The sequence below is a fragment of the Anoplopoma fimbria genome, chromosome 9 (assembly GCF_027596085.1).
Source record: "Anoplopoma fimbria isolate UVic2021 breed Golden Eagle Sablefish chromosome 9, Afim_UVic_2022, whole genome shotgun sequence".
NCBI lineage: Eukaryota > Metazoa > Chordata > Actinopteri > Perciformes > Anoplopomatidae > Anoplopoma > Anoplopoma fimbria.
The window spans coordinates 26,641,035-26,708,918 of record NC_072457.1 but is presented as its reverse complement, the minus strand read 5'-3'; the positions used below and the strand labels follow the sequence as shown (position 1 = coordinate 26,708,918).

The following is a 67,884-nucleotide window of genomic DNA, read 5'->3' as shown; positions in this document are numbered from 1 at the left end:
CTTTTAGGAAGTTAATTGATTGGGTTAACTGTCCTCTCACATGTCTTCCCCTGGGCAGAATGATTCTGTCCAATCAGCGCTTCAATGACGCTGTTGACAGGAGCATGTGGACGCTGATTGGTCAAAGATCAAAACACTAAACGGGTCCCGCCCCTTACCGGAAGCTGACAGTCACCTGACTTGTCCTTCTTTCTGCTGTGTTTCCTTGTTAGCCGCCGTCAGTGCTAGCCAGCTAAACGAGCGTCCCACCCTCTCTCTCTCTTCTTCTCTTTCTCAGTGAGTTAAAATAACTCCTCGTCCACCTCCGAAACCATGGACGAGACGAGTCCTCTCGTCCGGGACTCGGGTGATTTCGGCTACTGCCCCACGGAGCCCACCAGCCCCCGGGGCTCGTTCGGAAGCACGCCGGGCTCGGTGGTGCGCATCCCGGCGGGCAGTCCGGGGCGCAGCCGGGAGAGACAGCCGCTCCTGGACCGGGACCGTGGGAGCTCTCCCCGGGAGCCGCACAGGAACGAGTTCCCGGAGGATCCCGAGTTCAGAGATATCATCCGAAAGGCCGAGCGAGCCATCGAGGAGGGGATCTACCCGGAGAGGATCTACCAGGGGTCCAGTGGGAGCTACTTTGTCAAAGACTCACAGGGGGTAAGAGGAGAAGCTGTCGGCCCCTTTAGCCTCTCCTGGCTTCTCTTTGGTGCCTGAGCTGCTGTGTGTGATGCAACGACTGCAGGACTGTTTTGATACAAGTGTTGGTCGCTTCTGGGAAAGGCCTCTTCTAACTAGCCTGTGATGACTTGGCAAACAGGCTGCAAGGCATGCCAGCAACACAACAGGAACCAGCAGGGTACACTGATAAACAACCAATTCCTCTAGAATAGAAAATAATACAGTACCAGTCAAAAGTTTGGACACATTCCATTACATTACATTACATTACAGTCATTTAGCAGACGCTTTTATCCAAAGAGACTTACAATAAGTGTATTCAACATAGGTATTCAAGAGAACTACTAGTCACCAGAAGTGCATCTCCTTTTTTAAACAAGCATCTAAGAGCATAAACCAGAGCAAAAGTATAGTGCAGAAACAAACTAATATGAATACAATAAGTGTAACAAACTAATACGAATACAATAAGTGCAACAAACTAATACGAATACAATAAGTGCAACAAACTAATACGAATACAATAAGTGCTAAGAGGAAGGCATAATTCCATATGTGTTCCTTCATAGTTTGGATGTCTTCAATATTAATCTACAATGTAGAAAAAAAAATACAAAATAAAAAATAAATAAATAAATAAAAACCATTGAATGAGAAGGTGTGTCCAAACTTTTGACTGGTACTGTATAATACAAGTTTATTTAACACTGACAGTGTGCATGCTCAAAGTGATGAAATACAAAGCAGAAAGTAAGAATTTAGTAAACCAACTGCTGTTTGGATAAATTACTTATTATAAATATTATTTGTTGCGAAAGGCGTGTTATTGCACCTACCAGAGTTAATGTATTTTAGTCTATGGTTGCTTAGCACCCTCTAAAATGATTTTCACATCAGTGCAACTGCAGCTGTGCTGATAAGTGTTCAGATCAGCATACATTACATTACATTACATTACAGTCATTTAGCAGACGCTTTTATCCAAAGCGACTTACAGGAAGTGTATTCAACATAGGTATTCAAGAGTATTCACCAGAAGATAAGTGCATCTCCTTTCTTAAACAAGCATCTAAAAGCATAAACCAGAGCAAAAGTATAGTGCAGAGGCAAATTACTACGAAAACAATAATTGCAACAGACTAATACGAATATAATAAGTGCTACAAACTACTACGAATAGGATAAGTGCAGTAAATATGAATACAATAAGTGCAGCGAACTGATACGAATGCAATAAGTGCCAACGAATGCAATGAGTGCTAGTCTGTTCGTGAAAGTCCACCTCTGAGCAGTTGTTACATGTCACAGATTAACACACAGATAAGATGCTTGTCATCCATTATTTCTGGTAGCTCTCTGGTTTTATTGCAGGTCTGGTCAAAGTTTTGAAGTATCTAATGAAACAGAACATGCTGAGCACACACGTCTGATTTGTTGTAGCCCTAATAATCACTTTATTTTTGAAAGTGTGTTACACAAGTGCTACATATTCAAGACATTTCGGAGAGTCAACACACAGACAATTTTAGAGCATTTCTTTCCATTTTTCACCCTCGACGACGTCTCCTGACTCTTATCAAGCCAGATTAATGACGGTAAACTTTGATCGCAACGACTGAAGCCGACACATAATTGTCACAGACGCTGTCCTCCCACCATGTCTCTATCTGCAGTGTTTTGTTGTGCCCATGTTTAAAAAAAAAAGAGAAGTGCGTCCTTGGACTTTGTGGCTGGATCGTCATTGTTGTATTTACATTAAGTTAGAAACCAGATAGTCCAGGTCTTTTATGTGCCACTTTCTCCACTCACTGAAAGCATATCAAACAGAAAAAAGTATTCTAGGCTGCATGTTTGAGGTTTTATTCAATGACCCGCTCTCACCCCCCTCCACCTCCCAGTTTCTTTAGTTAGTCACCAGTGTGCTTAGTGGTCATGTGCTCTGTGAGGATATAATTCTCCTCAATGACTAAGTTTCATGTGAAATCGGTAAATGTGTGTAAATTTGTGTCATACTAGCGTAATGCAACATGTTTTTTTAATATTCAATTTTAACGTACCTCCACACACAATCTATTTTTTGCATTTCAAACACTCATGCCGTATACATTTGGCTGTGAAAAAAATATATAAAATTCGTCAGCTACAGTGGATTTCAAAAGTGTAATTCTAATCCACTCCTGCAGCTTAACCCACCTCTGTGTGCTCTGTATGTTTCAGTCCTGTTTCTAGTTTACAAAGGAGGACATTGTCCTTTTAAATATTTAATTGACCCACACTCAACTTCTCCATCCCTAAACTTCCCGTTTCTTAACTCCTATTGGATGCTGAACCTCTCTGACTGCTCTTTCTTTCCTGATTTTCCTCATCATTTTCCCCACTCTGCCTCTCTGTCCTCAGAAAATCATTGGCGTGTTCAAACCTAAGAACGAAGAGCCCTATGGCCAGCTGAACCCCAAGTGGACCAAGTGGCTCCAGAAACTGTGTTGTCCCTGCTGTTTCGGCCGCGACTGTTTGGTCCTGAACCAGGGTTACCTCTCGGAGGCCGGGGCCAGCCTGGTCGACCAGAAACTGGAGCTCAACATCGTTCCTAGGACCAAAGTACTATATACACACACACACACACAGTGCTGCCTCCTCATTACAAAGAGCATCAAACAGTTTGGCAAAGACTGCCTCTCTTAATCAATCTTTTGCACTACAGGTGGTGTACCTGGCTAGCGAAACATTTAACTACAGTGCCATAGACCGGGTGAAGTCTCGAGGAAAGAGGCTAGCACTGGAGAAGGTGCCTAAAGTGGGCCAGCGTTTCCACAGGATTGGACTGCCACCCAAGGTAATATGATGAATATGTTGTATTACACAGGTGATGCTTTCAGTGATTGATTTGTATGTATTATTGACCACATTCATCCTGTCATCTGGGGCTTTCGGTGGAAAAAAAGACACAGCTAAGCAACAAAAAGTAATTTTGAGTGAATGTTTTTTTTCTTTAACTCAGCTCAGTACATTAAGAACAATGGGATTATAATGTAAAAAAACCAACCCAAACATCCAGAGTATACATGTGCTCTGTCTAACATAAAGCCCTCGATCTGTTGCTACTCCACCAGGTTGGCTCCTTCCAGCTCTTTGTTGATGGATACAAGGATGCAGATTTCTGGCTGCGGAAGTTCGAAGCGGAGCCTCTGCCTGAAAACACCAACCGTCAGCTCCAGCTGCAGTTTGAGCGGCTCGTAGTCCTCGATTACATCATCAGGAACACAGGCATGTAGTCACTCTGCTCAGCTCGGTCAGGGCTGCGTCATCAGTATATGCTATATGCTATACAAAGCTAACTTGTCTATTAGAATATATGTGTTGTTTTACTGTCTTGAATTCATCCATTGCAGCTTTGATCTGGTCATTTTGGTTTGTTTGAATTGTAGTCTCTTTGTGTTCATTGGTAATCTAGACAGGGGGAATGACAACTGGTTGCTGAAGTATGACTGTCCTATGGATTCTGGGAATAGGGTGAGGGCACACAGACACAGTTTGAGTCTTGAGGGTCATTTTCCAAAATGCTGACCCCAAAGTCTGAATATGTGTTTATTTTATTCCTACATCTGTATCTATTTAGGACACAGACTGGGTGGTAGTAAAGGATCCCATCATCAAGCTGGCAGCTATAGACAACGGCCTCGCCTTCCCCCTCAAACACCCTGACTCGTGGAGAGCCTGTAAGCACATACGTCAATCAATCACCTCCCCTCGACAGGGAGGAAGTCATGCTTTTGAATATCTATTTTGATGGGCTTCATTTTTGTCCCTTTTGATTGCGTTCAATGATTTTTTTTATTTTTTTTTAAAGCTACTCCATCGCCATGTCATACATTTTTCCTGCTCTGTTACAAGTAGTGTGCTTAATCAATAAGACACAGTTTCGTTTTCCAATCACCAGACCCATTCTACTGGGCGTGGCTTTCCCAAGCCAAAGTTGCTTTCTCCCAGGAAATCAGAGAGCTGGTGCTGCCCAAACTCTCTGACCCAAATTTCATCAAAGACCTGGAGGAGGATTTGTACGAATTATTCAAGGTACGATGGGACTCCGATTAATTACTCGGCAGCATTTCTGTGCAGAATGAAGTGATAATAATGATTAATTGAAATAACAGACTAATTTCTGTGGCTGTAAACATTTACTATAACATGTATGTGTTGTCTTCTGTGTCTCACAGAAAGACCCTGGTTTCGACAGAGGACAGTTTCACAAACAAGTAGCCGTAATGAGGGGGCAGGTGAGTTTACCACTCTGTTCTCAAAACACAGTTTTCAGCAGTTGGACATGCAACTGACTGTTCCTCCTTGAATGAACCTCTTTTCTTTAAAAGCATACATTTACCAATGTGTTTTTGTTTTTAAATATACTTTTACTTTCTCCTTTTCATTCCAAGATCCTGAACCTGTGCCAAGCCATGAAGGACGGTAAAACTCCCCTGCAGTTGGTCCAGATGCCCCCGGTAATCGTCGAAACAGCCAGAGCACCTCAGAGAGCCAACAGCGAGTCCTACACACAGAGTTTCCAGAGCAGAAGACCCTTCTTCACCTGGTGGTAGGAGCGATGCAGCGAAGAGGAAGAGGAGGAACAGCAGGAAGCCAGAGAGAGGAAAGGAGCGGGGAGTGTCGATGTGCGGATTTATTACAGGCCAGGTTTTTGTCCTGGAAATGGAAATAATTATCTCCCTCCCCTCCTCTCCTCATGAATATTTTGGTTACAGAGAGTGAGTGGGTGGAGAGATGAGGCCAAAAGAGGAAGAATTTTGCAACATATCTTTCCTGTTTGCTTCTGTGCCTTGCATGGATGTCAACGAAGAGACGACGCCTAAATGATGAGGACTCTACCTTCCTGCGAGAGAGAGAATTTCACTGAGGTGTCTGACTTTTCTTTTGGACTCCCGGGTGCTCATGCACACCAGTCAAAAGCCCCTCATGCTTTTGTTTTTGGATGGGAGGTGTTGCATTCCATGTTTTTTGTTGTCTTCATACCTCTCTGCTTTTTAATCCTCCACTGCAAATTTCCTCACACGCAGTTAAAACCCTGTGCTGGTGAAAGCAGTGGTGCCACTGGGGAAAAATCAGCTTTTTATTTGATTTTTTAACAAATAAGAGAAGTGTTCATTGTGGTTAAGTCTTGAAGATTTAGGAACTGGGCTGTCAGTGGTGCATATGTCTTAACACAGTGAACACAAGGCATGTGAACTGGTTTCACAGTTACCCATTGCGCCACCTAACTGTTTAGATTAGGATCCGAGGAGATCTGGGGGGATGTTGGAATGAAGAGGCACTTTTGGTGAAAGACACAAAATGTTTGTTAAGCTGAGATAACAATGACTGGCTCACCTAATTGTTTCCTTCTTCCACTGATGAGTTAAATCATTGGTGAAGAAGACAAAATGGTCCCATGTGCAAGCAGGCAGAGGAGGGGTTGGTGATTCCCAGTTCACAAGCTCCTGTTTGTCTCGGCCATGTTCATTTCTGTTCATTTTCTGGCTCGTGGGTTGGACCTAAGTAAACAACAAAGTAACTTCCTGCTGTAAAGAACTGACATGAAATGTATCGTGACAATGCACTGTATAATTTGTATGTAATATTTAATGATAGATTATAATTAAAACATATTCCATTAATACGGAAGATTTGTGTGTTTGTGATTGTTAAAAGTCGGTCAGACACAGTCAATCAAAAAAACAGGAAAAATTCAGCCAGATCTATCGATGAACACTTGGGCTATAATTTCAACTGCATCTTATTTTACAGTTGTTATAGTCCAACACACCAACACTTTAATACAGTAACGGCCGGACAAATCATCAGTCTGACTCTAGTTCCCTTCAGCTCTACACAGCGTTTCAGTGTCTTTCAGCTCATTGTTTTGGTTTTATGGCCGGCATCATTTCTGTTTTGTTCTCATCAGCATTTGAGCAAAAAATCTCAAAAAAATCCATTGTTCACTGCTACCTGCTCAGAACCAACCGCAGACAGTAAGCAGCTAGCTGGGGAAGTTAGCGGAGCATTTAGCAGCTAAATAGCCAGATATTTCCATCAGGAGTTGGTGGAGACCAAAAAGAGCTTAAAGGAGAGTGAATATCAGCCTAACGTTCATCAAGTGGTCAGAAACGAGACTCCTGACGCCATATCAGCTTAAAAGTGATGTCAGCTTTGTGTTAACCCCTTGTTTCCGCTGCTCCCAAGTGACCAAAAAGTCTGTTATTGCAGTTTTTTGAAAGAATCTGATTAATGGCATCTTTATTTAAACGTTTATTTCAGTATTAAGTCATCAAAACACAAAACACCCTGGTATACATATGCTTTTAAAGTGCTCTTCACGTAGTGTCATCCAGCCATGTTTAATTTGATAATATATCATAAGTTCTCTGGCAAGTACAACACCAACTGCCCAGCTAATAATTGGTATGCCATGACAAATGCATTGTTCCCATGTACTTCGGAAATTTCATTCTCCTGCAAATAATGCTGCTTTTTTCTGCTGTTGTTTTTATCTACATACACATTTAGTAGTTGGACTAATCCCTTGGTTTACCAAAGTGCACTGGTATTTCTTTATCCTGGGGTCTAACATGTAGATTACATGTTAGCAGAAGGGGCTAACAGTTAACAGTACTGTATGCAATTTTAATTCAGAATCAATTTCTTATTCCAGCTTCCACTACTGTGTGTTGTTCCAAATAATCCTTCACACCGTTGTTAGTGGAGGATACGGTGAAGGTAGCGTTCAGAGTTTCTGGCACCCTCCTGTCTTGTCACACCCATCCTCCATGAGGAAGGTTGAAAGGGGTTTTGGTCCTCTGGGATGTCTTCCTCAGTCACCGGCAGAAATCCTCCCGAACTAGGCGCTACATCAGCCTCCTCGTCCTCAACAGGGTTGCTGGATGATGGGTCCTCAATCCTGGAAGACAGAGATGTAACTCTGGTTTGGTTGAACTATTACAGGCCTCCAGTACATATTATACTGAACTGTTTACACTGATACTGTCTCACATAAAATTCTGTATTTGATTTGTTAATGCATGGATTCAGGTGTTGTAAATTATGGCAGGTTAGCTAACAAATTGCTGCAGTTCACCATTTTGTTATAACCACGCCGCCCTGTACTCATACCACCATTTTGCCATACTGTGGCACTTCATTACTCCTCCAACAAATCTAATTTCGTCTCAGTGAGGAATGTGAAAGCAAAGCTTGGCAATTTGTGTGCGTGTGCGTGTGCGCGTGTGTGTGTGTGTGTGTGTGTGTGGTATGCAATGGTATGCAGAGAGAGGAGGACACAGTCTTGTGAGATCATGCTGAGTTTGTTAGGCACATGACAATTTACTTGCTGCATTTCAAGACGTCGAGGTCGTCTGGAATCAAGTAAACAGGACCTTGAACACTTACAAGTGAGTTCAAGTGACCTATTCAAACATAGGCTCCGTAAAATGATTATTACTACTCTGCAAATAAGATGAATAGAATGTTTCACTCCTTTTCCTTTTAACTCTTCATCTGCATATCGCTTTTCACATCCCTTCTTTACTTTTGCTGGCCTGCTGCCATTTGTCACCGTCACTTACCTGAGATACCCTGATGCTCTGAGCCACTTGTGGTCCCTGTATCCCTCTGCTCTGATACCCGCTTTATTCCTCGCTCGGACTCGGAGCCCCACCAAGGCCTGGGCCAGCCCTGCCTCTTGCCCGCTGTCCTCCCCTTCCTCCTCCCTCGCCTCATCTGCCCTCTGCGTTCCTTCATCCATCCCTCGCCACACCAGCTTGGCCCGATGTTCAGCGTCTCCGTCTCCAGCTGTTCTGAACAGCCTGTGCAGCTGGTGCAGGTTGACCCTGCAAAGATGTTGGAGCATCCAGACTTCCTGCTTCGCTGATTGGAACGTTTCCAATGCACCGGCAGGTCATCCTCAGAGGAGGTGGATGCTGGGGCCTCTGCCATGATGCGAGGATGAAAAGCCTGCCAGGTGGTGATACGGGGATAAGAGCAGAATATCAGGGGGGAAGGTGGCTGACGGGAAGGTAAGCTGAAGGGGGAGAAAGGAGACAGACACCAAATTGGTCAAACTAATGAGATCACAGCCACAAGCAAGGTTCAAGCCTTCAGCCAGCAGATGCGTCTACAAGGCTGCAGCCAAAAAACCAATTACCTTTCTAGTCTCATAAAATCTTAACCCATTATCCATTCAATTAAGCTGCCAGCTATTTTCTTAATTTTGGGCCATAAAATAGTGAAAAATGTCTATTGCTGCTTTATAAATCCTAAATTGACATAATCATACTGCTTGTGTTGTCCAACCAACAGGCCCGAACACAACTATATGCAATATAATTTCACTTTTTAGAGATACTGGTTTGAAACTGGACACGATGATGCAAGGAAAAGGATGGAAACCAGATTGTCACTCTGTGGCATAGCCTATTCTTATAGTAGGCTACAATTGACGAGCTAGCCATAGAATAAATAAGTACAGTATTACATTTTTAGGCTAAATCAACTTTATGCCTCGTATGTTTTTGCTATTATTTTTCAGATTTTATGTCATATTTAAATATTAGAAATAGCCAATAGCAGCAACTCTTTCTCGTGTAATTTCCCTTTAACTTCTCCATGTCATTTGGTGTCCTGGAGGATTTTGTTTACAGATGTCTGCTATAAATATACATTTACATTAATCTACAAATGTAGCCTACAGTAAAAGAAAATCCTAAAAATGATTCCAAACACTGGTATATAATGTAGCATGAGAAGAGTGCTTACCTTCCCCTCTGTAGTTTGAACGACACAAACTGTAACAACAGCAGGCAGACAACCTTCACAAGCACTAATGCTGAGCCGACCCACTTCCAAACGGCGCGTCAGTGGCACGTGGAGCTGCGGGGGTAAGTAAAGGAATAATCAAAGAGTAATCCATTAATGACGTCAGTGTCGAGGCGCTCACCTCACAACAAGCACCACCTTGAAAAGAAAATTGAAAAAACAGACAAGTCCAAGAATGGAGAAATAATAGAGCAGACACACACACACACACACACACACACACACACACACACACACACACACACACACACACACACACACACACACACACACACACACACACACACAGATGTGATGAAAGTCACACACACACAGATGTGATGAAAGTCATAGTTAACAGAATGTCCCTCTGCAAAGAAACCAGCTGCTGCAAATGAACAAATAACTGAAACTACTAACTCTTAAATAAATAAATTTGATTATTTATTTAATGACATGTTTCCCCAGAAATGTAGTAAAAGCTTTAAAATATGTGAATTGAAAGTAAATTGCCTCAGAACTGCACGTCAGTAACCTTCATAGGCATGTATTTAGTCATATCCGACACTGGTAATAAGGCCTTATTGTGTTTTTCTGCCGTAATGGTTTCTTACATTAGGTAGCTACTGTGTGCCAATGGGTTTGCAATGTGGGCAGACCATTAAACATACACAATAACAATCTACACAGCACCAACCTGCAGTATTTATACAAGTACAAGTGAATTTTACACCTGTGCTTTGGTTGACTGTACTATTGTCGATTCCCATTTCACAAACACTGCAGTGTTCACTACAGAAGGCTACTAATAACTTCAGATGCATCCAGAGGTCTGCTGAAACATAATTTATGGGTCAGAATGAGCTGAAACCAATAAAAACATTAAAACAGACCCCTTTGATGTGTGCTTTACTTTCTGCTTGGTGCTCTCATTCCTTCACTCTGATTTATTTCATCTTCAGCATCTTGTCTAACTGGATAGGCTACCTGTAATGTGAGTGTATGCCTCCATATCTGTATCTCTCAACATTGTAAGTGGTTATAAATGATTTAAATGGAGTGAAACCATTTGAGTATACCAGGTAAGGCCCTCAAAGTAAGTGAAACATTTAACCATTAGCATCAGTGTTGATCAGGTTGAACTTGCTGCTGCTATCCAGTGCCTGTTGCCTTCGCTGCATCTCATCTTTTATAGATCTCTGTTTAACCACTCTGGGTTCTTGATGTAAATTTATGAATGATGAATAGATTCCAGTAGTTATCAATGGATCTTGTTGTATAATGATTGGCCACCAAGAGGCGCCATTTTCCTGCTACCTGTGGTAGGGTGAGGACCCATGTGTTGAATCTTTTAGGAAGGCCTCAGACTCAAGTCTTTAGGATGAATGTAGTTTCTATAGTAACTGCAAATGATGGATTCAAGTTTGAGTTAAATATGTATATAATATACATATAGTTATAGAGGCAGGGTCTGATGTATTTTTATTAATTTATTACAAATTTTGTCAATTTGCGGCTCTCTCCACACTCTTGAAAGCTGTGACACAAGGTAGTCCATGACATTGTGGAGGAGCTTGACTGATGCACTATAACAACACCATGCTGTGCTTCGTTGGATATTAGTGGACCTCTCAGATGCTAAAATAAGCCTTTTACAAACTACCGGAATAACTGCCCCTCTGCTCTTTTACCATGTCCATTGAGCTAGGCTACTTCTTGCCAGCATCCCCGGGAGTCTATCACTGTCATGTGTATTATCAGTCTGTAAGAATGAATAAGAAACACAAAATACTGAAAAAAGACAGAGTCAATCAACACAAATCAAATGAGCAATTCAAAGACTCAGGTCTGCCTTTTTTTGTATTTAAAAACAATGAAAATTGAAGAGCATAACAACTTGCAGCTCCACCTGAGTGTAATACAAAAAAAGGTAATCATTGAAATAATTCCTATAAACAAAGGCCAAATGCTCAGAACAAGAACTGTTAACTATGCTGACGAGAAGAACATCATTCAGTACTTGGGACACTGAACTAATTATAGCTTTTTCATATTTCTTCCTATTGCTCCTGAAGGCAACCTAATTAACAGTGAATATAAAAGCAGGTGTGAAGGGGGCCCTTCCTAATCCTTCTTCTTGTCTCAGGAGCAGAATTACAGTCTTTTGTCTTTTAAAGCCAACATGAGGGGGCTTTTCTCTGGACTGCTGAGGGCCCGACGGGCTCTTGCTCACAGAGCAGGTGTGATGATCCAACAAAGAGCAAGTTACATCCACGCCAAACCAGCTAAAGATAACATTGGCCCGGCGGTAGGTTTACAAATAAGTCCTGTAATCTTCCAGTTTTCCAAACTTTTCAAGTTTTCCAGAAGAGCTGGAAAATGTCCTTTTTTTTTTTATTTGAGAACCTTAAACGTGTCATTTCTCAATCATTGTGAAAGTAACATGGCCTTGTCCTGCAGGAATCTATGTTTGTGCTGGCTGTGATGACTGTGACCGTCCTGGGGCCTTCTGGGTGGATCCTGGCCCACTTGGAAGATTATAAAACCCGTGACTGATGGACGGGGCCCTGAACGCATCGTGTTGAACCCAGTATGCATGCTGTTTAAAGTATTTCAACCTTCTCGGGTGTTTTTTTGTGTGATAATAAACTTTCATTTCTCCATTTAATTTCCTCAGCTTGTTTTTATTGACTGGTGCAGTTCAGCCTCTACACCACTATGTGTCAGAAGCTGTTGGCGGAAGTGAAACCTCTCTTCCTTTTTATAAACAGGCTCTCACAAGGCATCCGCAGCTGAGACATCCTGTTGTCCTTTTGGGAGCTTTTAAAAAAATAAATAGCTTATAATAGCCAAAGTGCCTTTAAACGCACCATGAAGCCGCAGCTGGCTGGGACCAGAGCAGCCGGATCGGAGGTGGCTCCGTCTCTGCAGGAGGAGCTGGCTGCAGCCATCCACGGGGCGTTTGAAGTGGCTGTGGAGATCGCAGTACGAGAGGTGACGAAGCTTGTAGGTCAGGCGACAGAAGACGTCTATGCAGAGATGCGACGAGAGACAGAGTCCCTCAAAGAGAGGCTGCAGAGGGCTGAAGGTCTGCTGGAGGAGAGAGGTGGTGGATCTCTGTCTGCAGAGGACACTGATCAAGCTTTACTCCATCAGTACAATCAGATGAACTCCAATCCCAAAGTGCACGGCTGCTCGGGGGTCAGAGGGGACTCACACCAGCCTCCTGAGCACCAACACAAGCAGGAGGAGCAGAGGTCAGACTGTGATGGAGAGACTCAACATGACAGTGATGGTGCTTCAGAGGGACATGGAGGTGATGGATGTGCTGTTGCTTGTGATGCCTTGACTCAAGGTACGTGGGCCTAGCAGGTTTTGATCACTTTCATCATACCTTTTATGTCCGTATAAAGTAGAATATATATCTTTTGTGTGCCCAGACACTGTTCATAAATAGTGCTGACTGTTTTCACACCTTTTGGCATTCAACACTTACTGATTGCAACTGCATGTGTTGCTGACAGTCAGGATTGCTGACTGTCAGCAACACATAAGTACAAACGGGTCCCCTAAATTTTCTACGCATAAAAATTTGAATTTGTAACAACAATCCACTAAACAATGTGGTATAAAACACCCTCGGAATACCCTCAAAATGTCTAAATCTGCTACAATCACTGCTTTTTTTTATAATGGATTGTTTGAATTTCAAATACAAATGGTTTTAGGGGATTTTTAATTTACAAATAGGGTGAAGTGGCCAAACTCAGTAATATACAGCATTCACAGAAAATATGCTCAAATAACTGTTGAATGAATACTTTTTAGTCAATTTAAAGATTTAATCATGTTCCAATAAAGAATGCAAAACAATGTATAATGTTAACTTGCTCACTGTGTGAACCTGTGATCTTTCTGTTTACAGCAGTCAGTGAAGAGATCTCTCGTCTATGTGAGGTGAGGGTAGAAAGCGTTCACCAGCCGTGTGCAGAGCTGGCCGCTCAAGATCACAACTCGCAACCTCTCCCCAGCGTGGATGGCGAGTCCACCTTAAAGCAGTTTATTATAAAGCAGGAAAAGCCGGAGGAGGAGGAGGGAGATGATTCGGCTTGCTGTTTAGACTCGATCAAAGTGGAGGACTTTAGCCCGGAGTGTATGACAGCGGCCCAGTCCAAAGTGCTGGAAGAGTGGAAACCAGAAGTGCTGGACATTCAGTGCCGAGACGCAACCGCTTCTCTTTCCTGCAGCAGGCTGGCTCAGGGTAAGACATCAAAAGGGCCCAGTGTTCCCCCTCCGAAAAAGCATTTAGACCCTGAGGCACTTACATTTAAAGATATCTTCACTAATGTTGAATTTGTTCAAATGTCTATTCAAACTTTATTCAGTCCAAGGCCTTTCCATTGGTTGCTTTTGTAGTATTGATCAGTTCTACAAACATTATGAAATCAGCCCCTTTGCATGATATCCATGTGACAGTCACACTATCATCTTCATGCATTCAGTTGGTAAAGTTCAACATCTGGACTTCCGATTTTGGCTGCTAAATATCAGTGCACTCTCATAACATTGTGAATGCAGTCAAACCATCAAAAAATTTGATAAACGTAAAAGCTTTAAATAAACATGACACTCTGTATTCTTATGGCTGATATATATACAACAAAGTTGACCCATCTGCCATGTTGTTGATTATCTGTAACTTAAAATATGAATGCAAATATTAAAACTTGCTAATCTGTTTTTAAATGTAAATGATTTAAGATGAAAAAAACAAACATTCAATTTTCCTTCAGTTTAACCCCCACCTGACCACTAACAGATTGTCCATCCCTCTTCTCAGAGTTCCCAAACATTTTCCAGTTGGCAGAACCAGCACCCGTCCCAGAGGCCACTCAACAGGTTTATGGAGTCCATGTTCGAACCAGCCGCAACCTAGGCCACACCTTCACCAACCTCTACGCCTGCAAGTCTTGCGGTCAGACGTTCCACCTGCCCAGCTTGCTGCGGCGGCACCACAGCCAGTGCCAGCAGAGGCTCCAGCAGCTCTGCCAGCAGCCCGCGGACGGAACCAAGAGGACCAGATTGCAGCTTTACCCGCCGGGCTGCAGCCCCTTCCGCTGCACAGTGTGCAACCGGGAGTTCAACCGCATGGAGAACCTCAAGACTCACCTGCGCATCCACACAGGAGAGAGGCCGTACACCTGCTCCGTCTGCTCCAAGTGTTTCAGACACTCCGGGGCGTTAACCAGACACTTCCGCATCCACACCGGGGAGAAGCCTTACATCTGCGGACAATGTGGGAAGTCCTTCAGAAACTGTGGGGGGCTTAAATTCCACCAGCGTTCACACAGCAAGCAGCTACAGTAGCCACACATTATTTTTTATGTGAGACTGTAATAGCTTATAGTTTATAAGGCTGAATATGTTTGTATCATTTTTATTTAAAAGTTTGAAGTAGGATCATACTTACTTTATAAATAATTTGCCCACATACAGAGTGTTGGTATTTAATCTCTGGCTGTTCCATAAACTGTCAGATAGCAGTGGAACATTTAATTACTCTCCTGGCTGCACTGTTTCACATGTTTCTGACCGGTCTTCCCTTTGAGATCACAGATATTGATTTAAGAGCTCTCAGTCAGAAAGAAGAACATTTAAGTGCAATCATGTTGAGGTCAAACATAAATTATTGTTACTGAAACAAGTACAGTAAGCTGTATTTCAGTGATTTTCTATGAATCCTTATCTTCTCATTAGTAGAAAAGTAAAAAGACGACATAGATGCTGTCGTGATCAGCCACTACTGTATACGATGGCTCAGTAGCAAAAGTGTGGAACCTTTCAGTGTAAAGTGCCATGTTTTTCTAACTTTTTTTATGATGGTTATACAAGAAAGTTGAAGACCGTTTGTTTCTTATTCATGCCAGTATTGTTGTTCTAATTTGTTTTCAAATATGTATTTTATTTGGACATTAATTAAATCAATTACTTGTGGAAATTGCTCAGAAAGTGGATAAAGTATGTCTCTTTTACTGTACCAAAATACTATGAAAGGCTGTGCCTGTGTACCTTGAAATGGATACAATTTCCCTCTCAATTGAAAACACAGCTTTAAGATCAGGGGGCTTTACAGTAAAACACAGGTCATCAAATGGTCTGCAGTTGAGTTTCTGTTTAGTGTTTGTGTGTGACTTACTGTCTCCATCAATAAATCTCTTTATTTTTTCCTCTTTATATTTAGGTTATGTTGTCTCTGTTCCCTCTGTCTTTGTTACTCCCCGTGTGAATGCTCTGGTGTGAAAACAAATCTCCAAATTCCTACAGAAAACGCAACTGTCAGCAAATGTGTACCAGCAGCTGCAGAACACAGCTTCTGTCCTGTGGAGGAGGGATTGAACCAAAATGACTGAAACAACTCTTTGTCTTAAACCGATGGGTTTTACTTTAAATGCCAGTGACACTCCACGCTTAAACATATAGTCTGACCTACAAATGCTCCACGTAATAGGATTGACAGTTGACAGTTTCCTCCTTCAGAGATGATTTCATTCAGTAATGAGGCCCGATACTCACTTCTCACTTATAAACTGTATATTGAAGCTCTCATTGACAAAATCAGTGTGAATGAGTTATTGCTGTGTGGCGACGTGTGGTTCTCCCTCAATCTCAACATCTCCTCCCTTTACTCTGTTAAAGTTTCCACAAGTTGATCTGTAACTGCCTTACTAATTTCAACAAAGCATTCAAATACTAGGTTACTATTAAAGTCCCCTTCCATTCAGAAATGTGTTTTGCCCATGGTTACTTAATGCTTTCTCTGTGTTCAAATATGAGTTTAAGGCTCCTAACCGGACATACATACAAGCGAGATTTTGACATCACAGCTAAGCCAATCATGGCCCAACAGGCAACTTGATGTGCAAACTTTTCCAGTGCACATATAGTGAAAAGTATACTTTTTAGGGAAGTAGGACACATTTAACGTATAGATAGATAGATTTTCATGTCATGCACAAAACGTGCCTAACCCTCATGGGTTTACAAGACACCAACAATACAGCTGCAGTGGATATATTAGTTAAACTTTTGAAATTAATATTTGCATATTATGGAGTGTGAGAGAGAAGGAATAGCCTTAATAATATTTATTTAATTTTTTCTAAAGGTAATTGAACTTAAAAAAACTAACATCAGACTCGAAATTATTATTATAAAGAGAACATTTTCTAACTAGATTTACAAAAGGCATTTGTATAGCCATTTGATTTATTTTTCAACACAATCTATACTTAATCTATACATTTACAGTAGTTTACAGTCATCTCATCAGTTGGATCCTTTTACTCTGTGATCGACTGTTTCGGCCATCCGCCTCTGTTCTGCGCTCGACTGCTCGGCCTGGATTAAACGAGGAAGCGGACGTTCACAGAGCAGGACGCAGCTAACAAAGCCAGCTAGGACAAACAGACAGACAACAATACCTGCTTCACCAGACAACCGGGCAGTTACATTAACGTCAGGGTGCCTGTTAACGCCGGAGGCCGGGTTGCTGTCATGTTGACCGGGATGGTCACATTTGGAGGCTCTTCCTTCCTCCAGACTGAGGGTGTCGATGGGACTCGCTAGTGACGCCTGATCTCTGCTGCTGCTGCTCAAGTTGGCTGCTGTTGGACACTCAGCTTGGGGTATGTAGTCTTCTTCTTCTTCTTCTTCTTATTATTATTATTATTGTTATTACAGGTAATATTGGCTGAGCTGAAGTAACAATAATATCTATAAAAAAAGTGTCCTTCTGTCTGTGAGCCAAGTGAACTTTCCTGTTTGACAGCATCTCACAGGCCACCGCAGCACTGAGCGCTGATTGAAGGTGTATATAAGTATATAGTAATACATGATATGATTACTTGTATTGAGAACAAAGCATTGTTTTTTTTCTAAAGGTAATTGAACTTAAAAAACTCACATCAGACTCGAAATTATTATTCTAAAGAGAACATTTTTAAAGTAGATTCACAAAAGGCATTTGTATAGCCATTTGATTTATTTTTCAACACAATCTATACTGTTGAAAATACTAGGTACCTGATGGTGTGGTCACTTTGTAGAGATCATCTTAAACATTACATTTAAAGTGAAATGCTCACTTCTAGTCCTTTGCTTATTCAGTGATGCTGTCAGAAGAACTCACAGAAATGTCAAGATAACTGTCTCTCTCATTGCTTTTTTTAGGGGTTAAAAGACTATTTAACCGTCTACACACATTGACAAAAACAATAGCATTGAGCTTTTCTAGGAATATTGCCTTTGTAAAAATAGTTTACCATTGCTTCAATTGTGTTTGGCTGTAAGCACAATTAAAATGATTGTAACTGGAAAAAAACAAATGCAAGAGAATAGTTTATACAGTTTATTACACTTCCTGTAAGTCGCTTTGGATAAAAGCGTCTGCTAAATGACTGTAATGTAATGTAATGTAAAAACTAACCATAGCTGAAAATGAGTAATTTAACAACAGGCTAGAAATATGATTTTAATGCTTTTCTTGTTGAACGTTTTAAATGTGTTGCACCTGTGTGTTGTGGGGACGCACCATAACACAACCTCAGCTGGCCGAAGTGTAGTTTCAACTTAATTTAAACATTGTACACAAAGAGACACATGCTGCTTTGCACACGTAAACTGTCATCTCTTTGTCTCTCAGATGACACATAAAAGCTGTGAAAGAAGTCCATCACAGCATCTCCACCTGCTGTTATGACTACTAGCTGATTGAGATTCAACTTCATACCTGCCGACTTGTAGGCTGCTTTCACTCCACTTAAGCAGGTCTCCCTGTTCAGAGCTTTTGTATAACAAGCAGTAAGCCAGCATAGTTAAATAGAGCCCCCTTTGGTGCACCTGTAGCCACGCTTGTCTCTGATGTTATGTTGTACTGACACACCCTGGACAACACTTCACCAACACTGCAGCCAGATTCTGAAAATAGACTGAAATGCCATGTGGTTTCACTTGAGTTGTGTGTTTCACTGTGAGGTCAGGGAACAGCCTACTGTCTCCGCTCTACTTCCCACCTTCTGAACACACAGTTTCAAAACCGACTTTTCCGCTCTGCAAGTCTCGTAGGGACAGAATTGGGAAAGAGCTTTGACAGGATCCAGAGTTTATCTCTTTAGGGGCCTGTTACATTAGCAAGTCAGGAATCTTTTTGTCGTTTCACTGTCAATTCACCCTTTTGAATCCTGCCTGCTCTCTTTTCCTCACTCTGTACAGGGATGACTTTGCACGGCGTGTCCCAGGACACCTCACATGGCACGGGGGAAGCGGGGGAGCTGGCACACACCTTATCTAAAGAGACGCTCGGGTCTCCGGACGCCTCTGAGTTGGGGAGCCCGCGGTGTACACCCAACTTTGACCTCTTCGACATGGTCGTGTCCTATAAGAGAATGGCTCTGTTTCTAGAACCGGCTGCAGATGCGGTGGAGCTGATCCGCTACCTGCTTGGGTGTGTATGTGTGTTTGTCTGTGGCCTGCTTGAGCAGGATATGATATAATTGCTTTTGGCCTTTTGCAGCACAGGAAGCTAAATGTATATTTTAGTATTCACTGTTCTCTCTTTATTATCCCTCAGATGGAGGATGCCGCTGTGCTCTCTGCTTGTCTTTATGTTCCTCACTGTCTTCTTCTGCACTGTTAATGAAGGTAAGCCGAGGCCTTAGGCATTAATATCGATCTTTTGTTTGATGTTTCAAAAGGCATTTGAATAATTTATCAACTTGCTGTTGTGTCTGCCTCTCTGGTATCAGTGGGTTGGATCACAGTGGGGTTGGTGGCTGTGGCGGCGCCTGCTGCCCTCGGTTACCTGCAGGACAGGTGTGGGGGAAGAGCGTCTGATTCGGAGCTCCACAGGAGGCGCTATCACGCCGTGCACCGCAGGGACCTGCTGACAGTGCATCTCACCAAACAGGAAGCCATGCTGGAAGTCAAAGACCTGTAAGACAGACACTAAAGGGGATGGGGTTCTGTGCTGCAAGGCTAACTATTGATGACTTTCAGTACCGAGTCTAGAAAATGTCAGAAAATAAAAATAAAAAAAAGATGTTGTTATTATATCAAATTATAAAATTTGAAAACCTGAAGCTGGATAATGTTTTGGTATTTCTGCTTAAAAATCAATTATACAAATAGTTTATTTATTTTCTTTAGATTGACTTTTCCATTAATTGACCAGCCGGTTCATCTCTAATGTGCCTCATATGTCTCATTGCGTGCGTGCCCGTGTGCGTGTGCATGTCTTTGGGTGTTTCTGCATCTAAATCTGTTGAACATGTTGAGTTAATGCCTGTCCAGCTCCATGTTGAAGTTACTTTTTTAAACACTAGTTCCTTATAGCTTTACAAATACTTAGGTACTTTGTGGAGTTTTCATTGTTAAGAAACAATTTATTTCTCCAATTAATTGTTTCTCTCCAAAGCATACAATAATGAGCATATTTGAGGCCTTGCAAACTTGTTGTATTCTTTCCTACCTTATAAAACATTTTTAAAGTCTTTTAAATAAAATGGGTTCTCGATCATCAAAATATTGCCTTACAGCTCCACTTGTGGTCACAAACTCCACAGATACTTTTTTTTATTAGCTTGTTCTCTTTGTTTTTTACCACTTTAAAAGTAATTGCCTCACCATGAATGGCTTGTACCCGGGTGTTTGTCTATGCACGGGTTGTTTGATAGCCTTCTTCTTACAGTGTCTGTTGTCTTCACCAGATTGAAGCATCTGGATGAAATGCTGTCCTCTGCCTGCCTGTCAGCAGAAACCTTTTACAAGGTCCTGTACTGGGACAATCACACCAAGTCATCAAGGTCTGAGTCTACACACACACACACACACACACACACACACACACACACACACACACACACACACACACACACACACACACACACACACACACACACACACACACACACACACACACCGACAGTATCACCTAAAGTTGAGTAGACCTCACTCAACAGGCAAGTCATTGATCACTATCAATTTCCTGCTCATGGACTTCCTCCTAACAGATCACTTATCCTTTGTCTCTGTGCTGAAGTTGTCATCGGCCACATTAACATTGACTCTTACTACTAGTACTAATACTCAGAAGAAATCTAAAGTCAATTTAAACAGCATTTTGTCATATCTTTAAATCAAATTAGGTCATATTCAGTATAGGCATAGTTAAATAGAGTATTTTTTTTGTTAATTTAGTTATTTCAATTTTAGTTAAAAGGATAGTTTGGATGTTTTTTTAAAGTGGGGTTGTGTGAGGTACTGATCCATAGTTAGTTTTTTACCAACTGTTGATGGCCGTCGGGACGCCCACACTTTAGAGAAGTAGTATCGGTATCAGTTTAAGTGTACGCTATATTTAGAATATTTTCTGACATGGAAATGAACTGAAAGGGAAATTTATCCCAATGGAGTCTTGTGGCTTTGAAGAAAGCATCGATACGTTTCACTTTCACTTCTTTTCCTGTTGGAAAACACTCTCCGACAGCAAGATAAAGCGGTGAAAGTAGTCTGAATATTTCTCACCACCCAAACTATCCCTTTTAAGAACGAGGAAATTTCACGCTGTTACTTGATCCACAGTTACAGTCAGTGTTACTTCAGCGGGCTGTGTTCCTTTGTAGTATGAGATTTAGAAAAGCAGTGGAATATATTTGTTCATGTAAATACCCTAGTTTAAATACCGCTTTATGCAAGCCCAGGTCAGAGTTACTGTAAACCTACTGATTGTAAGATTGTCCTGGCTGATGAATCACTTATATGTTATTAAATGTGTCAGTGTGACCAGACATTTGTGATATCTCCCTCTAGGTTCTATGGAGGGATGTTAATATTGGCGTGCCTGCTCTACATCGCTCCTCTGGGCTGGGTGCTCGCTGTGCTCAACAGCGCCATCTTCCTGTGGAACAGAGACTTCTGCAGAGGTTAGTTCATCCCGTCTGGAGTGAGCAAGGCTAAACACTGACTCTCATCTAAGAGAGTAAAGCTAAAGTTTCTCTTGTGGTTCCAGTTTTGTTGGACCTTAAGAATCTGCTCCACATGGGCCAGACCCAGGCCTCAGAGGGAAAGTGTGAAGAACAGGAACACGGCCACCTGTTGGACAGGACGCCCACACCAACTAGTCTGGAGGTGAGAGGAGACAATGTATGTAGGTTTTGAATACTGAAGGATTTAGAGGTTGTGATTTACATTAAAACCACCATGACGTAGCTGTAAGCTTCTTATCCACTTCATCCTATGCTCTCAATGTATTTATCCCGTAAGAGTAATGCAAATCCATCAGCTTTAGCATGACGACTGTCCATCATGCTGATCCTGGGACCATTAGTTCAGTATTTACATATGCATTTATGTGTGTGTGCATCTGTGTTTGATAACAGGACCTGTCTCCTGGCAGCGTGGAGGAGGCTGAGGAGGCAGAGCCTGATGATGAATTTAAGGATGCCATTGAGGTAAATACTACTCTAACTTAAATGTACACTTTTCTACCACATGTTCTTATCACAGTGTGTTTCTTTCCTTCTATATCTGTAAACCCCTGCTTTGTCGTATTGGCTCTGATGGGGAAATTTAGGGCTCAGTGGTCTCGGTCTACTAAGATCTCTTTAGTCAACCAGTTATGTTTTGTGCTTTTTTTTTATGCTGAATGACTTATTTCCAAGAAACTCGTGAGCTCATATCTAGTAAACACAAGATTTAAAATGGTTCTTTTGTGTTATTCTGTGTTATTCATTTTTACAGATCTGTCGATTAATTCAACTAAACAATCAGTCAACAAACTTGTGTTAGTCAACTACACATTTCTTTGGGTGGGAACAGCCAGTGAAATTAAAGACATGTCATCCAATATCCCTGTTTATATTAGCAGTTTAAAAGCATTACAACATAGTAAATCTACAAATGCATGCTACAGGTAGACTTCAGTCAAGCTCTAGAGACCTCAAGGATAATTAAAGCAAACAGGATGAACTTGAAGTGCCATAATAAATAGTTTGAATACCAATGTAATGGAGAGCTTTCAGTTTGAGATATTTGTTACGGAAGTGAATATTTTTTACCTCGTCATTGTGGGTTGTGTGTGTGTGTGTATACTGATGTCCAAAATAAAATGTAAGTTAAATGCATTTACATTTATAACGTTAAAGTATGTAACAAGTGGGGTTCAATATGTTCTGAAGCCGCTGTATGATAAACCTGGCTGGTATATTTAGGGAAAAAAACTCTGCATAACATATTTGAATCACAATAGTTGGAGCTTGCCATGATTTGTGTAAAAAAAAGAAGAAAAAAAAAGAAAATATCCTCCTATCCTTTTTGTTTGTCCTGTTTCTCTCTGCTGTCCTCTGAACTCAGGAACATGCAGTGTCCCTGCAGGTGAGTATCCGTCACCCCCCTCCCCCTCTCTGTTTCTCAAAGGCCACTGCCCTGCCACCCAGTGAACTCGCACTAAAGAACTACTTGACACATGAACAACGACTTCATGTGTAGTAACCTTGTGTGAGGTGACCTTGTGGTGTAGTTCTTGCTTTGCTTCTTTGAAGCATGGTTTTGGGTTTGCTCCTGTGTCACCACACTGAATATTATCAGTGTTTGTGGGTAACATTGTTCTCATGTGTTGTTCCGCCTCCCGATAAGGAAACCCCTTTGGTCTTAGTGGTAAGTGGAGTTCATAGTGCCTCCCATACATACATTTATCCATCCATCTGTCTGTGTGTTGTTCCCTTGGCATGAGTTATGTGATAGTGATAGTAACTCTAGAATTAACAGGCCCATCATTGTTGTCTCCAGTAATCCAGTAATCCCATCATACAGGGTGCTCATGCATTTCTATTGTGCATGACTGACATTGTTCATGAGACATTTTGCATTAGTGAAATCAGCTTTTCCCCCTCGTGCCATTTCAGATAAATTGACTCATTAACGTGTTGCAGTGGTGTTTTGATTGAAAGCATGTTATGTACAAGCGTTTTGCATAGTAGCATATTCTTTATTTAATTACAACATGTGATGTATAAAAGAGTTGCTGCATAACAGCATCAATATTTTAGAGTTTCTGATTAGCAGACTTTGCTTTTCAGTTGTTGCAGTTTTTCAAACTGGCTGTCTGCTGTTCAACACACAGGAAGCAGAAACAAGTTATCCTGTTCCCTAAAAGCCCTGTTCGTCTCTCTTACTCTCTGGCCCTCCAGTTTATAAAGTCACAGCTTGGCTTTTCATTGGATGAGGAATTGTACCAACCTGGTTCTAGCTATTCGTTTCTAAAAAGTTGGGAAGAGACAAGTCTTATTTTGGAAACATGCAGGTAAATAGATGCTACATGTTGGCTGGTGTAGAATAAGACTGTCACCATATCAGATTCTCACTACATGATTATAGTGGTCAAAAGAATTCATGATCAGGAAGTTATCAGGATTCTATAGAAACTGATCAGAAGAAAAAAGATAATGGCATCCGTCAAATTGATCTTAAACTTTATTATGCATTGTCTTTTTTTTATTTTTATAAATTACATTCAAAATAGCAGCAGTGTCGGGAGGTGGAGAGAGAGAGAGTCTGTAACCATATCTGTACAAAAGTGTACAAAAGGACAATTCCACTAATGGATGATGAAAACGCAACAAGATGAAGAGAAAATCCACAAGGCCTCACATCTGCCATCAACACAAAGTCATAGTCAACTAAAACAAAATCCCTTGCTGGGAGCAGGAGAGACAGATTTATATGATTGTATCATATGTGTATTATTAACACATATCAATAATTCAATTAACAAATATCACCGTTATCATCAATACCGGTATATTGAGACACCCCCAGTATAGAGGTCTAAACAATGCTTGTCACATCTTTATAGGGTCAGCATTAAAAGGATATAATGATACAAATAGTTTTTCTCTGATCTTTTGGGAGTTTGTTGTCTTTATGTTTGGCAGATAGATGAAGTGCAGCAGCAGCATGAATGCATATATTTTTCCATTTAGATACCAGTACTTTCCACATTTGTCTATCATCCTAGTGGCCTTAGTACTTGCCATCACCCTGCTTGATTTATTTGCCAAACATCTATCAATCAAACTGGCTGAAATTCACATTGAATCACAGTTCATTTGTCCAGTTTTGTCCAGTTTTCCAGAGTTTGGATCGGTTTCTTGGCGTGGTTTTCAGACTCCAAAAGACTTAACTCCAGATTACAAAGTGTGTGACTTTGTCATTCTTTGTTCGTCCTCCTCCCCCCTCCTCCCTCTCCCTCAGGAGGATGACGACGGGCCTCTTGGAGTTCCCGAGTATGACACCATCTCTGAAAATGGTCTCTTGAGCCGCAACGAACCAATACGCAGCAAAGTGTCTAAACTGACGGAGAAACTGCGTAAACGCTACCCCACCACCAGCACAGGTCAGTCTGCTCTGACTCATCCACTGGTTTATTTAGCTCTGAGGTTAGTCTCAAATCACAGCTCTGAACAGATGCATTTCATTTTATGTTCATAATTCTATTTATCGCTTTGTGTTTTTTCTCCAAAGGCAACTGTTCTAGCTGCAATGCTGTCTTCTCTGTGCTGAAGAAAAGGGTGAGACAGAACTTGTGACAACAGCTAGGATAAATTTAGGCATTGCATCATCATCGTATTTAATTTTGTCTACTTGTTCTATTGTCACACGCTTTAATGCGATATCTTTTTGTATTACAGAGGAGCTGCAGTAACTGTGGCAACAGCTTCTGTTCCCGTTGCTGTTCCTTCAAGGTGCTGAGATCTTGCATGGGGGCAACAGGTGAGAGAACTGACTGATTTTCACATTTGAATTTTTGTACTTGCAAAGTTGCATTATTTTGTCTCTGTTCCTCTTACTCTGTTTGTTGATGATCTTATTCTCTCATGTTTTCTCTTCTTCAGCTCCAGAGGCCCAGAGAGAGACCGTGTTTGTTTGTTCTTCCTGTAATTCCTCTCTCATCAGGTTGTAATGAGATGGCGTGTCAGTCTCGTCTCCCAGTGGTCAGCTGGAGGCCATTCACTGTTCGCCCCCCCAAAGCCCTCCTCCAAGTTATTGAAACCCTAAAACATGCCTTGGCTTTCAAGTTGAGGCACTTATGTCTGTCAGGAACCGACCCACGCCTTTAGCAGTGGCATCCCTCCTAAACTTCTCGTGTTGCGTATGGGACTTCGACTATAATATGTTAAATATTTCCTGTTTCAACTCGCACTGAAGAACTGGACCTTGTTAATCAATGAGAATGGCTTCAGAGCACAGTGGCTTCAAAATCAAAGGACCTGTTCCCTTTGCTGAGCAGAGGGAGGTACAGAACTTGCAGGGTGGAGGCCAGGTTTGGGCTGGTGGTGACCGGTTTATAGGCTGCAGATGGTTTTGCTTTTTCATGCTTTGCCTCGCCACAAAGTGGAATATTAATTTCTTCAGCCCTGTGCAGCAGTTCAATTCTACTGTTTCGCTGAGAGGACTTTTCTGTACAAAAGAGAGTAAGACTGGCTTGTTGAATGCGATGGTGTGAGAAGAGGCTGGCAGTTTGTATTTGGTTTGTTCAGATGAACAAAAATGATGGATGTACGACCAAATTAAGCTCCATATTTGATTTACACTATGTGTGCAGGCTGGCCAGCTTGGGTTGTTTTGCTGCCCACATATACACTTCAACCTGTAGCTGGCCAACAAAGTCATGTGATTAGGTCTGGGTTTGTCTAAGTCATTGGGGAAAATGTATTTTTCCCACAAGCTTGAGGAGCTCACAACACATGAGGGGAATAGATGTGACATGCCATGAAACATAGTAACTCTACGGCAGTAAACTGAAAATGCATGGCCTGCAATGAATTCAATTTTAGACAAGTTGGCTGTTGATGGTGTTCTGGAGGACGGTGGACGAGGACTATTCTACTTATTCTGATCAAATGTGTGCGTCATTGTGGTCGTCCTTTTTCCTGTGTTGGAGCTGAGCAGCAACCTATAAGTCAAAAAACTACCGGAGGTCTCTGGAGCCTGTGCTTTTCCCCTAACTGGATCAAAGTCGACCCAACTGGATTATAGTTGATTTAAATGGACTGAACAACCAGCTGAAATCGTCATCAGAGCCTCACTCTCTTGCAAGCGGGACTTAAAAGAACTGATGTGGAGGCATCGTATCCCAAAATGTGGATCAAGTGGTTGTTTTAAACATCATTCAGACACATGATTGTAATAGTTTGCTTTGCTTTTATTGTAATCCCATACAAACTGTAACTATGAACTGTTCTACTATATCTAATATATTTAATTTAAAACTCCAAAAAGTGCAGGTTATTATTTGACCTTAATGATCAAGTCTGTATATGTTGCCCCTATTTTATGAATGAAATATGCCACTATTGAAATAAACTCATGGTTGATGATTTCATTAACTCTAAAGTCACAAGTGGTAAGAATGTTTCTTTTGAGGTTGAGATCTCCATCTTGTTCTAGTGTCTTTGCTACAGAAGTATGAAAAGTTAGGCCGTATTAAAAACACTTTAATACCAAGACTAAACTTCTAATTAAAGCGTAATGTTGAAATTGAAATACCACTGAACTCATTTCCCAGTTTGTTTCAGGGTTTGCAGTTTCAAATAAACTGATAAGTGATTGTTTATCTTTTTGAAATTTAAATTGAGAATCTACAGAGAATCATCACCCAAATCTGTAGTTCCCCTCAGATCTACAGACTTGTTTTAGACATTTTGGGGTTTTATGGACTTCAGCTCGTTTTGGTTCTCCCTCGATGCTCTCATCAGCTGCTTTCAGCCAAAGAATCTCTGCTAACATCTTGCATCTGTTTGCAAGCAGATTTGTTCATAATATATCAGCGTATCAGAATCAGAGACGGTTTATTTCCACGTTTGCAAAGACAAGGACATTCACCGAATGATTGGTGCATAACAATAAACATTACAATTGTACAAAGACATACAGTACCAGTCAAAAGTTTGGACACACCTTCTCATTCAACTACTTTGAAGAATCTAAAATATAAAACATATTCTGGTTTGTTGAGCATTTGTTTGTTTACCACATAATTCCATATGTGTTCCTTCATAGTTTGGATGTCTTCAATATTAATCTACAATGTATAAAAAAATAAAAATAAAGAAAACCCATTGAATGAGAAGCTGTGTCCAAACTTTTGACTGGTACTGGTATTAAAAAAACAACAGTAGGTATAATTAATTCCATTTATCTGTCTCAATTCCAGGGTCGTGGTTGTGCATGCACTTGTCACACTGTCACGGTTTAAAGAGACAATGAATAAATCAGAGCCATCCTTTATATTATGAGACAGTGGAGAAGGTTGGGGCGGCTGTGGCGTAGTGGAGAGCAAGGTAGTTCTCCAATCAGAGGGTCGGTGGTTCGATACCTGGCTTTGGCAGTCGATGTGTCCTTGGGCAAGACACTTAACCCCAAGTTGCTCCTGAAGGCTTGCCATCGGTGTGGACTGGATGTTGCATGAATGTTAGTTAGAGTCTGATGGTGGCACCTTGCATGGTAGCCTGTCATCAGTGTGTGAATGGGTGAATGATATGTAATATACTACTGACTGTAAGTCGCTTTGGATAAAAGCGTCTGCTAAATGACTGTAATGTAATGTAAGATGAATTAATACGACCTGATCACTGGACTCGTGTAAGCCCCGCACAACCACGACATTTTCAGGGTCGTGGTTGTGCATGCACTTGTCACACTGTCACGGTTTAAAGAGACAATGAATAAATCAGAGCCATCCTTTATATTATGAGACAGTGGAGAAGATTGGGGTGGCTGTGGTGTAGTGGAGAACAAGGTAGTTCTCCAATCAGAGGGTCGGTGGTTCAATACCTGGCTTTGGCAGTCGATGTGTCCTTGGGCAAGACACTTAACCCCAAGTTGGATGTTGCATGAATGTTAGTTAGAGTCTGATGGTGGCACCTTGCATGGTAGCCTGTCATCAGTGTGTGAATGGGTGAATGATATGTAACACACTACTGATTGTAAGTCTCTTTGGATAAAAGCGTCTGCTAAATGACTGTAATGTAATGTAAGATGAATTAATACAACCTGATCACTGGACTGGTTTAAGCCCCGCCCCTCGTCTCTCCCCCTCCACTCCTCCAATCTGTCCCACTAAAGCGGTTTCAGCTCATGCAGGCGGATGGCAACATGGCGACAGAGGTAAGACATGGCATATAACCTCTGTTTTTTTAAAATGTATTTATTTATTTGTTTGTTTCCCCTGCTGAGGCTTCCTTTTGCAAGCATTCACGGTTGTATCACCGTCTAAATAAAAGGAAAACAGGTGCAGTTAAGGTGGCCGGCGGGGGCATTGCAGGCGGACGCTGAGCGGCTCTCTCCGCCGGGCTGCGTGTGTCCTACATGACACCTTTATCCCGAGGGCTGCTTCCTTTCTATTCTCTCTGGTAAAAAACAACGTGTTTTGGCGTTTTAAAATAAAATTGTAAAAAAAAAAATGAAAAAAAATGATAAAGAGGACATTTGACAGTGAAGCTGCTGCACTTCATGTGGGACTGAGATGAGGCGGATGTTAAGCTGTTTTTGTGTTTTTCTCTGTTGAGACGCCCCGTTAATCCGGTGACCACTAACACACACACACACACACACACACACACACACACACACACACACACACACACACACACACACACACACACACACACACACGGAAGCACAGCGTTCAGCACCATGGACAGAAGCCGTCCTGACCTTCCTCTCTGCTTTTCCAGCCTGCATCTGTGCTTTCAGAAATACCATTTTTTTAAAAAAAAAGGATGGTGCTGAACCTATTTTTTTTTATTAAATCCAACATAGACCTCGATGCAATAAACAATGCAAGCATAAACACCAGATGTTACAAGAGTTTGGATGGCCTTTTATCAGTCTGCCTCATCTTGTTTCCAGCTGATCGATCTGTTGGGCTGTAACGAAATGTTGTCCTGTCTTCTGCGAGCTTTCCCCCTGTAAGATTAGAGAGTGTGTGTGTGTGTGTGTGTGTGTGTGTGTGTGTGTGTGTGTGTGTGTGTAAAGATAGTATGTCCTATCCTGGGCTCAGCTCCAACAGACAACAAAGCAGAAATGAGTGCAGTCTCTGAGCCATGGAGTGATTGATCACATCTCCTCTATCATCCTACCTTTCCAAACCGTCTTCTGTTTGCACACACTGCCAGTGGGCCGATGCCTACAAAGAGAGATGGAGCTCTCTCTGGGGACTCTTTAGAGACATACTGTATCAAACCTCACCATATTTGTGTGTGTGTGTGTTTGTGTTTGTTTGATCCTCCTCAGTTCCACAATCTGCAGGAGTTGAGGCACAGTGCATCTCTGGCCAATAAAGTATTCATCCAGAGGGACTACAGCGAAGGAACCACCTGCAGGTTTCAGACCAAGTTCCCCTCCGAGCTGGAGAGCAGGGTGAGGAGACAGCCGCCTGTGACTTTGGCTTAAAACAAGTCTTCATGTTGTGTTGTCATTTTATCCTAGCCTGCTAATCTAACTGAATGCATTTGAAGGTATATTTGTAGCCTTCATAGTACTACATTTAAACTACTATTAAGCTTATTCATTTATTAATGCCACCAATTGAGTTTTGTGAACTGACATAGATATGTTTGTTAATATGTACCTTTAAACTATATCATTAGTCACATTACTATTACTATTCCCTATATCATCATTTCAATTCTACTATAGTCATTGCTGCTTTTATCATTAGTAATCTTAATTTTCTGCTTCGTTACTCTGCTTACTACTGTGATTATATGAATCATTTATGTCATATACATTGAATGTGTTGTATCTCTGTTATGCTGTTCATTCTGTACACATGACATCTATTGACTTCTGTCCATCCTGGGAGAAGGATCCTCCTCTGTCGCTCTCCCAGAGGTTTCTTCCTTTTTTCTCCCTGTTAAAGGGGTTTTTAGGGGAGTTTTTCCTGTGCTGATGTGAGGGTCTAAGGACAGAGGATGTGAGGGTCTAAGGACAGAGGATGTGAGGGTCTAAGGACAGAGGATGTGAGGGTCTAAGGACAGAGGATGTGAGGGTCTAAGGACAGAGGATGTGAGGGTCTAAGGACAGAGGATGTGAGGGTCTAAGGACAGAGGATGTGAGGGTCTAAGGACAGAGGATGTGAGGGTCTAAGGACAGAGGATGTCACATGTGTACAGATTGTAAAGCCCTCTGAGGCAAATTTGTAGTTTGTGATTTTGGGCTATACAAAATAAATTGAATTGAATTGAAAGCAATATGTGGTAATTACTGTATGTAATAATGTTTAAATCAAGATAGATTAATTACATAAGTAGCCTAATACAAGCAATTCTTAGAAGATTTATCAACTCATGAACACATTACCCCATCCAACTCCTATATATTCAGAAATACATGAGTAATTGAAAATGAATACATTTTCTTTTAAAAATGATCACTGGAGGGATACTTATAGTGGACTTTGCAATATGTGACAAAAAGACAAACAAATTTATATATTCCTTCCAGCTTTTCCAATGCTTTAACTGTCTAGCCCCTGTTGAGAGAATTCATGTTGTGTTTAGAGTAAAAAAGAAAATGTTGGCCTCACAGAACAATGTCTATATACGTTTTATTTATCTCCTCATTAACCAATCTGCTAATTGGGGCCTAGTAGTAAAGACAAATATCATATAACTGAAAGGTTCCCAGTTGGATTTGGACCTTTGTGTCATGTCACATCCCTCACTTTCCCTCCCCATGTTGCCTGACCTTTATCAATTCTCACCCTGCTACTCATGACTCTGCGTGTCTCCAGGTTGAGCGGTCACTGTTTGAGGACACTGTGAAGACGCTGAACAATTACTACACAGAGGCCGAAAAGATAGGAGGCCAGTCCTACCTGGAGGGGTGTCTGGCCTGCACCACGGCGTACCTCATCTTCCTCTGCATGGAGACGCGTTATGAGAAGGTCAGACTGGCGATCTCACACTCTAGGATGATGATTAACATGTCAGGGATTCCATGGCATTCCTCATTTTACTTCTGTCTGTTGTATTAGGTGTTGAAGAAGATAGCCAAGTACATTCAGGAGCAGAATGAGAAGATCTATGCTCCCAGAGGGCTGCTCCTCACAGATCCCATCGAGAGGGGAATGCGTGTCGTATCCTTACTTAATGTTTTTTGCGTGCATGTAAATGGGGGCATTATAATGGATTTTTATATGTTTAATTAACCACACTCCACAGCAACATTTTTGGCCCTTAACGCTCCCACCAGATAGAGATTTCCATCTATGAAGACCGGGGCTCCAGTGGCTCCTGCTCGGGGAGCAGCTCCGTGTCCGGCAGCACCGCTCGATGACCGGGTAGACTTCCTAACAACCAAGTTCCCCCGATCACTCACAACCCTGGAGAATTTAAGGACAAAAATGCTACTGTTGTTCCAACACTTGTCCCTCACATCCCAAAGCTAGGCTCACACAAAGGATTTACTAGTGTTTGACCAAGAAAGGCATGTTGCGGCTGACGTGCCATCAAATGCTGTTAAAGCTTTTAAAACACGCACTGTAGAAGTTTGTTGCAATGCCATGTGCATGCCGACACAGTCCTGTTACTGTACGATGCAATGTCTCAGTGAAAAGAAAAAATATTTCATTTTGCTAGTAATACTTTGTGTGATCGTACCATCACCTTCCTTCCTGTCCTCTTTGGAGTTACCGCAGCGATGTGTAATCAGGTGGGGGAGAAAAGCATGGAAGGATGAGAGAAAAGGAGGGAGGGGGGGAGTGTTGAAGACCTCAAGCCTCACCAAACCTCATACCTCAGCCACAACAGCTGCACCACAAGTCAAGATCATCCACCGCTGCAACACACCGGACCAAACTGAACTAAACCTTTAGCAAATGTAAGGAGGATGTAGAAGTATTTGAAGGCATCACAACGTTTCACCAAACCCAGATAGACTGTACAAAGAACCTCTTTCACCTCTGATGTAAATCGTGCTGTGGGTAGCAGATGAATGTCATTCAGCCCGACTGTGCATTTTATGTAGCAGATCTTCCATATTTCTCACATGAAGCCTGTTTTTTCTTCGTTAGACACAGAAACATATCTCAGAACTAACCTCTTGGTTTCAATGAGTGAGACCAACCATCCCTAAATTTAAGATTATGCAAAGACATACTGTGCATTGAATGCAGTAGTTAAGTCGACAAAGGATGGGTCAAAAAGTCTTCCTGAATCTTACCTGTCGTGTTTTTAAAAGGTTCCAAAGAACAATAACTGCCAAAAAACTGGCTCACAAATGTGAATGTCTTTTATTTTGGTGACATTTTGTGCAAGAGCAAAACTTTCGTACTGCTTGTTGTTTGATACACGTGGCAATGAGGTATACATGACTGGCGTTAAATAAATACTGTTTCATCACAGCTGCACAGCTCATATTTCTGTTATTGAACTGAAAATCAGAAAACAGAACAGTCGCTATAGCAGACATTTTGACTTGTCACAGCAGGAAAAGCACAGCTGGTTGTCGTGTCATAGTAGTGGTTTCTCAGAGTTTATTTAAAGTTTGAGTTCCCTTTTTGTCAACTTAGATGGGCATGATCTCATATGTCCATTGATATTTCTGAGAACTTATTTCCGAGAAACATAGATACAAGGATGTTTATTTTATGCACCATAGGCCTTCCTCACGTAAGATATTGTGAAATGTAACAGTAAGAAAAAGCACATGTGTGAATATTAAAATGAATCATGGCTGAATTCCATTTAGCTGCTTCTGTTTCATGATCGGTCACCGTCATGACTTCAAAATGTCTGCTGTGGAAAAGGTCTATAGTGCATATTAATTAATATAATTTTAACGTTTTGCATGCACTTAAAACATCTGACGATAAATGTCAGATTAAAAAAAACATTCTAATTTGATGTTGTAACAAGCTTTGGTCAGGAAAATTCCCTCATGTTTTCATGCCTGGATATAGGACACTGCAGCATTTTCAGGGGCATGAAACTGACCCCTGTTTTTGGTCTTCACATACAACATGGAGGGATTACTGCATGCACCCACCTCACCAAGCAAACAGGAAATGTCCAGACTGCAGGATGTTCAGATACTAGGATATGCATTCTGAGCAAACAGACCCTCTGTTACTGCATGTCACAGAAGAAGTCCAGTCTTTGAGCAGATGCTTGGCCCCGGCTGTCTGACTGTATAGTCGTTACCCTCAAGACTACCATCCCCTGAGATCTGCCAGTGCAGCGAGCAACACGGCCCACTGTAGTAAAACAGTCCTAAAACAGGAGGCTTCACACATGGAGACAGAGGTGGAGCGGATGCCATCATAAAATGGAGCCAACGCTGCATGAATGAAGGGACAGAATAGGGGAGAAGAAGAAAACATGGAGGGGGAAGACAAGGAGAGACTGATTAAGACAACACAGTATGAATGGTTGAAACTGACAGATGGCAGGCACGTAGAAGGAAGATGCGAGAAAGAGCAAAAGAATGCAGGTCTTAGTGAAAACGCTCAAAGCACTGCTACAGATATGACTGAAATGATCCGACCATATTGATTTGCAGCAGTTTATTTAGAGAGTTTTCAGTGACAAAAAAAACATAACCATAACTCAGCAGTAGCAGTAAGAAGTTAGAGAAAAATAATGAAAACAAGAATATTAAAACTACTCATAGAGTAAAGAAAACAACAAGGCCCCTAAAGTGCAGACAAAAATGACAGTATTTTAAAACAATGTTTCTGTAACAATGTATTTTCCACAGTCATGGACATTTTTGATTGCATATCATGTGATTTTCCTCACGGACCTGTAGAAACATAAAAGTAAAATGAAATAGAAAACAAATATATGATTTTAAATGGATTTTTTTTTTTTTTTAAGGCACTTTACTTAAATAACTGATTAAATCATTTTTTATTTCTTACCTGCACAGCGACCATTCTTGACAGTAAACCCTTGACCACACTAAACAAAAAGAATAAAGACATTACTTGGTATTCAAACAAAAGTGTTCATTTTCAATTTGCAGACAGAGAGAGAAAAAAAAATAATAATAATGTGTGTCAGCAGTCGGTCACACCATTGACTGACTGCTGACAAATTGTTGTCTTGTGGTAAAACTGCTTCCAACCAAACTAAATTTGACAGTTAGAGAAAAAAGCCTCGTGATTTGGATGTTTTTTGAGGACACTATTACAGACTGCCTGGAACATTACCCGTGTTCATAATTCATGCCGTGGATCTGGTCTGCGTACCTGCGTGTCATTAGCAAGCAGAGACGATTCCCCTTCTGTGGGAAAGGCCACTTCCACCACTGAGTTCATTTCCCCAGGCTGAAGGGTTCGAGTGATGGAGCTGCCGTCTGGCCAGTAGACGTCCAGTACCGTCACCACATCCGTTCCTGGGAGTCAAGGGTAGAAAAAAATCAAAAGAAATCACTGAGCATCACGCAAGAGGTAAAAAAAACATTTTCAAAAAGTTACATAATTTCTTGTGCGTGTTAGGACAACATATGGTGTTACGTGTTGAAGGAGGAGTTTGGGTTTATTTGCCTTATTTGACAGTAAAGATAAAGGGACTGGAAATGGGGGAGATAGAGCGGGATATGAAATGCAACAAAGGTCCAAAGGCTGGATTCAAACCCATGACGATACAGTTATGTGGCTTGCTCTGTAACCACACAGTTACAAAGATGCTCTGATTCTCATCATCTTGAGGTTGCTGGGCAACTAGCTAAGAAAAACTATGGCTCATCTATTGTAAGCAGGAAAGCGAATAAAAGCGAATAAGTGTATTTCCAAAAATGTTGAACTATTCCTTTTAATCACCCTGTACTTTTAAAAACAATGTGTAAAAATGAACAAATTGTTGAAGTTAAGTTCAACTGTTTGTTGTAGGATTGCAGTATCTCCGGTCTGGGTTTAATGTTATAAAAATAACGGATACGTTCCATTTTCTTCCCTGTCCATGGATTATAAAGTTTAAAAGGAAGTTACCTAAGCCAAAGTGAGCGACAGGCTCCATCTCACACAGGTACCCCGAACCTCCGTCAATGATGCGTGTGTGTGCTCCACTCTGAGCGGTGAACGCTGTCACCTTGGCTCCCCGGGCAAAGGAGCCAAACTGGGTGCGAGGGATGACCCGCAGCCAGTTGTTAGAGGAGCCCTGATGAGGTGATACAGATTAGTTTGTGGCTCTTACAAACAAAAACACACACACATACACACACACACACACACACACTACACACTACACACTACACATACACACACACACACACACCTGTGTGACCTTGAAGACAGATATTGGCTGCTGGACGCTCTCCCCGTGGGCCAGCAGCAGGTCCAGCTGTCCGTCCCCATCTAAATCTGTCACAGTGCCACCTGTCCAAAACAAACAGCCTTCACTGCACCGGCTTACATAACAACTTCACTGTGGTGTTTTTTATCTGACAGCTGTGTCTCTGTAAATCTCACTCAAATAGAGAGGTAGCAGAGGTGTCACATATTCACTTAAGGTTATAACATTTTGAGAATAAAACTGATGAAGATGTGTTGTCCAGTGTCCTCTATTGTGAGGAGTAGCTGACCTGTTCCTCTCCCCTGTGGCTCTGCAGCATCTCCCACATTAAGCTCCTGTATTAAAGGGTCTGCATCCGCTCTTCTTGACACCCTGCAAACAAACACACAATAATCTCGATATAGCTAATAATGTAAACGGTAATCTACGATTACTGCCGTTTGTTTTTTAATAGTGTGATGCATCTTATTGTACTTTATATTGACAAAATACTTTAAATGTTACCTGAACAGCCTGTTAGGGGCGTTGCCTCTATATGCAATATTGTTGAAAAACACCTCCAGCTCTTTGTCATTGTCAAAGTCAGCAGCCATGACAGTGCGGATAGGTGAGGGTGCTGCAAATCCTCCAGTGGCTATGTCCTGCGCAGAGGGAGCACTGTCAAGTCTTGCTTTATCAAACTCACTTAATCTTTTCGGCCACTGGTCCTGCTCCACTCTCTTACCCTGAACTTAGAGTCGCTGCCCTGCAGGAAGAGTCTGTGTGGGCCGTTCCAGTTGCCGTAGACGATGTCTGTCTTTCCATCACCGTTGAAGTCAGCTAGTGCTACTCCTCTGCCGTGCTGGTGCCGGTCCTCCACACCTTCAGAAGGTGAGAGAATGTTGAAAGCCTTACTGGTGCTACTGCTGGAAAAATATCTTATTGTAGTTGGATATTCATCATTTTTAAAGCCCCTCTGTGTAGGATTTTATGTCCTTACTTTGGCGACTCCTATTGGCAGTATCAAAACACCCAGTCAGACAGCAATACATTTTGGGACATTTTCAGAACAAAACCTCAATATTTCAATTACTTATTAACTGACATGTTGGTGGCACTGGGAGGCTTTACTTAGAAGCAGCTGTGATTTGCTAACATGCTAACATTTGTTTATTAGCACTAAACACAAATTACATCCAAGGGTGATCTGAATGTCATCAGTTTTGCAATAACTTTGTTTCTTTAGTGACAAAAATATTTTCAAGGCAATCCATCAAATAGTTATGATGCCGATACTCCCATCCCTAGAACCAGGCTGCTAGCATGTCTAACATTACTGGTAGGGATTAAACAGTCCATAAAATGAACTGCACTCAAAGACCACATTTAATTTAAAGTGTATCTACTCCTGACTATACCTGCTTCTTCCCTTCTTGTTTCATTCTCACCTGACTGTGTGGCCATATCAGCAAAAGTCCCGTCTCCATTATTCTTGAACAGGAAGTTGGGTCCGTTCTCGTTGTCACAGAACACGTCCGACCTGGACTGGCTCAGGATTGGCCCGACGACCACACCTCGCCCACCTGAACAGAGAGCACAACCCTGAATGCTTTCAGCTGATTCAGCACACTTCAAAACATCACAGACTTGACTTCTCCAACCTGACTGCTGACCTGTGAACTTGTTGACCCCGGCCGTGGCAGCCACGTCAGACAGAGCGATGATGCCCTTGGTGACATCACTGGCAGCCTCATCCATTTCAAGGAGAGCGTGGGGGCCGACGTTGCCGCTGGCGTAGTTGGCCACGTAAATTGAGTAACGGCCTGTTCCCTGCAGAACAACAACAGCCAAGAGAGTGAGATGAAGGTTTTCTTGGAGGGAATCATTGAGGAAACGTCAGAAAAAAAGAGGAAACAGAGATCAGATTGTGGGACTTCATAAAAACGTTTACAAAGTGGGTTCACTGACCTTTCTGTCAACACATGCAACCGAACGTCCTGCCATGCGATTGGCGACACCACGACGCACATTGAGATCGTCCCCCAGAAGATCCTCAAAGCGGCCATTGCGAAACTTGAACAGCTTGTCTGAATAGGTTGCCCTTCCTGCATGAAAGAAAAAGTCAGTTATCACAAGGAAAAATCATTCAGCTACTTGAAATTGTTGTTGGGCAAAAAATGTCGAGGACATTAAATAAGAATGCACTTTTTTTTTACCAGAGTAGGCATTGTTTGTGTTGAGGAAGTAGATCTCCTCACGACCATCTCCATCCACATCACAGGCAGTAACTCCAATAGCATTTCCTGCTCGATCCCTCAGGGCGTAGTATGGAGAGCTGCTGTCATCGATAGCAATGTTTACCAGCCTGTTTTGGGTGCGATCGTACTTCAGCACCAGGTTGGGCCCATTGTACCTGAGGGAGAACATCACACATATTTATTTTGCACATATTGGTTCCCCTTTCGATGTAGAAAATTGATTCAGTGCCCTCCTGATTGGCCTTAAAATGGAGAACATATAGGCTGCCCTACATTCTAAAAAACTTTCTGCGTGCTGGTGCCCAACATTGTGCAGCTGGTGCCCTTTTTATATTTTTCACCCCTGTCCCTAAGACAGCCTGAGTCTGCCACTGCTGTGCAGAGTAATGAACATATGAAACAGCAAACCATTTTCACACTCACCCTGCGACAATCACTTCCAGATCGCCGTCACCATCCACGTCTGTCACAGCCATGCCATAGTTTAGTTGTGTGGGATTGTGCAGACTGTCTGGAGGAAGCATCGACTGTGTTACAACCTGAAACATTGGCTCAGAGCTCTGGGCGTGGGACTTATGCCAGAGTCCGACCAGGAAGAGCAACAGACCTGAAGCCCACATCTTTTGCAACCTGGTGGAACACAAATATAGGGGCGACATAATGCATTTCAATTAATGGTGCAGATTATGCATAAGTCATTTGTAACAAAGCAGGACGGACATAATGATAATGAGCACATATAATGTATAGAGACACTATGCATGAGTAACATGTATTCACAAGGGAACACACAATTATCATTTGAAAGGGAATCATTTCTAGATGCTTGCATGCCGTCCATAAAAATCAACATTTTGCATCTGCAGCAGAGTATCTGCACACAGATACATCAATGCTTTTAGATGTTAGTAACTGTTATTATAGTGACATTACATTACATTACAGTCATTTAGCAGACGCTTTTATCCAAAGCGACTTACAATAAGTGTATTCTTACTGATGTTAAAAATAAATTTGGTTAAGGTTATTTTAAAATACATCTTACCTGCTCTTTTAGTATATAGAGATGGAAATGATCTGACTTGGCTGCAGCACTGCGAGTCCACTCTGCACCTTTTATTATATCAATTGGAAAAGAGTATCCACCTTACACAACTTCTGTGTTTACAATTTATGAAACAGCTTGTGTAACGTTTTGAAGATGGACCAATCAGCGACGCACTGAGAGCCTGCTAGAATGTTGACCAATGGCTGATCTGTATTTATGATCACGTGTTAGTGAGAGGCGGAAGTGTCTGTAGTCGACTAACGTAGGACTACAATACTGCTACGGCACAGAAAGAAAACATTCAAACGACGACACACTTTGTATAAATACCTGTGTATTAATCCTGACCTATAAAAACAATGTATATTCTGATAAAAACAACAACTCATTTGACAGTAATGAAATAACCAGAGGGCTTCCGCTGTAGCGCCACAAAAACACTATCTCCCAGAATGCTTTGTGTCGTCTCACGCTGACGTCAGTAGTGCGACGGAAATCTGCGGCAAAATAAGCTAAACACGGGTAAGCCGAAAGATGAACAATTGTTAGGGTATACTTTTGTTTAGGAGTGTTTTCAATGAAACTATATAAACGCAGTAGCACGTTGGTGGATGTTTGAGGTCCACTTCTGTGTGTGTGTGTCCTCAATAAACAATAAATCATCCGTAGCGAGTGTAAGTGTGGTTAGCTACATGTGTAAGCTAACCGACGGTAGCTAACGGGGATGTCTCAGTTTGAATGCGTTTATTCCCACGTTAGACTGCTGAATGAATGAACCAGTCAATGCAGTGATAATACAATATGATTCATATTCTCATGACACTCGGTATAGAAGTCTGTTAACGGTGAAGGAGAGTGATGTCACGTATTTCATCGCATCTTCTCGTGTTTCCTTTTCAGCGTAATACAACAATGGAGTCAGAACAGGCAAAAGAAGACTGTGCTACAAACGAGCCAGCACCCACTCCTCCTCCTCCCTCTCAGCCAAAGAAGCAAGGCCAGGCTCTGTACGTCCCCAAGCAACGACTCCAGGGCTCCAAAGAAAAACCTCAGGCTCAGGGAGAAGTTAAACCCAGACCCAGGCCTCGCTACACGGACAAGGCAAGGAAGAATGCCAAGAACAAGAAGGACAAGGCTGGAGCGGAGGATAAGGGAGTGCCTGCTGAAGAAGAGACCCAGAATGGGGAGCCTGAGGTGAAGGAGGAGCTGATCCAGGATGCAGACGTACAGGCTAATGGGCAGCCTGACTCGGCCAACGAGGAGGCTGACGATACCTCACGGCTGGAGGCAACAGCCTCTGAGGAAGGGGAGGAGGAGAGTTGGGACACCTTGTTCAACGATGATGGAGATTGTCTGGAGCCAAATCTTGGAAAGGTGAGAGCTTGGTCTGGGTGAAAGAACCTTCCACCCCAAAATTCATACACAACACACATTTGTCAGATTTTCTTGTGCAGTCTAGTAAGTGTGCCTTATAATACTCCTTTAACATTTTCAATGCAGCAGAATATTTTGTGTCCTTGTCATTTCACTCTCCTCCCACCTGTTCGCACCTGCTCTCACCTTTGTCACTTCATCCCTGTCCAGCTGACTTTGAACGAAGGTAGAAAGAAAAAGTCCCTCCAGGAGCCAAGGTTTGATTACTACAACGTGGAGGGAGATGACGATGAGGACATCGACCCCACAGAGGATGAACTTGCTCACATTGTTGAGATCTACGAATTTCCTGCTGAATTTAAGACAGAGGACCTTCTCAAGTTATTTCAGTGCTACCAGTAAGTATAATTCAGTGAACCGCTGCTAGTTCTTGCTGCATTTTAAGATCAACATAGGAATCTTGCCCAAAGCAATTTAATGAAATGTCAGTGAATGTGGCATCCCTGGTTTATGTATTGCATTTAAGAGGCAGAATCCGAAGTATCAGTTATGGGTGTAACGCTCTATTGATCTGGATGAATTTATTGATTCAAGGATCAACAATCCAATATCATCGATAAGAAGTAAAAAAAAAAAGAAAGAAAGATACTCATCATCATCACCTTTTACGTTGTGCCTTTTATTTTGAAATTCCCACAGAGCCCAGTAATACAATTTTCAATTATGCTTTTTAGATTTTATTTGTCCTTAATGATTTTTTACCAAAAAAAGATATGTTCTACCTGTGCTTCAATAAAAATATGTTTTTTGACAACATTTAAGGTCAAACGATTCCAGTGTGTTTTAGGCCCATTTTAAGAATTCAAGCCTATTTCCACAATTACAGGGATAATATCGTTAATTGCAATTATTTTGGCCAAGTGACATGAAATTTCGATGTCGTCCCACGTCTATCTCTGAAATGAATTGTTACGAAATCGTATAGTGGCCGACTTTGTGACACCAGCAAACATCCTATCGTTGTCCTACTGACAACTTGATATAATATTGTATCGTGACGAAACTTGTGATTTTAACCCCTAGTATCAGTTTGAACTTCCTGTGGCTGTTGTGTGACTATTTACTCATTGTGTTTTTCAGACAGAGAGGATTTGACATCAAGTGGATTGATGAGTCGTGCGCCCTGGCCCTCTTCTCAAGCCCCATAGCAGGTTAGTGAAGCAGTGAAGTAAAATTAGGGGAGAATACCTTACAAAACATTATGCTCTGCATGTGAATATAATTATTGGACACTTTTTTACTGCCACCACAGGAGGAAATATGTTTATTGAAAAGAATCAGTGGACATGAGTATATCCTGAAAAACGCAACATCAATACTTTACTTAGTTGTTAACTGCTGAACTTTTATATGATATCGTGAATTTTACACTTGTGCTTTTTCAGTTGTCTCCAAAAAATATCAAATAACATATAAACCTGTAGAATTGATCTGTTTTCCATTTTCAGCTCGTGAGGCTTTAAGATCCAAACATCCTCTCATGAAGTTGAGACCTCTCTCCAAATCCTCCCCCGACACGAAGGCCAAAGCTCGTAGCTGCTCAGGTACAAATACCTCTGCCTCTCCGGTTCTTTGTCAGTTTGTCCACTGTAGCACACATATCTAGAGACTAACATTATGTTTATCTGTCATTGTTATTATTTCTTCCCATCAGACTACCTCCTGCCTGCTAAAGAGAGACCTCAGACCAGTGCAATGCTGGCTCGCAAGCTTGTGATCGGTGCCCTCGGTGTAAAGAGCAACCAGACGAAGGAGCAGGGCGAGGCCGAGAGGAAGAAGCTCCAGGAGGCGAGAGGTGCGTTAATAACCGAGATGATATGTTCAGCTTATGACTGATGTTGATGTTCTGTGGTCAGCAATACACGTTCTTTGGAAGGCCTGTTCTCTCTACTAGTAGCCCAGATGTTTTGGAAGCAGACTTTTTACTGAAATACTGCAGATCCTCACCTTGAACGGGCTGTCGCTAATGTGACAAATGTGTTTGATGTGTGTGTGAGGGTCAAGCAGGTTGTCGGTAAGAAGGTACATGGGTTCCCAGTCAAACTTCCCTGAACAAATAAATGTTGAAAAGATTCCCCAGCCTGACTTTCCTAATCTTTGCATCACAAGGTTTCCACCACAAGTGGGAGCTGTTTTTATACTTTACTGAACAAAAATAGGAATTGATGCCAAGATAAGTTTCTCTCCGTCCACTTCTGTGCAGATCTCAACAGGTCTATAATCAGTAAAGCAGCCATTTCCCTCCACAGATGGAACATAAGTACATAGGCACAGAAGACCACAACTGGCTGTCCACTGAAGAGCCAGTCAGGAAGTCGGGGCCTTGACTATAGAAAACTAAAAAAAGCTCTTTTTGTTCCCAGCATGGTTGCACTGCTCTGCTCCTTCTGTAGGATCCCAACACACATGTTGCAGAAGTGTTTCATGTGCTGAACATTGTGTCCTTGGATTGGATGCCACGTATGGTCGTATTCAGAGATTTATTTACAGCCGGCTCTTCACTGCCCTGCATGTGGAGAAGACAGTGTTCCATATTTAGAGCAACAAATCGCCTAAATCGTGTTTAGTTAAGGGCTTTCGCTGATTGATATGTTGAGCGGTGTCTCTGTGATTTATCTTTCAGATCAAAAGCGCATGGCAGCCAAACAGAAGGAGGATGCCTGGGAAGGGAAGTGACTGGACAAAAACAATAGTCTTTTTGTCGTAACTTTTTTTTTTTAGATTTCTTGATTCAGCAGAAGCTTAAGACTTCTCTGTTTCTTCCCTTGCTCGGTTTTTGTCAACTGGCCACTCCTTCCTACCACTGCATTTCCCAGAAGTGGATTCCCACCATTTTTTCCTTCTGTAGGCCGAAGTCCTTCACCAACTGTTACTGGAGGTCTCATTACTCACAGTCCGTTTGCCTGCAGTGTTACATCAGATGTGAGCAGTGAGCAGCGTTCTCTCCCTCTGATGTTAATTCTTTGTCCATGCAGGGACTGTTGCATGTGCCATGGCCGAGGATAAAGCAACCGACTCGCCTGGGTTTTCTTTCATATTTCTTAACATTGTAACCACAGTCTGTAGTGAAACAGAGTCTAACCATGTGTGTAGTGGCGAATTGTCAAAGAAAAAACGAATGGCTCCAACAATGTGTTTACCCTAATTGAATAGATCTTAGAACTCACGTTTGTCTTTATACATTTTTTTTTTATGTTTAAAAGATGACCCAAGAAAATCTTGTAAATCTGAGGGAAGCAAAGTTTCCTCCTTATATATCATGACCATACGGTTCATCACTATACTCTATATGAAGACATTATTGGAATTCGGCTTTGTTTGAGAACCTGATTGCTTGTATTATTAAACATTTCTGAGAAGTCAGAAACCTCCAAAAAGCTGCTGCTATTTTTCTTTTCCAGTTTCGTGGCGGATCAGTCTGTTGAATCCTAAATATAAAAAAAAAAAATTGTATTGTGTGCTCATCTGTACAAATTTTCAATGAGAGGAGTCTTGTTGTCCAAGCAGAACTGATGATGATGATGATGATGATGATGATGATTTGGTTGTCCTTCATTCTGAAGAACAGATGTTGACAGATTTTGTCTTCATCCTGCTAGCTGGTTAAAAGTATTTTGGGGTTTGTTTTTGGGAGGAAAAAATATGTAAACTCTTTATTATTATTGTCAGCATAAACATAAAGGTAGATACATGAAATCTGAACTCTTTATTTAACCCTTCCTAAACATTTAGGACCAGTGGGCTGTTGTGAAGCGCCCGGAGAACAAATTTGGGTTCAGGGTCTCGATCAAGGTGACTTAAACATCCGGACAGTAAGACTCAGAAGAGTTCCACCTTCTCCATGTGTAAAGTGTCCGTCCAATAATTGAGGCAACGTTTATTGAGGTAAAGAAATGTTTTTATTTTATTTATATTTTTCAACAAATTTACCATTTCAAGACATTGTGAACAACATACATTTTGTTTGTTGATAGTGTATTTAAAAACTACATCCTGAACATTTAGTAGTATGGTGTCTTTAAGTGCACAGCGGCAGATCTAGAGTCAGTAAACTTGAATGAAACTATTGAGCAGATATTGTATTTTAGCTGCATTGATTTTGTTCTGTTAAGCTAAAGTAAATCCATGAAACAAGTTGTGAATAAGGGAAGTTCAACTACAGTGTTGGCGATATGTTTCCGCTCCATTTGAAGTATTAAGTGATGTTATAGTTGAAAAAATTCTGCAACACATAGAGTTTATCTCAACTCTTTCAAAGTGCTTTAGATTAAAAGATTTGTTGTTGTCAACCTCAACATGCTGTTTTCTTTGTTCCTTGAAAGTTGAGATTTTGCACTTTTCACTAGAGAGAGACAGCGTTTCCTAATTCACAGTCAACTTTCATAATTCAGCCTCCGATAACACACACGTCCAGGCTGGTAGGCAGCTGCCTCTGAGGCTTCACCACGCCAACCACGGACCACGTGACTGCGTCTCCTTCACCTCCTCAGCCAATAATCAAGTCTTATTCTCCTGCTTGGAGAAAGAGCTGCTCATTTGGTTAAATGCAAATCATTTAAACTTCTACATCATCTTTGAAATATAATTTACTGTTAACTTTTGGCCCAACTAGATGTTATTGGATGTTCTAACGTAGTTATACAAAAGATTGTTGGGTAGATAAACGTTTGAAGGGGGTCTTTGTTGTTTGAAGACCTCATTAATTGAGAGTGTTTGTGTGAGATTCAACTCTACCAGTTCTAAATATTCATACACCAGTGCAGCTCATTACTGCAGTGAGGAACCCAGTTTGTGTAACAGTTTAGATCGTTAGACGACTGAGACACGGAGCCACGTGGCTCAGAGGCGGCTAATTAAAGAGCTTCAGCCTCAGGAGGCTTTCATTACAAGTTCAATTTTGTGTTTGTATCTTTTTGACTCTGTAGTTGACACTTAGCTTGACAAAATAAAATGTGAGCCATTCAAATACAATCTCTGCAAGTATTAATCTCTTTCCTAAACTCCTGCATGTTTCCAAAGATGTCAGAAGCATCAGGAATGATGGATTTTTATAGTCAGAATGTGGTTTAATTGTTTTGGTCAGGATGTAAAGCAAGGAATATCAGTTGTATTTTTAATTAAAGGGGCAGATTATTTATGCATGCTGTTTGGTAATAATTTATGTAAACTTTTTCTGGAAGCCAATGTAATGCAATATACAGGTATATATGCAAAGAATATGACATTTTTAAAATTTGGTTGTGATTTTTTTGTCTTTACTACTTTACTTCCATGTCATTGAATTTGAAATGGCCATATAGTTTTACTTAAACTCTCATTCGTTTAAGTTGCTGATGTCTGATCGCCAAAATGTATCTTAAAGTCAAAGTAATAGACTTTGATCACACAGAATGTGATGTATATTGATTTGTCATCACTTAATCCGGACATTTTTTCAGATTATGTTTTCTCTTTCTAATTTAAAAATCATGTTGTGATGTTTCAAACCGTTGAGGTCTCAGCTGGTCTCAGTGCACACGTGATTTTCTCTTTCATAACCTTCTTACATGACTTCCAGTGTGGAATAAAACCAAATGTGGACAAATTATCATAGTGAGCTTGCCAGAACAGAATTGGACCTCCGTGTCCTCTGTTGTTCTTGCAGCTGAACTAAATTTACAGATTGTAGCCCCTCTTTACCATCGTCGTGTGAGATCTGAGCCCTGCCTGTAATCTCATGCTTTGCTGTGGCTTCACGAGGAGGTGATGCACCACAGAGCAGCCTGCTGGGTCCCCCTCACACAATCATTAGATTAACTACACAAACACAAACCACTACTGAGCAAGTGGTGGTTCCCAGTGCCAGCTCTGCCCTCGACTTGCTGCTTGTCATGGAGCAAATTAAATGTGAGGCATGGTCCAAATTAAGAAATCATCAAATGTCCCACCACAAGAAAGGACCCTGGTGGTGTACGATGGCGAGTCAGCAAATACGCCTTACATCACCCTCCTTCCTTGTTTAATTTTAAAACTTTATTACTAGGGACACTCAAACTGATTGAGCACCACCTGAGTAATAGTAGTAAGAGTACTATTATTATAATAATGCACATTTAAAGCTACATCATGTCAAACGTTAGAGAAGAAATGACAGTCTTCCTCTTACAAATGAAAAGTTGAATTCATAAACAATCAAAGGCACTGTTACTACATCCACCCTTAAATTGTTTTTATTTTTTTATTATAAATTTAAACCGATACAGCCTTAGCCCACTTTGTCTGGTATGGCCAGTATCTTATGGTAGCTTTAGCTAACCTTTGGTAAATGTTGATGGACATTAGGCTACTGATCTGGTTTGCTGACTTTGTGACTCTTCTCTACTCGTCTGATGCTATTACAACAGCATAGCATGTTAATTAAATGCTAGACAGCAGTTTTAACACCCAACAAACAGATTAATATGTAACATAATGACAATGCTGGATATAATATGATGTGTTCAGGGACCTGTTTGAGTGTGATTCTTTAATATTCCACAGATAAGCACAAGAACACAGTTTCCATTAACAGCAGCAGTCTAGTGCTGCCATTGTCACTAAAATAGTATTTTTAAAGTTTCTTTCACTTTCTATCTGGACTTTGTATCACCCGTTTGATTTTAATTTGTCCTTTTACTTAGACTATATAAGTGATAATAATATTCTACTCCAGCTTATAAAAGGGAAAAAATAAGACCAAAGGAAGGGAAATATCTAAAGTATAGCCTATGTTATATGACAATGGGCAGCTGCGAGTTTCCACAGTGTACGTGTTCATCAGTGGGAATGAGGTTGGAAACAACCATAAACTATGGGTTAGCTCAGGCTCCCTGGGAAGAGATGTGAAACCCAGCTTTATTTTTTAATTTGCTGAAGGAAGCAGAGGAGTCTACATGCTGCTGTGATCAGACTATCAAATGTGCATGAGGCACTGTATAAACTTGTCTTTTATCTTTCCTATATATACTTTTAAATAGGGAATCTATTTTAGAAAGTAAGCATATTCCCCAAATCTTCTGCAGACACTGTAACATTAACCTTTATCTTTGTTCTGCATTAGGAAACTGCAGTCAAATAACCATGCCTCAAATAACCATAGGTTGTCAATCTGACATTTATTCTTTTACTACCATTACCAAGTACTGTTAAAGGCGTAATGCCGTGGTACAACCACATCTCATCTGATGTTACTGTTAAACAGGTGAAAAAGAAACAAGTGAAAATATTTGTCATAATGAAATTAACAAAACAAAACACAGCCACACAGGGACAAGTTTCAACTCAAAAGTACATTAAAATTCTGCATAAATAAGAGACCTAAAGAACATTATTCCAGAGAGGTAATATAAAACTGTACATGACAATACATTTGCAATACATTACAATATTTATTCAATTCAGGCAAAATAGCACCATGAAATAAACATATTCTCATTCAAACCAAAAACCACACCGTTGTAACAGCAAATACTGCTTTAGTAATGTGAACAGTGAAAGCACAGTAAAGCATGTACAGAGTTTTGTAGACAGTCTGTTACCTGGGTTGATATCATGTGGACGATAGTCTGATGGTGTACTGCAAAAGTAAAGAATGTGATGTTCTCTTGTGCCTTCATGTCATTACTTTCTTAACTGTGGTTAAGTTTTGATCAAGGGGAATTCAATTCATTAAAAAGTTAAGACACTCTTAAATAACTACTCTACATTTTATCATGGTGACATGATGTTGTGATGGCCAACAGTTTTTATTTTTTTTACTTTTATTGTCCTTTTCCTCTTCTTACATTTCTCCTTTAATCTCTTTGACTTTCTAACAAGAACAGTCACTGTTGATGACAATCAGTCCCATAATTAGTCATTTTTGCATTAAGTCCCATACCATCCCAGTTTCCAACCCGCCTCCCTCTGACCCTCATCTTTCTATTTACCGGCATGTCATTGTCATTCAACCTCCTTCCCCTGAATTGTTGAGGTGCGGTGAAGAGTTGTACAGTTGTTCTGTTTTTGAATCTGTGTGTTCCTTAATTCACAGGAAGTTGTTGGAGATCTGACGTTGGTGGTCAAACAAGTCCTCCGCCTCGGCGCTGTAAGCATCGCCTGATGAAAACAGACAAAGAAGAGAAGTGGAATACATAACATCAAGTAAGGGAAATAATGAGATGTAAACATGTATGTGCCCTGATAAAGTCTTCACACTGTACCTGCGTGGCATCCAAACATGTAAACTCGTGCTCCGTCATACTTGCACCGACAGCGCATCACGTTGTTCTGGAAATCAGACTCAGCCATGTCTAAGGACGGGTTGACCTCCACCTGTAAATGAAAATAGACTAGAGATAAGATGTTGCAAGATTCAAGTCAGTCATCCTCCTCATAATTGAGTGCAGAACCTTTCTGATCAGACAGGATATATTAAAGGACAACCTGCAACAGACAACAAGCAAATCCTGCTAAGTATAATAAGTATAATGGAAATGTATCCCGACTCCTTTCTTTTGCTATACATGGAAAAGAGCCAATGAAATTACAGGTGAGTTCCACCCCATTTCCATTTTAACGCTTGCAGCTCTTCCTCCAGGCAATTGAACGAATTGAACCACTCACACAGCAGTTATAGCATCTTAGATGGGCACATGCGTTGTATTACCCTGTACGCAGACAATGTTTTGTTATATTTGTTAAATGTCTCCTATAAACATAAACAATTGGATTTTAAACACTTTATCTAGGTATAAAATGTATTAATCAAAATTCAACCATCAAAATCCCATCTGTAATATCAACAGTAACATTACAATAATTATTCTGTCTGTTTTTATGAGATTTCTTTTAGTTATTGTGGATTTTTCTTTTTCTTACTTACTTATTTAAAATACTTGTTTGTTTTTTCTACTATGTACCTTGTTTGCACTATATCTATGCTGCTGTAATCCTGTACATTTCCCCGCTGCAGGACTAATAAAGGATTATCTTATTTTATCTTAACAGGTATCTTTGCCGGGGTTGTATAGCTCATGAAGTTAGATTATCTTAGCATTAAGACTGGAAGTGGGGGGATATATAAACACCTAGTGTATTAAGTGGAATCACTTGTGGTTTTGTTATGTGTGGGACAATTTCTTGGCCGGGACCCTTGAGTCTCTGCTGGTTGCCTGATAAAGTGTCTTTCTGTCTGAGTATAGATCAGAAACACTTTTATTGAAGTCAAGCAACAGTTCTTCAGACTGTTAGGAAACAAATGGCCTTCCACGAGGCAGACTGAGAAGCCGCACGATTATTGTTCTCTCCTTTCTATATGGCTCATGATGTATAAATTATGGGTTCAAGTGATGCATGACATCACTTTCCACTGTTATCTCCATGCAGGGAAAAACGGGCCAGAGGTGCAGATGACAGTTTTGGGTTCAGATTTAAGTAGCAGTCTATCATTAGACTGCAGCCATGGTTGGTTGCCATGGTTTGTTGTTTTCCACCCTGTCTGCCTGCATGCCATATATAAGAAAAGCACACAAATGAATTTTCCTGACACGCACATCAAACAGATAACCTGACCACATATTCAACAAAGCAACCCAGTTGCAATTTTTACATGCAGCATACACATTTTACTGTTGTAATTATATTTACAGGCAAAGATTTAAGATGTAAAATATTCATAATTATGATTCTTTTTAATTACATATGCAGCCAAATTTGGTGTCAAGCAGTTCATATATTTTTAATACTGCATTTAGAGAGCAGCCAATGATTTCAGCACATATTTTATAGTCTCTATGTAAAACACCATGTTTACTGGGTGGCAGTTGATGCCCTTTTAAAAGCTCTAGTAATAATGTGAAACAAAGGGCCCACAGCCAGTTTTACAGAACAATGAAAGGTCGTCACTGTCATGTAAAAGACTGCGGGGTTGTGCAGCTGATTTTTAAATGACGGAGCAATCAGGAGCAATCAAGCTGAGGTGACTCATCGGTTTAAATGTATGGTCCTAAAAACGGCTGCCACCCTGCGATACTTGGTAAAGTCTCAAAGAAACACCCAGCTGCATGAAAGACGAGCGAGCATCTGTGCCCTCCCTCTCACTTCTTACACAAATTTATGAGCAGCTCAACTACTGTCGAACCACAATCAGGACCTCAAAGTGCTGGCTGGGTCACGTCGTCGTGGCAACGGTGAATCTATGCTTTATGACATGCATGTGGTTTTTCTATCTCTCAAGACGTGGCTCGTCACGTGCACAGACCGACCACTCCCGCACGAAGTTTACATGCAGTCTACACACACACGCACATGCAAGTCACACGTAAACATCTTGAATTTATGTAAACACTCTGAAAATAATTATAAACTGTAAACATCATCACTTTGCTGCCAGTAAGCTGTCATGAAAAAAATAGAACAAATGACAGAGAAGGAGGAAAGATGAGTAGGTCACCACAGCGGATTGGATGTCTAGAAACAGACGAGGCATTTAACAAACTCCTGCTTTCAAACACAAAACTCGCTCTGAACAAATGCAAAGTGCTGACAGAGCTGTTCCACCGCCAATAAGCCTCCACTTTCTGAAAGGGTGGACTAATAGCAGGTCTACTTTCTATATAAATCCAGACTAAATTCACTTTCCTTAAATACGCACACACCCTGAAAACTTCATGCATACTGTACACCTGAGTGGTTCACCAGCCGAGAGCAGTTTAGCTCAAATTATAGTCTTTTATCACAGCTTTTATCTCTTGTGCGCCTTTAGATGTGAAAAACCAACTCTGTTCTGTTTTTCCCTTCGCTCTCATGTCTGATCCAAGAGGTTGTGTAAGCTGCTAAAATTATGCAATTTAACCATCAAGATTGAAAGGTGGATTCTTTTTTTCTCCGCATTTTTATTGGACAAACTGGTGGTCAATTAACTATGGAGAGGAACTTTAGAAAATGATTTGTTGTTGTGATAAACTGGCTTCCTCACCTGGAAGATGTATTCACCAGGTCGTATGTCTGTAATATCGATCCACTGGCAGTCGATATCGTGGCGGTAGGTGTCCCAGCAGCCGACTGAGATACCCTGCTGTCCCATGTTATAGCAGGCGTACCGTTTATGGATACCTGGTAGAAAAAAAACAGTTGTAAACACATGAGGAGAGATTAAAAGAGAAGACTATGATGTGTAAATCTTCACTGCTGTCTGTCGCTTTGGATTTTAATTTTGACCACCAGCCTGAAATTATAACAAAAATGATTTAAAAAGCCAAATCTTTTTTGGGAACTCCCAAATGAATAGAAAAGATCTACAGTGCATAAAGCTGTCTGGGCTTTGTGAAGCCAAGATGACTTTAGGCTTGGCCTCTGATCCAACAGCTTGCCGCTAACTTTGAATGCTCATTTTGGGATCAGCTTTGCTCTTCTATGTATTCGTGATTCTCTTGTTTGTCACGATTCTGCTTTCGTTTCCAGATTTTCCCTCAAAAAGCAGATTTATGCAACATTAACCTATAATCATGTCTCACCTTCAGGGCAGTAGGTGTCCTCTAGGCAGAAGCTGGCCTTGTGACCTTCAGCGATCTTGGTCCCATTGAGCGTCAGCAGGTCATAGTGGGTGAACACCTCAATGCTGTGGTAGTGCCTGAGAATGGGATCAGGATGACATGACTAATATGTGAGGTAAGTAAAGAGTTTGCTGCTGTTTTCATTCACACCTACACCATCCAGTAAAAACAAAAAACCCTGATGCTGAGTTGAAATATAGCAGCCATAAATCCTGTTTCGTTGTTGCGAAGGCGTCAAACAGACACGGGCAACAATTGTAAAAACACAAGTGGGCAGAGAGATATCAGTTTGGTGTCGCTCTTTCTCTCATTACAGGACCATTCCCAGAACAGACTGTACCAAAAGACTAACCATGTGTTTGCTGGTTGGGGAGGTAGTGATTGGGCTGCGGTTGACACTGAGCTGTGCCTCTCGTTTTGGGACACAGAACCACAACCGCCGAGATAAGAAGCCAGGCTGCTCTGAGTGCAGTCATGCCTCTGACTGTAACAACCGGGTGACCAGTGAGGAGGATGTTTATTGTAAACACCATTTTGGTGGAGAAAAGATTGTGTTTAGTGTGTTAAATAACAGACCTTTATATGTGTTTGGTTATTTATAGGCTAGATCCCATCAAAATATCGCTGCACTGTGATTCCACTTCACTCGCCAAATCTGACATTCATCTTTTGCTGCAGTCATTACTTTTTGAGACCTCTGGTAGCAACAGCACTTTCTTAAATGCTTTTTTGTTTCTCGTGCCACCTCATAATGATTTCCAGTCCTGTGCCATGAAGGAGATTACTCAGCTTTTCATTTCCAACCAAACCCTGAAGCAGCTTAAAATCACCGCATGGTTACTTCCTATCTGGCTGCAGCGGTAAAATGAGCGGCTGTTGGTTCAAATGAAAACCTGAAAGCTCCTCTAAGTGGCCTCCCCCCCCAGTCTTACCTGTGACACTGGTGCCATGTCCAGCTTTCTCTAGTGGCTTTGGGTCGGAAGTCGGCACGGCCCATGTTCATGATTCGGGAGGAGAAGCGTAGCAGGCGGCGGTGTCCGTAGGGCCAGGTCATCCTGGCGGCAGAGGAGGAGAGGCAGTTCTCCTCATTAGCACAGGTCAGCAGGTGGAGGGGTCGGTCCTCCAGGTAAGCCGTCTCCTGGACAAGCTGAGCATCCAGGACGAGGTCAGGAGCAGCTGCAGGGGTCAAGGGTCAGAGTTTAATTAAAAGAGAACTCTACCAATTTAAGCATTGCATTATTATGAAATTGTGACTTAAGGCAGAGAGTTAAAAAATTGTCTTTTTTATTCCAAGCATTCTTCTTCCTTGTTAAAACCTGACGCTTATGTTATCCACAAGGCAACTCAGTCAAAGATAGGTGAAGTGTGTTTTGCTAGTAGGAGCTAAAGTAGCCTCAAGCAGATATGAGCAGCGGGCTACAGAGGTCCGGTTAAGTTTAGTTCTGTCTAACCCCACACTTCCAGATTTAAAAATGTCTCCAGCCCCAGCCGACACTGACTCAAGTGGTATAAATTGAGGCAATTTATCAAACTTCAGCAGCCACAAAAGTCTTTGAACAATTTTTTTTCATAGAGCATTGGTATCCCAAATACTTTGATGTTTAAAATAAGTGGAGTTCCCTTTAAGCAAACATAAATGTCTCAGTGTGTTTTCTGGTTTTAGACTCACTTTCTACACATGTGACTCCTGCAGCCCTGCCCTCTCCTCCTCTGGGACAGTAGACATTGGTGTTTCTGCGACACTGCTGGATGGACATCTCGGTGCCGCTGCAGTGAGCTCCACTCAGAACCACCTCAGCAGCATCCGAAGAACCAGGCCAGTACCAGGTCTCCTGCACAGAGACACAAGAAGAGAATGTGTTAAACACTTCTACATGTGAAAAATGTCAGAGCTGAAGGCAAACTCTGCTTCAAAATAAGAAACCCCAGTTTGTATTGGAACTATCAGTACATATTATCACATTTTCCACTCTTTTTCACATTTTTAAAACTGCCCGTTAAATGTTCCCGGCAGCCCCCTCAAAACACACTAACGCTGCCCTTTCCATGCACAGCTCTATTTTCAGTCTGTTTGCTCTATGAATTTCTCCCAATTTCTTTTCACCTCACTTTCCCTCTTTTATTTTCGTTGCGCTGGAAGTGGACGTTTGACTGGCCTGTAATTACCTCAGGCCTCTCAGTAATAACACAGCACAGACACACAAACAGCAGGACGAAGAGAGTGAGGGAAATATAGAAGCACACAGACAAAAGCCTACAGAGGAAAGAGGAGAGATTGAAGCAAAAACATTTTTTTCTATTCTGTCGTTTACCTGATGAGCTGTTGAAGCGAAGCCCAATCCAAGCTGTCGACAGACCACCATGGCCTCGTTGATGCTCCAGTTCTCACTACAGATGGAGCCCCAACGCTTCGACCCTCCAACCTCAATTAGCACCTCCACGCGGCCCTCTGAAGGCTCTCTGCCTCCTGCCAGACGCACCTGAAGGTTATGGAAGAAAAGAGTGTTTTTGTGTCAGATCGTAAATACTGCCAAATGCCCATTTGTGCATATGCGTGTATTTGTGCGTTTCTCACCGTGGTCTGCATGCCAGTGTTGGGCACATTGCAGCGGACCGCTACATCCTGGTTGTGCTTGCAGGTGTAAAGTGGCACCTGTCTGTAGGTACACTCCGTAATCGACTTCTCCCTGCCGGTACACTGCACACTGTTCATGTGGATGGGGCCGGTACCTACAGGAGGAGGGTGTAGAGCTTTATTCACATGTGTCCTGACAACCATAGGCCACATGCAAAAAGTCTCTCACACACACACACACACACACACACACACACACACACACACACACACACACACACACACACACACACACACACACACACACACACACACACACACACACACACACATCCAGGCTACAGAAAAGAACCTGAGGGCTCTGCAGCCACAGATGTCCACAGAGTGGGATTAAAAACCCATACATGATTGGGACCTCTGATGTGGCTCTGAAACTGAGCTTACCCAGAGAGCTCTATGTCTAAATTACTGTACACTCTGTGCTGCACACTGAACACTAGCCACGCTTCATAACCCAAAATACATACCAGCAATGGCAAAATAGAAGAAAAAAATCTTTGAACACATCTCTGTTGGCGTAGGTGTGTGAGGCCAAGGCCAAAGCCCTATAATTTGGCCTTAAATAGCTAATGATGTCATCAAGTTTGCTTCAAGTTGTTCTGCTTTAACTGCGCTACCCATGAGCCCTCACGTCGCAACACACAGATTCATCTCCATTGGGTTATATGTTCATTTAAAGCCACAGGGCACCACTCTGACATTCAACCATGTGCATTATTCCGACATAACTGCACCATTGCACCTACTTTAATAGAGCCCTAAAAGTAACACTCAAATGAATTTCCATGAATTACTTCATTGAGAATAGTGGAAAGAAGGAAATGTACCCGCTATAATAGGACATGGTATGTGCCTGTTTGGGCAGAAAGATAATGGGAGGAAATTAATGTGATTACTGCATAGGTGCGGCAAGAAAAAAAAAAAAAAAAAAGGACAATAACTGAGTGTGTGAAAGTGGGCTCCATTTCCTAGGAAAATGTTTAACTCTATTATTGTTGGACAATTTAATGGCTATATTCTCATGCCCACAACAAAGGCAGTGCCAACGTAATCATAGTCTTTTTGAATGTTTGGTCCTTCTCAGTGCTGATTGCCTGACATCCTGGTTTCAAAGCAGCGCTAACTTTTGACATACAAAGGGTTTATTTTGACAACAACAAATGCCATTGTTTTGTTCGCTGGAGCCTCCTAGCAAAGTTTACACTGGTAAAAATTGGTCATGGGTAGAGTTCCTCAACAATCATCTTCTGCGATAGAAGTAGAAGTCGGGCTGTAAACATTTGCTCTGGGTTTATTTGTCTGATTGGAGCCCATGGTTCTTGGAGTGCTTAGCAACAGATAATTAGGCTTAGGAGTGTTTAGTCTAAAGGATCACTAAACTCAACTGATCATGCTCAGACTGCAATGTGAACTGATTCAAAGTCGGTATCAATCAACACATAAATGGTCTGTTTGTAGCTGGGTCTCTTACTGATTTTACGAATGAAGAATAATCTGCTCACTGTAGGAAAGATGATAGTTTTAGATTATAATTTTGTTTAAACACACACAAATGTCTCCCACCATGACCTCACTAGGCTCGGTGAGTAATGCATCACTGGAAAGTATCAGAAAGACTTTATGTACACCATGTTCATGTGTCCTATCTTACCCTGTCCTAGCTGAGCCTTGGTGAGCGCCTCTTTGGCCGTCCCAAAGCCGAGCTCTCTGCACACCACGGTGGCTGCAGCGATGTCCCAGAGGTGGTCACACACGGTGCCCCACTTCCCCTCCCTCAGCACCTCAACACGGCCTTCCCCAATCCGGGGCCCGGCCTTCAGACGCACGACGGGCTGCAAGGAAAAAGAAAGAGTTAAGGTACAAAATGAACCCTGACCCTGACTGGATCTGGAATCTCATAGCTACATTTTTTAATTTAACAATTAGACTGCCTCAAAAACAACATTTCAGTTTTTCAGTGTTTCTTGAGTGTGACTACAAACCAAGTAATACCATATTAATTAGTAAAATGACCTTGGACAAAGCCATGCTAATGTTAGCCTTTTCCTCCTGCTTCCAGTATTTATGTTAAGCTATGCTAACTGTCTCCTTGGTGTAGCTTCATATTTCATGAATAGATAGGATGGTGGTATGGATCTTGGTTGAATCCTTTTATTTAACAACTTTTTTAATAATCTATATTTGCTTCAACTTCCTTCTCCACACTGACCGTCACAGCAGGTGGTGCAGGTGCTCTGCCAAATCGTGTGAACTGGGATCCAGGGACACAGCGGACCACAGCGTGCATGCCATCGCGGCATGGGACATCATTCCTGGGGAGGGACAGCTGGGCCTGGCACTTGGCCAGAGAGACCTCCACGCCCTGACACTGCACCTTCTCCACCCAGTAGGCCTTCTTACTGATCTGGGTCCTCAGCCTGGGGGAAAGGAAAGCAGTGGAGGAGGAGAAAGCAAAGAGTGACATGAGAGGTATATTTGTGATTTGTCACAACATCGGTCTTTGACTCACAAGCTATAAAGTTATAAACTCCAAAAAGCTGATGTTTTACCTTGATGATGGATCAGCTAGCTTAGAGTCCCACTGTTTCCTGAAAGAAAGAGAACATTCCACTTTGAAGTTACAACTGTGCATCTTTACATCCAGTAGACTAAACCACCAGCTGTCCTATATACTCCTGTAGTCAGTCTCATCTTTCCTCCTCAGTCATCCTTTCTTCTCTTCCTCTACATGTCTACTTCCATTCTGTCTATCAAACCTTGGATAAACAAACTGAAAGCTATGACGGAGACAACATGCTGGGAAGGGTTTGTGTGTCTTTGGATAAACATAGTGCTCGTGTAAGCGAAAGGGACGGAGAAAGAGAGAGAGGGAGATTTACAATAAGGGATCACATAAGCCTCTTTTTTGTTTTTTTCGTCTCAAACCACCACATTGTTGTCATGACTTTTTTAGATCTTCCACCTCACCAGTCATGGGTATTTCTGTCTCAGTGTTTGTCTATATGTCTACAGTAGATGTCTGGTTTGGGGCATCCATGTGGAAAAGAAAAAAACTAAAAATAAGAGTAAGCCACTATACATTAATCCCTTTCGAGAAGCCTTTTTTGAGGTCTGCCAACTCCAACAGGGGTTTCTAAACTGTGTCTAGCTTCATGGATATTAGCCTACCTTAAACTAGAGTCAAATTCTAAAGGGAAACAGTGTTTATACACAAAATGAGGCCCCCTACGCCTCCACGCATTATGCTGAAACCTAAAAATGTGAAGAAAAAAAGGGAATTCAATAAAAAGAATGATTCACAAACCAGGCAGAGTCTGGGAAATGTCCCTCTATGACTAACACACACACACACACACACACACACACACACACACACACACACACACACACACACACACACACACACACACACACACACACGTATTAGAGCTGACCACTTGCATCAACCAAAGTGACCACAGACAGGTGCAGCGTGACTGACGCCCTTCATGATTGTGCCTGAGTTAAATGACTCACAACACCAAGAATAGCCAGAAGTGGAGTTTACTGTACAACCAGATTCATGATGCAATTAAATATTTGGCAACCTGAAAGGGGATATGTTTCCTCTCCAGGAGAACCCCAGTATCCCAGTAATCCAGGGTTTATTATGCACAGTACCAATATTAGATGAAAAATGTGTTGAGGAAACCCACAATAGAAACCTAGAGCCAAGCAAACTACTGTATGGAACAAAATATCTGTCTCTTTAGCTGCCTTACATGCTCCACTATGCTCAGGTGCTGGGGAGGTAAAGTTGAGCAACTCTCTGTTGCTGTTTGGAATGAGGTTGATGAGAGCAGCGAGAGTGAACCTAAAAAGTAAAGACGCTAAAACGGCCCGTAGACCTGAGAGCAACTGCAGTGATGAGTAATAATTCTTTGTGGGTTTGTCACTGTGACCAACCACAATCAATGTGAAAAATATATAGTATAATTGTATATATATATATACATATGAATATATATCAATATGAAACTGTGGATCAGTGCAGCTTTACTTGTGTTTTTTTTAGGAAGATATTGCACATTTCACAGGAGTTTCCAGGAGCTTTGATTGTTATAGTTTCCAGCTACAATTCACATTGCAATGAGTGTCTCTCATTATTTCTCTGTTCTTTACTTGGTTTCCATCCTTCTTCTGTTCTTTCTCTCTTGACTTTGCTTCTTTTCTTTTCTCTCATTCTTTTCATCCTTCTTTCTATTACTCTCCCCTTTTCATGGTCTGGTCTGAAAGTATGAGCATCCCTACAACTAGAGATACCCCCTCTGGAAGGAAACAAGACACAAAATGGTATTTCTAAACAACAGAGTGGATCTAGAAGCATAGATTTCTCCTTATGTTGATGAGAAGTGGCAGATCATATGGTTTCTTCGTGCAATGTAAAGTGGTATTTGTATATGTGAGTTGAGTATGATGGTGTACATTTGTTTGAGTCTATTTGCTTGTGTGTGTGTCTGCATGTTTCATAACTTGGTAGTAAATCAAAATGAGAGAGACAGACTTTAATGGGGGTTTGCGTTCATGGTTTGGAAGAGGGGGAGGAGGAGGAGGAGGGGGAGGAGGGGGAGAGCGCTACCCATATAATTGCCTGCTCTGCCTGGCAGTGTCTGCTGTGCGGTCGAGCAGTAGCATGTTGGTTCACACACACCAGACATGGAAATATGCACGTACATATCACTTTCCCTGCCTTTGCCTCTGTTAAAACAAAGCTCTTTAAAAGCCCAGCTTCGTTACTCAACGTTATGACTGCATGCTGGGAAACGAGGAGCGAGTGATGTAAGTCTCTGTGAACTGGGCAACTTTTATGAGCGTTGCCCAACTTCACAGGACGAGGGAAAGCATTTCCTTTTGCTTTTCACTCAGAGTCATCACGGTTGTCTTGCTCAGAGCTGAAAAGTCTTTGTCAGGTGGAAAACACAAGTTGGAGCTGAGTTGAGGCTCTTCTTATGAGGAGATTTAAAAGAAGGAAAGTGAAGAGCATTATCAAGCCTCAGGAACAATCATCCCTTTAAACCAGGAGAAGACTTTCTTACTTCTCAGATCTTCAGCTCGATGACAGGTTTTTTATTTAACTCTAACCACATAATACCATAAGCCACACTGGAGAGAGTATCTGACTGTCAGGAAAGCAGAGATAACCTATTATTATACTGCATCAATGCAAAGCTGCCTGACTGGAACAATCGACTTCCTCAGGAGACAGCAGGTTGCCACACTGCCTCCACAGCGGGTTCGAGACAGTCCCATCAACCTTCATGCAACTAAAACTGAAAGGGGTCATAAAGATGTACTTTCCATGAAATGGGGGTTTCAGCATAATTTACTTTATTATTGCATAATAAAGGCATAAAGAGTCTTTTAAAAAAGACGTAACTGAGGAACAGGGGGTTAAAGTAAATTAGAAGAACTGTAGTTACTTTCAGCCTCAAGAGAGTGTGGATGTGATGAAATAAAGGATCTGGAAAATGGCTTTAGCATTTGCCTTTTGTAAGCACAGCAAAGTGGGGGAGTTTTTAAGCAGCTGTTAAAATGTGCTGTGCAACTTAACAGGCAAAGACAAAAGCAGTCAAACCAAAAGAACTAAACAACAACCACATGGACAGAGAGGGAAGTGCTGACACAGCAAAGGGGTTTGCGGCAGGTTCAGTCAAGAGAATATTCTTCTGGATCTCCCAGATCATAATTACAGCTGTTCCAGTGGACACAAACCACAAAGAAGAACAGGCATGAACCACAGGCAGCACAGTGGATAGCACCATTAAGATGTGATATAACTGTTATCATGCATGGATATATATATATATATATATATATATATAAAAAAGGGTCAACAGCCATGCTAGCACCTCTGTGAAGCTGTACTAAAGCAAAGCAGTGCTTTGAACTAACCTTTTACAGATGTTTGGTCATACACCAAAACACTGGACAAATTGACCTGATGATGGCGCTACATGAAAATTAAGGGATAATTTAAGTTATAACAATTCATTCTGAGGGGGACATTTTTGCCTGTAACAAATTTCATGGCAATTATCCAATAGTTATTTCACTCCAAAACAGAAATATCCATCCAGGGATGTTAAGATATTCCACTGGATAACAGAAAACTGCTGGTGGCGCTAGAGAAAAAGTCAGATATCACCAAAGTGTTAGGAAGGATCCTCTGGGTACCATGAATGACTGTATCAAATTTGATTGGCAATCCATCCATTAGTTGTTAAGACAAAAAAACTAAAAGTCAACCTTGTTGTGGACCTGGAAGAAAAGTCTGTAAATCACCAAGTGGGCTTCATCCTCTGAGGATCAGGAATGTCTGTACCAAATATCATGACTGGCTATCCATCCGATGTTTGTGGAGGTATCTCAGCCTGGAGCAAGGGCGGACAAACATTGCCATCCCAACAACCATGCTGCCTGCATGCCAAAAATAGGCTATAGTCGCTAAGTAGATAATTATGGATCCAACTGCATTTCTTTGGGAAACACCCGCCCTGTCTAGCTGGTTGAGACAGAGACGATTGGTCGAAGTAAATCATTGACCTTGAGTGATCAGGGTCAGGATAGCTAATTGGTCAGGGAACAGGACCTAAACTAATCAGGTAATCGGTACCTCTGCAAGCATAGAAAACTGCCCATTCCTGGCGCTTGAATGTTATGCAAGGCGGATCTTGCCAAGAAAAGCAGTGGGATTCATAGTAAAGCCGGCAATCAACTTCTATTTCGTCACAATTTCTATCTCAGGGAACATTTTCAAAAGGACAGTTGCCAACATTACTCTGCTGCAAAACACATGGACTTGTGGCATCAGATGGTAATGATCCACTTTGCTGCTTGTAGAAAAACGTTCTGCCCATCTGAGATGTTTATTGTCGGACAAAAATGACTTCATTCGTCTACCAATAAGCTGGGTGGAGGTTGACAAAAAACAAACAACGTTCTCTGGCCTGGTCCAGTCTTTACATAAGCTGCTAGTCAGGTTCTTGGCACAGAAATTCGATGTTTCTCCAGACAAATCTGAGGTGTTTTTCAGTGTTGATGTCCACATTAACATTAGATTTAGAAAGTTAGCATGGTGTAAAACCAGCTAACCACTATCATGGACTTGGAAGCTCTACTTCAGCCCAAACTGAAGCACCAAGTGGAATACAGAAGTTCAACCTTTCTCACATTGCTGCATCTAATATACACGGCTCTGTAGAAGACTTTAAGAGATACTATAAGAGATAATTATTCATTGCTAGGCTGTGGCCGTGGTGGTGAACAGGGCAGCTGAAGAGATGCGGCCTGTTTCCTGCCGCCGAGCAGAGCAGAGCAGGACACAAGGGGTAATTATTGGCGACATGGAGAGACAGATGGTGCAGGGCAGGCCAGCGGTCAGTACACTCACCCTGTTAGCCAAGCCATAAAAAGACCTCTGTGGGCAGACAGACGGACACACAGAGGGTTGTGTTTGCGTGTGCACAAGCGTATGCGTGTGTATTTGCGTATTTAGTTGTGTGCACACATGGATTTTGGACATAGTTTATGTAAGTTCTCGTAAGGTGCTGTGCGACGAGGGTGGAGGCAGGGATGTATTAGCATGTGTGTGTAGGTGAGGTATTGGGGTTTTTCTATGGTATGTGTGTGTAAGGGCTTTGAAGGTTTGTGTAGGGGCTAAATCGGGTATTTATGGCTAAAGTTAGACAGATGTGCTGGACTTAAAGAGACAGATTCTGCATAACAACCTGACATTGAGAAAATGATTGGTGTTTTAGGGACAACAAAAGAGTTATGTGTTGAAAACATACAACAAAGAGAAAGCTGAAGTCCTGTATCTTTTCCTGCCAAGCATCTGTACAAGCTTTCATCTATTTTTTTTTGTTTTCTGTCAACTAAAAATACATCTATCTACTGCACTATCTAGTAAAATATAAGCACATTGATGGGATTCAACAGCTACAGCTTCCATGCAACAACTAACTAACTAAATTTTCTCTTAAAAAGATCAAGTTAAACTAAGTTAAAAAGATGAAGTGTTCAAACTTTACAGTATTAGATCGGTTAAATAAGATTTAACCTGCATTAACAGATTATTTTCGCCCAGCCAGAAAAAACTGTGACCTTGTCCCCGACACCATCATTGCCTTTTCAGTTGTTCAGTGGAACATGTTAGCAAACAGTTTTATACTTTGATATCTAGAAGACATGGTGCAACGTTATGATTCATTTAGAGTTGTGTTTCTACCTCTTAGAATAAAATACCTTTATCTGATGGAATCCAAGGACAATATTGAAATATGGTTTGGTCTCCACCAACTGTCTCTTTATGGGCTTGTTTCACTTTGTTCACCAGCTAGCTGCTAACTGTGTCTGTCTGCTGTTTGTTTCTAGGTAGGTAATGTGAAGTGGATTTGATACTGTAATGGTAACGAAAGAAACACATTGTTCAAATTTCCTCGATAATGTATTTACTTTAGCTGAATATAAGTGAGTCCTCAGACTTTCAGACATGCCATTCTGCTTTAGATAGTGCTGCTGCACACAGTTTTCAGTGGGGGTTTCTTAATTATATGAGATTAGAAACTATGTAAGGGAGGATTCTTGTAAAGACATGCCATGATGATGATGATGATGATGATGATGATGATGATGATGATGATCATGATCTCGTAGTCTGGATTTGACATTAATAACATACTCTCTAAGACTATTTTAAAGGTCTGCATAGAGGCCCACTCAGCCAATGAGGCAGACAGACCTGGTGGACAGCCGGGCTCGGCCACTGCCACAGTGGACATGTCATGCCAAGTGTGGTCGTGCTAATGACAGCAGTTGTGGTTAACCTCTACTACAGGGGGGATGGAGCAGCAATCCAGGCATGGGGCCACCTAATTCATGAAGGGATGTGTAGTCCGCTGCTCTTTTCCATCCCTTAAATAACCACACACTCACACACATACACACACTTTTTATGTCTCCCTCAGCTTCTATCACTCTGCCGTGTCCATTCTCACACACTCACCTGTAGGCGTTTTGGTCAAACGCTTCTGCGGCAGGGAATCCTAACATGCCACAGACGACACGGCTGCTGCTCAGGTCCCAGCCCCTGTTACACACATGACGCCACCTCCCAGCATGCTTCACTTCCAGCACTCCTTCTGTCACGAAGCTGCCACGGTTGCCCCCCAGCACAGGCCGGAGGCGAGCCTCCTCTAAGTGAAGCCTGTCAGACCCCTGTAATGTTTTAAGGTGATTAATAATTGAATGCTTTATCCTAAATGATAGACATGGATCTTTGTCACGCACACTAAGACATGACTTCCTCTTTGCTCAAACCCCTCTTTGTTTAACTAAATATCCACCAGCAGCACGCAATCTAGAGAAGAATAACATGATAGGATGACATGCTTTGTATCAAATCATCACGCCCTCTAATCATCCACATTGCATAGGCAGCAGGAAGGAAACTAACAGAAAACAGAGAGATTGTTTAATGTGTAGGGGTTCGTGTCATGATGATTACAAAATGGTGATGAAAGTGTAAACTCGGCAAGTTGAAATAACAAAAAGCCAAACACATGCGATAAATGTCTTGCAATTTCCTCTGGTTTTGAGTTTTTTGCACGTTTTAAGTAAGAGGCCGTTGAGCTGCTGGTGGTTGGATCCTAAACTTAAGGCTGTAAAATAGCTGGATCTGGAGAAGTTCTGGTTTTAGGTCGGTCTCTAATTATACATGTCCACTGGCCTCTGGCTCCATAAATGATATGTATGTATGGGAGTCTGAATAAATCTAGACTGGGCTGCAGTTTACTAGAAGGTGTCAGTATGTTTTACCTGTGTGTAGTACACATCAGTTTCCAGTCCAACATCGGGATGAACAGGCTCTGGTTCGACATGGTTCCCACTGAGCTGCTGATGCCCGTCAGTCCTCCGCTCTGACTGCGTTTGTGACTGACTGTTTGCCTGTCCCTCTGTCTCCTGTCTCTGTCTGTAACTTGCGCCGTTGGCCAGACGTGAAGGCAGCTGGTGCCCTTGTGGCAGAGCTTGGCTTGTCTGCTGGCTTGGTCTGGAATTGCCTCGAGGCCTTTGAAAGATCCGGATCTCGTGTCCGTTCTCCTGCGGCGACATGATGCTGCGACGGGGAGATGTTGGGTTGCGATGGAGGGCGATCTCATGGCCTCTTGCAGAGGATGAGGTGATTTGGGCTGGGGGAGGCACAGACTGTGGCTGCTGTGGTGGTTGGTTTCTCTGTCTTTGCTGGCTTGGCTGGCGCCTGGACGATGATGGAGCCTCCTGCACGGAGACAGCAGGGGAGCCTGGTGTCCTGTCTTTGCTGCAAATGACCCCCAGGTCCTCAGCGTGAGAGCAGTCATTGATTCCCCAACCATTGGAGCGACAGTCTGCGATAGAGGCCTCTGTGCCCATGCAGCGCACATTGTCCAACCAGATCAAACCTAACATCAAGAAAGGTCAGTAAGGTAACGAATCAACAGAAATAACAACTTAAGTAGGTGTAATGTGTTATAAACTAAACGCCAGCGGCTTGACATACCTTGTCCTTCGCCAAACTTGGCACTGTGCGCCCAGGTCAAGCCGCGCTGAAAGCCCATCTGTCGGCACACCACATTGGCCAGGTTAAGATCTACCTCGTCATCACACACTGTGCCCCACGCGCCATTGTAGAACACCTCCACCCGACCCTCATTTGGATTGCGCTGGCCTTCGCCTGCCAGACGAACAAGCACCTCCTGGGCAGACAGTGGAGGGGTGTAGAGGAGAAGCAGGAGGAGGAGCGTTGACAAGGAGCTGAGGCACAGCATCCTGCAGGGAAAGAGGAGAATGGGGAGACGAGAAGGGCTGATGAATGGAAATGGCAGCTGTGTGACATTAGGTTAAGAGTAAAACAGAAGGCCCACAGAAAACAAGATACATGTAAAGCAGGAGCTTATAAATATATATGCACATGTTACCACAAAAATCCCCCAAATCACACAAAGCCTTGGAACTCACATTCCATACTCTGACAAAACATGTAATTTTAAACTTCTCTTCTAACCATAATGGGACATTCCGCAGTAAAAGGAAAGATTGATAGATGTTTTTATCCTTTAAAATAATCAGTAATTTAAAGGACAATCAGAGACTTGAGAAACACTGTGAAGACGTAGCCCTCAGTCTGAACCAGTCAGGGCAAAGGGAGTAATAACCAAAGCTAAAAGTAGCCTCTCCATCCAGCCAACGGAAACTTTGGCTTTCCGCAAACCCTCAAGCTTAGCTGCATGCATTTAGCCAACAGACACAAATGCAAATAAACACCGTCATAAAAATGTTCTCACACATAGATAACGCAGCAGGTCAGCATCTGCGAGAGACGTTTTGATTAATGAGAAATGATTATTTCATCCTTGGACCACCCCTAAAAACTTTTTTTGGCGAGAGGGGAAGAAACTGGAGATAAGGAGAAAGAGGAGAGGAGATCTGGTAGATGAGAGAGATACCTTATTGTAAATTCATCCACCCAGGACTCAGTCAAATTCTGCTTTCCATATACCTATACATACATGCAACAGTACAGATAGATATGCGTATAAAAAGAAGAAAAACCAAGACTTAAGGGGGTTGAATTACATCTGTTGAATGAGAGATGAGTGTGGATGAGTTCAGGCAGCTGCAGGGATGAAATCTTTAGTGATGGAGAAAAAAATAGACTGAGGCAAAACGTAAAATAAAGGCAGAATGCTGAAGTTGAACTCACCTATCTGTTGATCTCAGCATGAAGTCACAAGGAGAAAGAAGAGAGAGAGCACTGGAGGAAGAGAAGGCAGTGAGTTTGGTCCTGCTGTATCCCTATTCTCCTCTCCTCTTCTCCCTCCCTCTTTCTTTTTCTGTCACTCCCTCAGATCTGCTACTTTATCCATCCCTCCCATTTTCTTCATTTATGCAACTTTTATTTTTCTCCTTTTCATCGGGTCACATTTGTCTTATTCATCATCTTAAGCCCATCAAAGAAAATCTCACTATGAAAATCAATGAAAACTTAAAGGAAAGACAATCCAAACATGATAACTAAACTTTATTTTTCTCGCTCTCCAGCTGTTAATCAGACTACAAACATTTAGGTGATGTTATAATCATTTGGGCATCCAGTCACATCCAGTCACAATTTCTCTCTCCTTATATTACAAACACTGCAGTCAGTCAATGTTGGTTTATTGTTTCTGTATTCAATGTTTTGTATCAAAGTCTTACCCAAAAACTCCTAAAAAAAGAAAAATCACTTTCCCTTGTGATGTCTGAAAGGGCGTGCATTTTTATCCCACACAATGGTAAAATCATATGCACACACACACACACACACACACACACACACACACACACACACACACACACACACACACACACACACACACACACACACACACACACACACACACACACACACACAGTGCTGGCCCCACGCCCACAGTTGGTGGTGTCATGAAATAAATACTATGTGCCCGGCATAAGAACGGAGCTGCCTGTCTGAACTCTTTCCCTTTGCATAAAGTTGAGTTTCATAACATCTTCAGTCGTGGCAGAGACAGACTGTTGCGCAACATTTAAATGAAGAAGAGCTGATTTTCCTAAAGACAAGGTTACAGTGCTTTAACATCATGAGCTGAACCTGACACTTTATATTTAAAACCACATTAATTCATGTAACTTGTAAAAATAGCAGAAATGTATTTAGAAGTCAAGCAGCTAAAACATTTTTTATACACACATCAATATCTGTACCACAAATCTAAAACCAACTGTAACATCTTATTGACTTTATAATATTACATTGAATTGTAAAATATTATCACCTCAAGATTTTTCTGCTGCTCTTGTGGTGAAAGAGAGCTGACTGTTATGAGATGTGAAAGGAGACGAGTTATTTAGGCTCAACAGCTCACTCTAGTGGAGCAAATCATTTGAATGATCTTGTCAAACAGTGAACCAGGAGGTCACAAGGTTTTAGGGACATTCATTTTGTAAGGCTACTACTCTTTTGTACTGTGATCCAACAGGCTCAGCCCGCTACAATTCAAGAAAACACAACAAATAGGGAAATTATTTGTCC

At 41.7% G+C, this 67,884-nt stretch overlaps 8 protein-coding genes across 15 annotated transcripts; 5 read left to right on the top strand and 3 right to left on the bottom strand.

The window, feature by feature from the left end:
• The first annotated feature begins 111 nt into the window (after nucleotides 1–111).
• Nucleotides 112–6,326, top strand: pi4k2a (phosphatidylinositol 4-kinase type 2 alpha). The gene is made up of 9 exons (XM_054604227.1): nucleotides 112–642; nucleotides 3,061–3,261; nucleotides 3,365–3,496; nucleotides 3,774–3,927; nucleotides 4,115–4,173; nucleotides 4,280–4,379; nucleotides 4,601–4,734; nucleotides 4,878–4,937; nucleotides 5,094–6,326. Exons 1-9 carry the CDS (start codon nucleotides 313–315, stop codon nucleotides 5,253–5,255), a joined length of 1,332 nt encoding a protein of 443 aa, XP_054460202.1. The 5' UTR covers nucleotides 112–312; the 3' UTR covers nucleotides 5,256–6,326.
• A 119-nt stretch (nucleotides 6,327–6,445) lies between these two features.
• On the bottom strand, nucleotides 6,446–9,630 carry avpi1 (arginine vasopressin induced 1). The gene is made up of 3 exons (XM_054604228.1): nucleotides 9,460–9,630; nucleotides 8,271–8,658; nucleotides 6,446–7,606 (listed from the first exon to the last, which is right to left on the bottom strand). The coding sequence occupies exons 2-3, from the start codon at nucleotides 8,552–8,554 to the stop codon at nucleotides 7,405–7,407; spliced, it is 486 nt and encodes a 161-aa protein (XP_054460203.1). The 5' UTR covers nucleotides 8,555–8,658; nucleotides 9,460–9,630; the 3' UTR covers nucleotides 6,446–7,404.
• A 2,652-nt stretch (nucleotides 9,631–12,282) lies between these two features.
• si:ch211-284e13.5 (uncharacterized protein LOC793850 homolog) lies at nucleotides 12,283–15,696 on the top strand. Of its 2 annotated transcripts, none has more exons than XM_054604982.1 (3): nucleotides 12,283–12,853; nucleotides 13,427–13,759; nucleotides 14,339–15,696. In XM_054604982.1, the coding sequence occupies exons 1-3, from the start codon at nucleotides 12,370–12,372 to the stop codon at nucleotides 14,863–14,865; spliced, it is 1,344 nt and encodes a 447-aa protein (XP_054460957.1). In that variant the 5' UTR covers nucleotides 12,283–12,369; the 3' UTR covers nucleotides 14,866–15,696. The 2 variants fall into 2 exon arrangements, with proteins under 2 accessions (XP_054460957.1, XP_054460956.1); XM_054604981.1 differs by having other exon boundaries at nucleotides 13,424–13,759.
• Nucleotides 15,697–16,919: 1,223 nt separating this feature from the next.
• zfyve27 (zinc finger, FYVE domain containing 27) lies at nucleotides 16,920–27,029 on the top strand. 2 transcript variants are annotated; one of them, XM_054603938.1, is made up of 12 exons: nucleotides 16,920–17,183; nucleotides 18,769–19,000; nucleotides 19,127–19,197; nucleotides 19,302–19,488; nucleotides 20,262–20,357; nucleotides 21,364–21,476; nucleotides 21,563–21,681; nucleotides 21,933–22,004; nucleotides 24,805–24,946; nucleotides 25,075–25,121; nucleotides 25,242–25,323; nucleotides 25,446–27,029. In XM_054603938.1, exons 2-12 carry the CDS (start codon nucleotides 18,771–18,773, stop codon nucleotides 25,511–25,513), a joined length of 1,227 nt encoding a protein of 408 aa, XP_054459913.1. In that variant the 5' UTR covers nucleotides 16,920–17,183; nucleotides 18,769–18,770; the 3' UTR covers nucleotides 25,514–27,029. The 2 variants fall into 2 exon arrangements, with proteins under 2 accessions (XP_054459913.1, XP_054459912.1); XM_054603937.1 differs by having other exon boundaries at nucleotides 21,563–21,696.
• Nucleotides 27,030–28,681: 1,652 nt separating this feature from the next.
• Nucleotides 28,682–33,322, top strand: golga7ba (golgin A7 family, member Ba). Its single transcript, XM_054603968.1, has 5 exons — nucleotides 28,682–28,719; nucleotides 29,848–29,973; nucleotides 31,349–31,501; nucleotides 31,592–31,693; nucleotides 31,810–33,322. The coding sequence occupies exons 1-5, from the start codon at nucleotides 28,690–28,692 to the stop codon at nucleotides 31,891–31,893; spliced, it is 495 nt and encodes a 164-aa protein (XP_054459943.1). The 5' UTR covers nucleotides 28,682–28,689; the 3' UTR covers nucleotides 31,894–33,322.
• crtac1a (cartilage acidic protein 1a) lies at nucleotides 33,318–39,252 on the bottom strand. Of its 3 annotated transcripts, none has more exons than XM_054603964.1 (14): nucleotides 39,135–39,252; nucleotides 38,513–38,719; nucleotides 38,048–38,244; nucleotides 37,800–37,936; nucleotides 37,505–37,661; nucleotides 37,280–37,414; nucleotides 36,577–36,713; nucleotides 36,357–36,493; nucleotides 36,142–36,224; nucleotides 35,835–35,935; nucleotides 35,549–35,717; nucleotides 34,808–34,953; nucleotides 34,478–34,517; nucleotides 33,318–33,894 (listed from the first exon to the last, which is right to left on the bottom strand). In XM_054603964.1, exons 2-14 carry the CDS (start codon nucleotides 38,707–38,709, stop codon nucleotides 33,767–33,769), a joined length of 1,764 nt encoding a protein of 587 aa, XP_054459939.1. In that variant the 5' UTR covers nucleotides 38,710–38,719; nucleotides 39,135–39,252; the 3' UTR covers nucleotides 33,318–33,766. The 3 variants fall into 3 exon arrangements, with proteins under 3 accessions (XP_054459939.1, XP_054459941.1, XP_054459940.1); XM_054603966.1 differs by lacking the exon at nucleotides 33,318–33,894 and adding an exon at nucleotides 33,925–34,359 and having other exon boundaries at nucleotides 34,769–34,953; nucleotides 39,135–39,246; XM_054603965.1 differs by lacking the exon at nucleotides 33,318–33,894 and adding an exon at nucleotides 33,925–34,359 and having other exon boundaries at nucleotides 39,135–39,246.
• Nucleotides 39,253–39,437: 185 nt separating this feature from the next.
• r3hcc1l (R3H domain and coiled-coil containing 1-like) lies at nucleotides 39,438–45,755 on the top strand. Of its 4 annotated transcripts, XM_054603994.1 has the most exons (8): nucleotides 39,679–39,811; nucleotides 40,038–40,511; nucleotides 40,722–40,909; nucleotides 41,652–41,722; nucleotides 42,020–42,115; nucleotides 42,226–42,366; nucleotides 44,304–44,456; nucleotides 44,963–45,750. In XM_054603994.1, exons 1-7 carry the CDS (start codon nucleotides 39,749–39,751, stop codon nucleotides 44,438–44,440), a joined length of 1,170 nt encoding a protein of 389 aa, XP_054459969.1. In that variant the 5' UTR covers nucleotides 39,679–39,748; the 3' UTR covers nucleotides 44,441–44,456; nucleotides 44,963–45,750. The 4 variants fall into 4 exon arrangements, with proteins under 4 accessions (XP_054459970.1, XP_054459969.1, XP_054459968.1 ...); XM_054603995.1 differs by lacking the exon at nucleotides 39,679–39,811 and adding an exon at nucleotides 39,438–39,659 and having other exon boundaries at nucleotides 44,304–45,753; XM_054603993.1 differs by having other exon boundaries at nucleotides 44,304–45,755.
• Nucleotides 45,756–48,615: 2,860 nt separating this feature from the next.
• On the bottom strand, nucleotides 48,616–65,599 carry LOC129095520 (lysyl oxidase homolog 4-like). Its single transcript, XM_054603992.1, has 14 exons — nucleotides 65,332–65,599; nucleotides 64,614–65,233; nucleotides 63,802–64,013; nucleotides 57,308–57,346; nucleotides 56,968–57,175; nucleotides 56,410–56,590; nucleotides 54,699–54,853; nucleotides 54,436–54,603; nucleotides 53,793–53,955; nucleotides 53,056–53,299; nucleotides 52,085–52,200; nucleotides 51,547–51,683; nucleotides 48,791–48,902; nucleotides 48,616–48,686 (listed from the first exon to the last, which is right to left on the bottom strand). Exons 1-14 carry the CDS (start codon nucleotides 65,597–65,599, stop codon nucleotides 48,616–48,618), a joined length of 2,694 nt encoding a protein of 897 aa, XP_054459967.1.
• Nucleotides 65,600–67,884: the final 2,285 nt, after the last annotated feature.

Excerpts from the sequence above, each read along its gene's own strand:
- pi4k2a (XM_054604227.1), top strand. The coding sequence starts at position 313 with ATGGACGAGACGAGTCCTCTCGTCCGGGACTCGGGTGATTTCGGCTAC. Across the intron at positions 3,928-4,114 it reads TTACATCATCAGGAACACAG|ACAGGGGGAATGACAACTGG; the intron begins GCATGTAGTCAC and ends TTGGTAATCTAG. Across the intron at positions 4,938-5,093 it reads TAGCCGTAATGAGGGGGCAG|ATCCTGAACCTGTGCCAAGC; the intron begins GTGAGTTTACCA and ends TTTCATTCCAAG.
- avpi1 (XM_054604228.1), bottom strand. The coding sequence starts at position 8,554 with ATGCTCCAACATCTTTGCAGGGTCAACCTGCACCAGCTGCACAGGCTG. Across the intron at positions 7,607-8,270 it reads AGAGCATCAGGGTATCTCAG|GATTGAGGACCCATCATCCA; the intron begins GTAAGTGACGGT and ends TCTGTCTTCCAG.
- si:ch211-284e13.5 (XM_054604981.1), top strand. The coding sequence starts at position 12,370 with ATGAAGCCGCAGCTGGCTGGGACCAGAGCAGCCGGATCGGAGGTGGCT. Across the intron at positions 12,854-13,423 it reads TTGTGATGCCTTGACTCAAG|CAGTCAGTGAAGAGATCTCT; the intron begins GTACGTGGGCCT and ends TTCTGTTTACAG. Across the intron at positions 13,760-14,338 it reads CTGCAGCAGGCTGGCTCAGG|AGTTCCCAAACATTTTCCAG; the intron begins GTAAGACATCAA and ends CCCTCTTCTCAG.
- zfyve27 (XM_054603937.1), top strand. The coding sequence starts at position 18,771 with ATGACTTTGCACGGCGTGTCCCAGGACACCTCACATGGCACGGGGGAA. Across the intron at positions 25,122-25,241 it reads TCTCTGTGCTGAAGAAAAGG|AGGAGCTGCAGTAACTGTGG; the intron begins GTGAGACAGAAC and ends TTTGTATTACAG. Across the intron at positions 25,324-25,445 it reads ATCTTGCATGGGGGCAACAG|CTCCAGAGGCCCAGAGAGAG; the intron begins GTGAGAGAACTG and ends TCTCTTCTTCAG.
- golga7ba (XM_054603968.1), top strand. The coding sequence starts at position 28,690 with ATGCAGGCGGATGGCAACATGGCGACAGAG. Across the intron at positions 28,720-29,847 it reads ATGGCAACATGGCGACAGAG|TTCCACAATCTGCAGGAGTT; the intron begins GTAAGACATGGC and ends GATCCTCCTCAG. Across the intron at positions 29,974-31,348 it reads CCTCCGAGCTGGAGAGCAGG|GTTGAGCGGTCACTGTTTGA; the intron begins GTGAGGAGACAG and ends GCGTGTCTCCAG.
- crtac1a (XM_054603964.1), bottom strand. The coding sequence starts at position 38,709 with ATGTGGGCTTCAGGTCTGTTGCTCTTCCTGGTCGGACTCTGGCATAAG. Across the intron at positions 37,937-38,047 it reads CACAAACAATGCCTACTCTG|GAAGGGCAACCTATTCAGAC; the intron begins GTAAAAAAAAAG and ends TCTTTCATGCAG. Across the intron at positions 33,895-34,477 it reads CAAGAATGGTCGCTGTGCAG|CGTTGGCTCCATTTTATGAT; the intron begins GTAAGAAATAAA and ends TCATTCATGCAG.
- r3hcc1l (XM_054603993.1), top strand. The coding sequence starts at position 39,749 with ATGTTTGAGGTCCACTTCTGTGTGTGTGTGTCCTCAATAAACAATAAA. Across the intron at positions 39,812-40,037 it reads ATAAATCATCCGTAGCGAGT|CGTAATACAACAATGGAGTC; the intron begins GTAAGTGTGGTT and ends TTTCCTTTTCAG. Across the intron at positions 41,723-42,019 it reads CTTCTCAAGCCCCATAGCAG|CTCGTGAGGCTTTAAGATCC; the intron begins GTTAGTGAAGCA and ends TTCCATTTTCAG.
- LOC129095520 (XM_054603992.1), bottom strand. The coding sequence starts at position 65,599 with ATGCTGTGCCTCAGCTCCTTGTCAACGCTCCTCCTCCTGCTTCTCCTC. Across the intron at positions 56,591-56,967 it reads CTGCACCACCTGCTGTGACG|CCCGTCGTGCGTCTGAAGGC; the intron begins GTCAGTGTGGAG and ends TTTTCCTTGCAG. Across the intron at positions 53,300-53,792 it reads AGGAGTCACATGTGTAGAAA|CTGCTCCTGACCTCGTCCTG; the intron begins GTGAGTCTAAAA and ends TGACCCCTGCAG.